Source organism: Denticeps clupeoides, chromosome 13, assembly GCF_900700375.1.
Source record: "Denticeps clupeoides chromosome 13, fDenClu1.1, whole genome shotgun sequence".
In the NCBI taxonomy this organism is placed as follows: Eukaryota; Metazoa; Chordata; class Actinopteri; order Clupeiformes; family Denticipitidae; genus Denticeps; species Denticeps clupeoides.
In genome coordinates, this window is record NC_041719.1 from 19941935 (window position 1) to 20014023 (window position 72089).

Below are 72089 nucleotides of genomic sequence, written 5' to 3' on the forward strand. Positions count from 1 at the left end.
TAATCTGTAATCTGATGGGATTAGATTTGTTCAACAAAGCATGTCATGAAGAGTGTTTATTATAATGTGGATCTGAGGCATGTAGTGTTCATTATGCAGTGTCATACACTATTTAGGTTCATTTCAATATTTCCTTGTATAAATGCAAATTACAAAACTCATAAGAAATATCCACTAACAAACCCACCAGATACTCTACTAGAATCAATGTGGCCAGTGTTGGAACTGATGTACATTACAGAAGTGGATTTCTTATAATTAGTGAACAGATTTACAATAGTGATCACCGCTGTCAATGTAAATCAAGATTAATTGTTGACAAATGGTGCCTCTACATGCATGCAGATAATACCTTCATTAACAGCCATTTCCAGCTACATTACAAGACAGAATATTTGATAAATGTATTATATGTATTTAATAAATATTTAAATCATAAAAACAAATGTTTTCTTTCAAAACAAGAATAGTTGTAAATGACCTTAAACTTGTGAACAGTACTGTACTGAAGGTCATGGTGCCATAGGGTCAAGTCTGTGCTCACTACTGTAGAGCGGTGGCCTGTATGTGTGCATTGTGCTGCAATATTGCCACTGCAACACAATACTATTAATACTACATTTAGCATTGATGGTATTGTTTTTCAGTGTTGTCTGTGTTGCAGTAGTAATTTTAGTATTTTGTGCTTTTGGTTCTGCCTGTTTCCTAGAAATGTGTTTTAAGACGTAATAGAAAAAAATGGGATAGGCATTAGTTTTCAGTACACTGTTGTGTTAGATGGGACGTTCAGTGCTTTGCGGTATTGCCTGTGCATTTTGGTGTACTTTTGTGATTAGTAGCAGCTTCATGGCTTCTTGCTGTTAAATCCTCTTCCGTGGATCCAGCCGGCAGGGGCTCCTCCTGACCCTGCGGGTGATAATATGATAAAAACAACCTGCCAAACAGTTCTGAGCCCCATGTGTGTTTGTGCTTGTGTACATGTGTGTCTGTTTGTTAAAGGCAGATAAAGACCCAAACTTATGACACTGGGAGAAATCCACTGTGTGTGTGTGTGTGTGTGTGTGTGTGTGTGTGTGTGTGTGTGTGCGTGTGTGTGTGTGTGTAAGCAGTGTTGCATCTCTGATGGCTCCCCCAGGTGGTGTGGAGATAAGCCGGTCTCGATGATAGAGAATGAGGGTGGGTAAAGGGCCGCATTAGCCACCTGTAGGGCCCAAATCGGTGAGCAAACACAAACCGAAGCTTCCCGTGGCTTCCTGCACACTGGTGCTCATAATCTACACACTAAATGGAGCACAATAAGATGCATGGGGTTTTCTCATATGCCATGTCGGAGGGGAGCCAGCACCTGAGGGTTGGGCACTGCCGTGTGTGAAAGGTGGCACTGCTTAAGGTTGTTACATCTAATAGCACTTTTTTTTTTTTACCACAAACACAAAACTTTCTTGTCTAATCTTCATACAGTTAATTCTGATACAGTTCATGCAGACAACCCTTAACGGATTTGGGTGATTTAATGGATTTTATGGATGACATAAAAAAAGGACATGACTTAGTCGAATATCTGCATAAATGTACAAAAGCAAAAACAAGCTGTAACAGCTGTTCACAAGTTACTTTTAAAGGTTAATCGATTATTATTCGGAAACAGGTGCATGGATTAAAGATTTTTTGAGGCCTCTGCAATGTGGGTTCAACTGCAATGTGTGCAAATTTGCAACAGTAGGTTAAATTCATTTCTAAATTCCCATTTGAAATAGTCTGTGTGACGTTTTAAATATTAATGCAGTACTGTGGGTTAGGCATATCCCTCCCTGCATGCTGTGCAGCTTGCTCTCTTGAACCCAGCAGCATGCTAACTGACTGTGCCTGATAGTAAAGGAGCCGTAAAAAGAAATTCTTGATGTTTAGCCATAGGGTGGCTCCACGGACATAATGCATTTGCTGGTGGACAAAGAAAGACCCAGAGCAGCAGCCCCACTTACTGTGCTACCATGATGTGTGACAGCAGACCTGGCTAAAGGATTTACACATTGTGACTGACATACTACCTCAGAGTATCACTCCTTCCTCCAACAATCCTCACCCACTCCCCAACTGTAGGTGTCTTGCTTGAAAATTGCACTGTGTCTAGAGCACAAAATGGTGTTCAATGAAGTTCTGTTGGATAATCGGACAAGCTCACAGCAGAGGTGAAAAAGAAGTACTTCAGATCTCCAGCACCGATAGTCCACTTTCTGAATGTCCACCCACAGCCAGACTGACAGCAAAGTCAGACTGAGAAAAAGTGTTGAGTGGTGAGACAGAGTGCTTGAGTTAAATCAGGTATGAAAAATTGGGCTCTTATACAAACAGGTTAAAAAGGTCTCTTTTTCTGTGTATTTTCTGTAAAAACGTATTGAACTATTTAGCTCCACTACAGTCTAGATATAATAAAACTAAAGGAATAATGTGAATTATCCGCTCAAACTTGAAAACCAAAGATACAGACTGAAAAGCCAATGACAACATATTTTACTTAAAGCACATGAAATCGTTCATTTTCTGCTGTGTGGCATCTTTATTTACTCTGACACAATAAAAAATGTACATTCTGCAGCAATTCACAAGTATTCAAATTATTATGATACTAAAATTATGGATGTATGGAATGAATTAGAAATAATTTTGTAATTTTTTTATATTTAATTGTAGAGTGCATCCAATTTTTTAAATGCTACAGCCTTTTTCCAAAATTCATTATTTTTTTCCTTCAGAATTCTGCACACCATGAAAAAGCTTACTTGAGGTTTGGAAAATGTATTGAAATATTTAAAAAAAAGAAAAGATAAAGCACGTATATAAGTGTTCACAGTCTTTGTCATAAAGCTCAAAATTGAGCTCAGATGCATCCTGTTTTCCCTGTTCATCTTTGAGATGTCTCTGCCGCTTAATTGGAGTCTACCTGTGGAAAAACAGTTGACTGGACAGTTGACAGTTCAGGTCAGAGCACAAACCAATCAGGAAGTCAAAGGAATTGTCTTTAGACTTCCGAGACAGGATTGTCTCGAGGCCCAAATCTGGGTAAGGTTATAGAAAGATTTCTGCTGATTTGAAGGCCCAGAGGTCCTCTGTGGACAGAGGTGAACCTTCTAGAAGGACTCTGCCGCAATCCACCAATCAAGCCTATATGGTAGGCTATATGGTATGCCCAGACGAAGGCATGTAAAAGGCATGTGTCACCTGTGAAGAAGATGGCAAAATCTTCTGCATTTATGGAAGATAGAGCAGCAGGACTTGGAGGGGTCAGTAGAGATGAGAATATATTGTGGAGTTTTTAAGTGTTATGGGCAGAGGTTTCCAGTTTTGCTTTGTAGAAAGTAGATTTAGGTGAGGTTAGTGGAGAAGTTGCATAGGAGTTTCTGATAATGCAGCAGGTCTGAGTCAAGCTGTGATTTCTTATATTTCCTCTCCGCTGCTTTTAGTTCCTTTTGACTGCTGCGCAACGTCTCAGACAGATAGGGAGCAGGGGAAGAATTCATTTTGGATTTAAAAGATAGAAAACAGAGATGATCCATAGAAAGGCAAAGTGAGGAGAGTTTTAGTGGCTGTTTCCAGGGGTAAGGAAAATAATGAGGTTAAAAGATGTAAAAAAAAAATGCAGGAATATACAGATGAAAGTGAGACAGAGTGAAGATTTTGAATGATGAATGAATGATATGTGGTGGTCAGTCTTTGATCCGATAAGTAGAGTGATGGTGAATGACATAAAGTGATGGCCAGAGATGTGAAGTGGAGTGGAAGAAAGGTCAGTAAACCAGGTCCAGGATTTGAGTTTGTCAAGTTGAAGGTTGAAGTCACCTAGGAGAGTTAGAGAGTTAAGATGCATGAGAGCAAGTGGTGTGAAGGACCAATTCAGACATAGTAACCAACCTCTCCCAGTTTTCCTATGAGTGTGGGTAAAACTATAGGCAGAAGATAGAGCAGCAGGTGTAGCTATATTCTGAGGGGATATCCAAGTCCTGGTTAATGGCAAGAAGTCCAGGGAGGGGAGAGTAGTAAAGGCAGAGTAAGTAGTAAGAGAGGTGCAGCAAAGAGGTCAAGAATAGGTGTGCCAAGCTTGTGGCATGTTTGTACAATCATATGTAGGGGGCAGTGATGGCCTAGCGTCCATCTGGTAAGGAAGCGCCTCATAATTGAAAGGTTCAAATCCCGAACAACCAAGGTGTCACTGAGGTCCCCTTGAGCAAGATGCCATCCACATACAATGCTCCCTAGGCACCTTTCATGACTGCTCACAAAGGATAAGAGTAGAGGACACATTTTACTTTATGGACTGGGTGCTGTGCTTATCACATGTGACAATCACAATTTAGAAAAATAAAACTAATTTCAGTTAGAATTTATTACATATATGCACGTACTGAGACCATCCTGGAACACTGGGTGCAAGGTGAAGACAAGGTGAGGAAGGGCACCCGTTGCCCATAGCAGGGTGCCAACACCATTCATACAAGATTCACTCACACCTATAGAGTTGCCAATTCACGAAGTATATATGCCTTTAGACTTTGGGAGGAAACCAGAAAACCTGTGTGAACATGGGGAGAGCATGCAAACTCCAAACCAACAAATCCATAGCAGGGAGCAGGTGTGAGGCCACACCGCTAAATGCAGCTACAACATCAGAACACTCTTTGGCGTGGACCAAGAAATGACTTGGGTCTTGTTTTCCTGGTTTTAATCATGATCTTCATTAATATTAGAATGAAGAGTTGTGTGTATGCATCCTTCCCAGCCCTGCGCCTTGTGACAATAACATTATTTACAGGTTACCTTCAATAGAAAATACAACCAATACAATTATCACCAATACAACTAAAAAAGCTTAGGTTCTGGTATTCAGTTCATGTCCATCGCAAAAATGTAATTTGTTTCATTTGAAATGAGTGGTTAATACATACAGACACTCAAGGTGGCTATGACTGCTTGGATGAGTGTCACTAGAGAGCAGGGTTGGCAGATTTCCACAGTCAGAAGTGGTTAATGGTGTGTCCCACTCACTCTGACACAGCAGAGACAGCGCAGCTCATCTTAGTCCACCTTGTTCCATAATCGCTTCTGGTCCTCTGGGGACGTCCTTGTAACTGGCAGCCAGGTGCAGATGGAGGCTGCCTGTCATGGGAGGGGAGTCCCAGACGACTGAGAAACGGCATTGAAATCCAGTCCTATAATGCCAAAATAATATTCAAGTATTTCCCGTGATATTTAAAAATGCACTTTTAATTATGTGTTAGTGTCCAATATGGCACAGAATCCAGGAAATATCATTTATGTAAACCACAATTTATTCATAAATCTAAGTAGCACAGGTCTCTGAAGTCACTTTGTCTCAAAACTGACATTTCAAGTTGTCCAGGGTTGAGACCAACGTCTATATTTCATGTCCTGCTGTGCTGGTGGCTTGTAATGAGGCCACAGGTCTAAAGCGGTGTGCAGTGTGTGTGTCCCAGAGAGCGGGGGTCCGATCGGCCTCCTCATGCCCCCTAGCTGCTCCTCCTGCAGGTTTGACTCCCCTAAGCCTGTTAATCGCAACAGCACACCGAGCACACAGATGGCTAATCTGCCCTTTGTTTCCCTCCCTCCCTCAGCAAACGGCCTTCTCATCGGTCTCCCCCTCGTCCATTCAGTGAGGTGGTGCCTGTTTTATTCTCTCAGGCCCTAATCCTGTTTAGCTACACTCTCAGAGGCTCTGAATGGCCTTTTGCACCCCCTGTCTCTCTCATTCGCCGCCACTCTTTCTCCTCCTGTTTCTTTTGTTTATGGAAATGATGGACGGAGAATGGGCTTCAGGAGAACAGAGCCTTTATCATGGGCTGTGTGTGGGGATGAGCTGGACTGAAGTCTCACTGTTTGCTGGAAGTTCATGCCCTTTTTAATTGACGATTATTCAGTACAGAGGGGGATGCAGGAAATGGCATTGACATGTTCGCATTCTCTCATTAGAGCTGTGTTTTTTCTCAGTTTCTTGTTTGTTTGTTTTGTTTTTCATAAAAAAAAAAAAAAAACGGCAGGAGACTATACCTTCAAGAGGAACATGTAAGATATTCAGAATCTTCCATTTCCCTGCCTGCTAACCTGTGTTGGATCAGTGGACTGAGGCTTTGTGTCTGCACACTCCACCGTGTCCCCGACAGCTATTAACCACTTCAATTGAAGTTTCTGTATGTCCATTTGATGAGAGGCAAATGTGGGCAAAACCGTCTTTTTAAAACTAATGAAAGGACATCTGTTCTCTGAACACAGTGTTTCTCTGAACACTAATGTTTGGCATTTGGGACGTGAAGAAATATGCCACTTATCTCAATTTGTTCCACCTTTTCTTTCTTCCAGATTTCCACAGGTGAGTGAAGGTAGGTGCTGGGATTAGTGCATCGTGTCGAGGTATTAACATGCCGTGCTTCAAAGGCAGCGACTGGCCTTTGAAGTCAAGGCTGAAAAGAGACACCTGCATTGGGCTGAAGCAGTAATTGCTCAGTACACCCACCCAGAGCGGAGCACAGAATGACGAAGGAGGGGGAATGGTGCTAAAGCAGTGAGCCAGGCTGGCCTTGTACTTTACTACGCTGACATTATACACTACAATGCTGATGACAGTTAAGCATTTCATATCCAATTTCAGGATAGTATTCACCCTTGAGAAGAAATTAAACATATCTGACTCATTATTTAACATTGCAAGGCCAACAGCGGCAGCAAATCATATCCTGTGTATATTATTTTTTCCTGTTTTACTTGAACCCAGGGTAAATATATGCCATAATTTTTTTTTAAATATGATTTTTGCTTTAAATATGAAAATTATTGCACTTTGTGCTTGTGTAATCAGCAGATCTATGATTTGTTTACAAGAATAGAATCCTGTATGAGGGTGCTGACAAAGAGCTGCTGGCCCGGCAGAACAGACCACAACTCACTCCATCACATGTCTAGCCCAGGACCTTGATGGCAGATGAGTTTCTCTGCATGGCTGCCAGCCGTGGTCAGGATGGCTGTAATTGAAATCATTACTCCTGCTCCACATCTGAGTTACAGTGCCCTCTCTTCGAAGCTATCAAACTGGATGTCCACTCTCTTCGGTGTGTGAGTTACAAGACATCATGTCACTTGTTTAACAACTCACAGTGTAGAGAAATGAAAATGTCATTATAAGTAATTTTCATCATTTATGATTGTGGTAAAAATAGTAGACGTGTCTTTTTGTCAGCACCCTGATAGTACCACTGTGTCCCTGAGCAGCACTTTAAACCCTGTTATACTGCCAGGTGATTGAGCTGAACTGGGAGATTAGTCAGGATAGAGTGAAAGATGACTGCAGCAATGTACAGAGAAATCCTGGATGAAAACTTGCTCCAGAACCCTCTTGAGCTCAGACTAGGGTGACAGTTCATCTACATCAGGAGAACACCCTATGCACACAGCAAAAAAATATCAAAGTGGCTCCAGGACAAAATAACATTATAAGTAACTGTCATCATTTATGAGTGTGGTAAAAATAGAAGACGTGTCTTTTTGTCAGCACCCTGATAATACATTTGTGTCCCTGTTTCACTGCCAGCTGACTGTGCTGAGTGAAAATCTCTCCTCTCAGGGTTGTAAGCTGTAAGAGGCAAATTAATGAAACGCTGCACTTAATCTTCAAACCAATCTGTTTTACAACCTGACTGGGTGACTAAGGGGTCATATCAGTCAAATAGTACTGAAATGCAATTAATTAAAATTATTTTTACTTTACTTAAATTCTACTCAAGTCAAGGTAAAAGTACACATCTAAAAATATACTTCAGAGAAAGTAATTTTTTAAAATGACTTTGAGAAAAAAACTACTTAGCAACTTAGTAGCAACTTGTCATTTAATATGGCACTAGTTTATTACTTTTATGCGATACAATGTACAAACTATGTTCAGACCACCCCATTTTTAACATTTTTAAGCACAAATGACCACAAATGTAACAAATTCTGAATTTTATGGTCCAAGATTTCAATAAAAAATTGAAAATAAAGCCTAAATCAGAGTATCCAAAACTGTGAAAATGTTCAACAATTCCTTATTAACAAACCGTGCTGTTTGTTCTTTCTATAGCAAACATAAATATATCATTTGTCTTTTCAGACAAATGAGCACAATGACAGCTGATATAAGAAATTGAATAAAGTGCCCTGCCCCACAAAATACAACAGCATTAGACTGTAAAGCGCTTGTTCAGTTTGAGCAATGTAATGTATGGAATACACAGGCAAAAAGCACATACAGTGGATCCAGAAAATATTCACAGTGCATCACTTTTTCCATATTTTGTTATGTTACAGCCTTATTTCAAAATTGATTAAATTCCTTTTCTGCAGCTTAATTGGAGTCCACCTGTGGAGAAAACATGATTTGGAAAAGCACACACCTGTCTATATAAGGTCCCAGAGTTGCCAGTTTAGAGCACAAACCAAGCATGAAATCAAAGGAATTCTCTGTAGACAGGTTTGTCTCAAGGGACAAATTACAGCCTTTTTCAGCCTTGAAGGTTCCAATGACCACAGTGGACTCCATCATCCGTAAGTAGAAGAAGTAAAAAACCACAGGACTGTTCCTAGAGCTGGCCGGCCATCTGAACTGAGTGATCATTGTAGAAGGACCTTAGTCAGGGAGGCGACCAAGATCCCGATGGTCACTCTGTCAGAGCTCCAGAGGTCCTCTGTGGACACAGGGGAACCTTAAATAAGGACAACCATCTCTGCAGCAATCCATCAATTGGGCCTGTATAATAGAGTGGCCAGATGGGAGCCACATGTGTGGAGTTTACCAAAAGCCACCTGAAGGACACTCAGACCATAAGACTCTCTGGTCTTTGGTATGAATGCCAGGCGTGGCGTTTGGAGGCAACCAGGCACTGCTCATCATCAGGCCAATACCACCCCTACAGTAAAGCATGGTGGTGGCAACTTCATGCTGTGGAGATGTTTTTCAGATGCAAGAACTGGGAGATTACACAGGATTGAGTGAAAGATGACTGCAGCAGTGTACACAGAAATCCTCTCTGGAAATGAAAACTTGCTCCAGAATGCTCTTGAGACAACTCTGTGAATGTCACTGGAAATGAGCCCAGACTTGAATAAGAGAACTGGAGAGATCTTAAAATGACTGTGCATCGACGCTTCCCATCCAACCTAATGGAGATTGAAAGGTGCTGCAAACTGGCCAAGTATAGGTGTACCAAGCGTGTAGCATCATATTCCAAAAGACTTGAGTACTAGTTGTGCCTAAAACAAAGAGAAAGCTTAGCACCATGACTGTGCTTTCGCCTCCGCAGGCCTTAGACTATTTAATGCATTGCCATTGCGCATTAGGCAGGCAGAATCACATCCTGCTTTTAAGAGTTCTCTTTTCAAACAATTTTCCTTGGCTTTTAACTAGATTTCAGATGTTGGGTTTACCATTATTAGATTTTATTAGATTTGCTTAGATATTGGTTATCATGTTTTACCTAGTTTTATAACAGTAATTGTATCCTATGTGATTTTAACTATGCTTTGAATTGGATTCTGTACAGCACTTTGGTCGACTGTATTGTTTTTAAAGTGCTTTAGAAATAACATTGATTGATTGATTGATTGAGGCTGTAATTGCTGCCAAAGGTGTTGCTGCCAAAGGTGTAGACAAATTGTTGTGTGAAAAATGTGTTTAATCTATTTTGGGATAAGGCTGTAACATAAAAATTGTGGATAAACTGTGATTTCTTTCCAGATGCACTGTATAGGATATTCTACTTATACCAAATATTTGTGTAACATTCTCTAACAACAGTCAAGTTGTCATTGTTTGAGTCAAACAAATTGTGAACATTAAAATGTAAAATGACTTTTTATGTGCTTGAAGTGCTGCTCAGAGCATCATTGTTTTTGTAAACAACATTTTCGTAAGAGTTCATTACAAGTGGCAGAATAATTCAAAAATAATTTCTAGGATTCCTTTTCATTGGTTGTTGTGTGGCAGATTTCTTTTTTTCTTGGCTGGTAATTGACTGGCCCTGTGTCATGAGAAATTTGCCATGTGAACGACTGCACAATTTTCTTTTATGTTCAGTTTTTACTCAGTAACAAGGAGGTTTTCCAATGTAGCAAAGTAAAATACTTGAGGAAAATGTACTTGAGTAAAAGTAAATATACCTTGTTCAAAAACAACAACAAAAATGCCAAATTTCTTTTATGACAAAATTTACTATTACAGTAACTTGAGTAAATGTAATTTGTTACTTTCTACCTCTGATACTGACATTATAGAAAACATGCTTTAGATTTTTATTATATAAATACACACACACTTTGTTTTACATTTTTTATACTATTAATATGTGCTTTAGGCCAGACAAAAGTAGGAGTGCATGCAAAAAAAAAAATACTGCATGCATCTTATCAAATTTGCATGGGTTAAAATATACAAGTAAAAATATGATTGAAAGCTGTCATTAGAAATAATGTGTTTTTAATTCATTTCCAAGATTGGTGTGGACTCTGAGGAATGTTTTTGCTCTTTGGGCCATATGAAATATGAGGCTGATGTGTGTCTCGCTGAAGAACGTGCCGCTTTCTATTCCCACACACTGGAGCCGTTGCGTTGCTAAGAATTGGCCTGGCCTGGTATGTATGTTAGTGCCAGCAGGACTGGCTGTTGGAGTGGGGCAAGCATGGCATCCTGCAGGGGAACATGACCACAGGCCGCCCCTCCGTTGACTGCTCTTATGACCCCTACTCTGTGTGACTGAGTTTGGGCCCTCAGGCTGCTGACCCCACTGGAACTTCCTTGCCCTGAGATGACCTAAGACCCCCTTCCCACCCCACCCCGCTGCTTCAACTGCTTCGCACTGACCTTCCATAAACTTTCTGAGGCCTGCGCATTTCTTCATGACATTTGGAGAAAAGAAAACAGCAGTTTTGAACGAATGTTCATGGTGCATTATGAACACCTTATGGAGTAATGGCTGTTTGCTTTAATCACAGAGAAGAGAAGGCATTAGAATGAGTGTGACTTAGTTGTTTGATAAATCGAGTCCCAGGGGGTCCAAATGCAACAGCAGCTCAGAGAGGTAGTCTGGGTACAAATGCTGTACCTTCAAAATATTTACCCACACACACAACTCTTGAAGTTCAGCACTGGGAGCAGTAGTGCATGCAGATTGCTGATGAATAAGATCTACAGAGTTGCACCCATGAAAACTGCTCAACTTTTGCTTATTAAGTGCTTTCAAATTAAATAAGAAATTGAGGTCTTTAGACTAGAAAATAAATTCAATTTTTCAGAAGGTTAAGTGATTTTTTATGCATGCAAACCACTCTGAAGGGGTGCAGCTTTCCGAGTAAAGCTGCAGAAAGTGCTTTCCCCTCCTGATATCAATTATAAGCCAAAGCATTTTGAGAAAGGTCCTTGAACCCATTCTCCTCTGAGTGAAACCTATTCATCACAGCAACGTTCTGACAGGCCCCACGCTGGCTGAGACCATGTCCACACGCACAAACCAGGGCTGTACCACTGTGTTTACTGCACTACACTAACAATCCAGCAGAGCTCTCTTTAATTAACATTTACCCTGATTAAACAGGGGAGCACAATATACAACCTGCAGCTGTGTGTGGAAAAAAAAATAATAAAAAGAGGGTGACAGAAGGGGAAATTTAACAAAATGAAAAGATATGGTGACTATCAGACGTGGTGACTTATCAGCTCATGTGCGGTTCTCTTTGTTTTCTTGTGAAGGTGGAGGTAGTGTTGTGGCCACTTTCTGTTTTTCAAACTTTCTGTTTTCTTCTCTCTGTGTGTGTAGTGCATTCTTATGCAGGGCTTGACTGGGCCTGACCTGGCTTTCAAACATGCGCCCTGCTGACCCTCCTTGGTAATTTTAGCCTTGGGCTAATTAGTGTAATTGGAAAGAGTTGGGCAGGTTAAGTGGGACAGGTGTTCACGGTGGGATTCTGTAAAAAATTTAGCTTTTTAACTCCAGTTAATCCAGTTAACTCCAGTAAATTTGTGAGAAAAATCAGGTCCAGTGTCAGTTTTGTAATAAAGTTGTACGATTGATATATCAATAATACAAATGCAAATAAATTAATGTTGAATTGTCAATGTTGGACTGACTGGTTCAGTGTGGGGAGGAGCCACTGAATGGCAGGAAAGGATGTGTTAAAGACACACTTAAAAAATGTAGACATAAGCAGATCAGCTGTGGGCAGGGGGGAGAGAAAGAGAGCATTATGATATTAACTTTAGTGTTTTGCCCAGGAGGACATGTGTTTTGCCAAACATGACCCCTTGCTGACCTTTGTAACAGATGGTGATGGGGATTACGAACATGGCTGTGGAACACACAAGAGAGGGGATAGGGGGTTGGTTCCAAAAAAAAAAATGCCAGAGAAATAAATTAGCCTTCCGAAAGTAGCTGCCTACTTTCACAGGTTGCATTTGTTTATTCAGCAACCCCGTTTCAACCTCACCCTCTGGACAGGTACAGGTGTGTGTGTGTGTGTGTGTGTGTGTGTGTGTGTGTGTGTGTGTGTGTGTGTGTGTGTGTGTGTGTGTGTGTGTGTGTGTGTGTGTGTGTGTGTGTGTGTGTGTGTGTGTGTGTGTGTGTGTGTGTGTGTGTGTGTGTGTGGACTAGCGGGTAAGGAAACGGATCCGTAATCTGAAAGTTGTGGGTTCGAATCCTGAGCTGATGTGCCAATGGGCAAAGTACCGTTCCAATACACTGCTCCGTGGACTCATGGCTGCCCACTGCTCACTAAGGGCGATGGCTTAAAAGCAGCGGACATTTTAATGTTACATTATACATATATCAAATATTGATTTACACAAAATGTTTAGTGCAGAATTTCCTTATTTTCATCAAACTATGACTGTATTGCGTATATGTGTTGTTCTGTGAGAGGCTAAATTTAATACAATTATTTCCACTTTTACTTTTTTATTATTATTTGTGTTCCCTTCTGGATCTTGATCTTGTCTCTATAAAAAAAGACTGCAAAAAAAGCAATGATTATTGACATACAAATAAAGACCATTTCCACATCTGTGTTTCATTTTCCAAACCCAGATATCAAATCATAATTCCCAGTATGTTACATGTTGTACTTTACATGACCCCACTTGCAATGATGTCAGAGTCTAGCCTTGAGCAGGGTCACACAACGTTCACCTTTGTCCAATGAGAGGTTTCCGTTGTAGCTCCGCCTCACTCACTGCTTACAAGTGCAAATGCAGGAATGCCATTGGTCGGAAACTGTTGTAAGAGCTAACGTTAGCATCGTATTGTGTTTCATCAATCCAGAAGGCATCCCAATTTAAAGCATTGCTCTCCCATTGACACCCTTTGGTTGGTGGGTATTGTCGATTTCCCGCTGCGAGGTGGTTCATAATCACAACCTTTTTCCCATCAGCTATCGCTTTGTTTTTCATGACAGTTTCTTCTCTTTTCACCGCATTTTCGGGTCAGTGCTAGTGACAGAAGCTCTATAAAGAGCTGACACTTTGCTGAACATGAAAACACCTCCCCACCCTGTTCAATTCACACAGCCACAGAGCACTTGAGTACATTAGCACATAACCCGTTACCCCCGACAGGGAGGCTTTGTCCCACTGTCACCTGCTATTAGACAACTTCACTCTCCTAACCTCCCACTGCCACTGCACCTGGTCACCAGCTTCATCTCTAACACAAATGAATGAAGAGGACAAAAAAAAATAAAAAATATTTCACAGTCTTTTGCATTATTAAACTCTCATAATATACAAGCAAAACCAAAAGTGTAAGAGATATCTAATGGAGAAAAAAAACCCTATATAACTATAAAATGTCTAATAAATAAGTGATCCTTGGAGCAGTAGGCCCAGCAATCCAGCCTTGCTGAGGAAGAGCATAAACCTAAGCAGCGCACCTTGTTCATTAAACAATTTTACTTTGTGCTAATGGAATGGCTGAGCATTTGATCTGATATCCTGCATGCATGCTGACCTCAGAGGACGCTGGTCATCCAGTAAACAGATTAAAATTATAGGAGCTTTTGCGTAATCCCTGCTAATTAAAAGCATACCTGCCTTTTCACGGTGCAGATGTAACCAGACTTTCTTCTGGATTCTTTGCATGATTGTGTTCCTTGGCCCTCCAAACTGGATAAATCTTCATTCCATCCACTTCCTTGTAGTCTGAGAAGAGTTTTTGTTGTCTGGCAGCTCAGAGAGTAATGGAATTTCTCCACATCCGTCCAAGCATTTGGTGTGTCAGTGAACCCTGTGTGGCCACAACAAACACAAGACAAATGGCTCTGCCACGACCAGTGGCATGGGGTCAGTCACAATTCCTACTGCCCTGACCATAAAGAGCCACAGCTTTCCTAAGAAAGGGGAGTAGGTAGCCTTCCCTCCAGTCTTCAGCCCAACAAAGGCCCGCCTGTTCTTGTCTACATGGTATGGGAAATGGGAAAATTCTGTGCAGGTTCTGTTCAGCTTCAGACTCCTCATGATGTACAAGGTACAAGAGAGGCTGGTTTTGTTTAAGCCCCTAAACATGATTTCCTGTACAGTAACACAATTAAAATGTCACAGACACCTAGGTTAACTTCGGGCGTAATATTAAACACATCATTAATAAAGGCTGGACAACGGAAAAAAATTCCTGTAATGACATGAGAATGTGACCCGCACTCTCCCTCATGTCACATGTTTTACTGCACATAAATGTTTGAACACAGATGCCATAATGAAATGCTGAAACGCGGGCAGATAATAAGCCTTATGATTTGCGAACCGATGGTTTCTGTTGGGACCACTGGAAAAGCAAGTAGAAAATTCATGGAACCAGACATCTCTTGCAGTTGTGTACAGATTTCCCTGATGGCAACAACTTTTCCTGGCTTTTACTTGAGGTTCTGTGTAGACTCGAAGGCCTTGGGCTTCCACCCACTCCATCCACTGCGATGCAGACACACACACACCCTTCCCACTGCTTATACACACACAGAATTAAGAACTGTGCTCTTTGTTGGTTATTGTGGCCAATTAGTGAGTTTATGGTGCTGGGCCAGTAATTATGGTGTGTGGATAGTCTGCAATCGGCACGCTGTGACGTCCAGACAGTTCTGGCGTTACATGTTGCGCTGCTTTGTCCCACATTTATGGCAGGTCCAGTCCCCAAGTCACAACACAGATGCGACCAATTAGCCACAAGGATAAAAAGCTGGTAAAGAGAAGAGAGAGAGAGCAAGTGGGCGAAAGTGGGATCTTTGGGAGGGAAATCTGAGAAAACGGAGAGGATGGTATTTTTTACGGTGATAAGGCAGAAGGCTGTTGTTGCTTGTTTTCTATTTGTCCACTGCTTTGTCTCCCAGTTGCATTGATCATTTTTGAGTCAAGGGTATACATCAACAAACGGTACACTATCAGTAGGCTGTCTGGCATGCTGTGACAATTTATGGTGTCTCACTGACATTAACCAAACCACCTGACACCTTCCGGTGCAGAAAAAAAACAGGACATGTTTTTTTTTTTCGTCCTTGTGTGTTGAGACTAGGATGTCTAAAAGTGTCTCCAGCAGGCGCCAGAACAGGCAGATGACATACAGCAGCACAGTTCTGCTTCATTGTGCTGCTGAGACCCCTTGTCTTCCCCGCTCCACTGCAGTCGCCACAATGTCATGGTGCAAAACGGATTTTACCAGCAGCTGGTTGCAATTGTAAATGAAGAGACGGCAAACAATACACACAGTGAACAAGAAAAGACAAGGGCTGTGTTCCTGCCCTGTGTAATATGCTGGGATGTGCTTGAGTGGATCCGTCGAGTTTGTGGGGCATAACAGGAACACACTCAGTGGATTTGGTGAGATTTTTGTTCAATGTCACTTATCCAACAGCAGATAGAAATGGCTCATCCTCAATAGTCACAAACATGCTCACTACATTATATATAGAGCCACATAGTATGTTTGGAAAGTATAACATATCTGTTTAATATGCTGTCGGACCATATCATGGCAGAAAAATATGTTATAACACATCCTGACATTAATCAAATAACCCTAAGTGATTGATTAGTTATCAGTAGAACATCATTTTACTCCAGCCACCGGGGATGCAGGTGACCAGAGTTGTGCCAGGAAGGGCATGCAACAAAAAACAATGCCACCTTTTACCATTGCCTCATGGTTATACTCTGGTGCTCAGTTGCCGCTTGGAGACACTTGCTGTGGCGTTCAGCCCCCTGTGCACAAAGCCAGCACATGCAGCATGAGAATTTGAGTTTGCTCAACTGACACACATGACCATTTTCTGTTATTCATCACCAACAGCTTTAAGATCTCTGTTTGCCATTCTGTGTCTAATCTGCTACTGCCAGCATAAGAAGAGACCTGAACAGAAAGTCGTGGGCTTAGTGCTCACGGAGGAGTTGGAGTGTTTGTTCTTGTATTTTGGTGTTGGATTTTTTTGTGTACCCTCCTCTGCCCATGTGTTTGTATGTGCATGGATTCCCCCTGTTTTAGTCTGTATATAGTTGTATATAGTTGTGTGTGATTGGTTGAAGTGAAAGTGAAGTGATTGTCATTGTGATACACAGCACAGCACATGGTGTACACAATAAAATGTGTCCACTGCTTTTAACCCATCACCCTTGGTGAGTAGTGGGCAGCCATGACAGGCGCCCAGTGTGTGTGCGGACGGTGCTTTGCTCAGCGGGATCTCAGTGGCACCTTGGCAAATCGGGATTTGAAACGGCAACCTTCTGATTATAGGGCTGCTTCCTTAGGCCACCACTGCCCGAGGGGTTTATGGTGGTGTACATAGCACTACTTGGATTTGTTGCAATCCCGTCCCGCACTTTAAACAAACACACTTATGTGCAGTGTGGTTTGGCGCGTGTTTTCCTCCTTGTCCCCTTCCACTACGTCCGTATTGTCCATGTTCAGGCAGTGAAAATCTAACAAATGAACTGCAGCCTGTAAAATGTGTCTGAGGTAGGTGGAGCTAATGAAGTAATCAGAAAGCCTATTTATACATATAGCATATGAAAACTAGACACATTTTAGTAAACTTTCAGTTATTATTTTTGGTCTAAATGTTTTATTTCCTTATAACGTATTAAACTAGGCTAATACTTGTATAGTAAGTTGAGGTTATCAAATGCAAGGTTAATAATCAAGGTTGTTAATGCAGGATAAACCCTTTAAGCTATTCCTTTGCTAATAATATTATTTACATATTATCATGGTTATTGATTAAAACACAACAGCATCAACAACAACAACATTTATTTCTTATATAGCCAGTAATCACATACAGTCTCAATGGGCTTTGACAGGCCCTACAGTTGACACCCCCCACACTTGACCCTTCTGCGCACAAGAAAAAAACTTTAGGAGAGAGAAAAAAGAAACCTTGGGAAGGAGTGATACAGAGAGGGAACCCCTTCAAGGGTAGAGTGAGAAAAAAAGGCTTTAGTTGGTGGAGGTGGAGAAGTCCAAAATGTAGTCCAGTGTCAAGGTGTACAATACGTGTCCATTATGATGCTACTGGTCCATTTGAAAATCCCAGAAGTTTTAGTTGTTACGGTGGTGGTGTCCTCGTTTAGCAGTTGCCAGGAACCAGGATTTATCTGCTGGTCTCTCCACTGGAGTCTGCCAGTAGTCTGTGCACTTGATTCAGTATCTTGGAGAGAACAAACAGAAGCAGCGGCAGACGGTTGCATTGTATGACTGATACTGAAATATATGGTAATAGTGGTATATTGGTGCTACAGTGGCCCGGGAACCCTAACTAGGGCTGCCTGACTAAGGTGAATTTAACACTAACTCTGCTTAACAGGGGGACTGTGTGATAAAGTGGACTTAATAATTGACACTGTGTCTGGGACTTTAACAGAAGGCCATAGAAAAAAAGATGTTTTTTTAGTTTAGATTTAAAGACTGAGACTGAGTCTGATTCCCGGACACTGACTGGCAAGTCAACCCTGCTGGGGAACGTCCAATCTGAGGGAAGGCGTGTCCACGACCGGAGCTGGAGAGGCGGATTCCCCGACCTCTGCAGCGCGGTTGCTGGTTGGTGACTTGCCGTCACCCTCTTACACCTGCTTACCCCTGCGTCGCCTTCGTCCTTCTCGTGGTCCTCCACCATCGGAAGTGACGATCGTGAACGGCAGAGCCATCCCGGCACCTACCACCAAACTTGTGTCATCGTCTGTGTCTCCTTAATCTTTTTCACACCCCTGGAAGTCACATGGGTTGTCATGGATCTCGCGACGATGCCGGCCCGACCGCCCACCAATTCACGCCATTATCACTCTTGTCGTCATCCATGTCCTCCCACCAGCAGTGAGTCGTCCACCCTGCTGATATTCTTGAGCCATGGCACGTTCAGTACTCTGGCCCATCTCCACGCTGGCGGAACACCTCCGTTGCCGCTTTCGGGTTTCGCGGATTCTCCAGGGGTCAACGTCATCACGTGGCACTGCTCCCCACTCGACCCCTGCATCGCTCAAACCAGTACGTGGGGGTCGTCTCCCGTTCCCAGTGCGTCTCGCCGTGAAACAGGCCAACTCCACGGGCGACCATCCAGCACTCCCTGCTTGTGCCCGTACTCGCTCCGACTAGCTGAGCTCTTCATGGTCTTCCTCCTCTGCCTTCTTTCTCTGCTCTTTTGCTGGTAGCGGCGACATTCTGTCACGTCGGCGAGCCGACAGAAACAAAACAACGCGCAATGGCCGAAAACAGGGGAAATAATGGGGAGAACAAAATCTAGCCTGCAGGCGTGTGGCGATTACCAGATCTCAAAAAACTCAACACTACAGAACATTTGAAAGATCGGCGGCTGCATGGCGCCTTTAAACTCCTGTCTTGATTGGCCCCAGGTGATGTCTCCAGTTGACGCCAATCCTGACAGTTCAGGGTGTTAGTAGCCTAGTGGGTAACACACTCGCCTAAGAATCAGAAGACCCAGGTTCATATCCCACTTACTACCATTGTGTCCCTGAGCAAGACACTTAACCTTAAGTGTCTCCAGGGGGACTGTCCCTGTAACTACTGATTGTAAGTCGCTCTGGATAAGGGCGTCTGATAAATGCTGTAAATGTAAATGTAACTCCAATTGAGTCTAGTATAGACAGGAATGCTGTTCTTAGAGAGTCTTCTAATTTACCACAATGGATGTTAAAGTCGCTGACAATTAGGGCTTTAGCCACAGATACAACCAGGTTGGAAACAAAGTCTGCAATTCACTAAGAAACTCTGAGTAATGTCCAGGGGGTCTATAAATAATAATCAATAAAATTAACTTATTTTGTGAGACTACATGGGTTATGTTGGTATAGAGAATCTCAAAAGAGTTAAATCCTTGTCCATGTTTATGTGTAATACCAAGGTTATCATAATAAATTACTGCGACGCCACCTCCTCTTCCAGTTAAGCGAGGTTAGTGTACATAGCTGTATCCAGGATAACTAGACTCATTTAATTTTTACATTTACATTTACATTTATGGCATTTGGCAGACGCGACGTACAACATGCTTTCAAGTTATCATCGATGAAGTGATCAGTTCTAGTTCATTAGGACCCGTCAACCAACTGCCCTGCTGTCCGGAGAGCGCTACTGGTACCGACACTTTACTGGCTGACTGGGCTAGTGCGTGTCCAGGACTAGAAAGAGTCTATTAAAACTTCTTACTCCCTAATTAAATATAAATTTCAGATGCGCTCTTCTAGCTTGGCTATTTTCCCCATAATTTCAGCTACTCTTCTACACTTTACGCAGGTAAAATCCTCACTACTGTCGAAGTTCGACAAAGTGTACATTTCACACACTGCACAGGGGATTATGGAGGGAGCATAACTTACGTTTTTGTTGAATTTTGGTGATTCTTGATTCAGAGGTAATTCAGGAAGTCCTTGGAAGTAACACCAGCTCACGCCAAACACAACTGAACATGTGTACTTGCTTTAGAACTATGTGAGCATAAATAAATCTTGCAATTAGTGTGTGACCTTAAAAAAAAGGTCAGACTCTAGAAATGTTCTTGAGGTGGAAAAATGCAGATTTTTTGATTACTTCATGTGTGATTGAAATTGGTGAGGTCTAAGGTCCAGGTTACAGACCTCTAGGGACAGTTTTGTAACAGCTTTATTACCATAGATCTTGGTTTAGTTTATTTTTAAATGAGCAATCTTAAAACACACACCATCTTCAATTCTCACAAAGCTGGTGCTTTGACTCACTTGTGTTTTCTCCATTAAGAGTCTCATGCAGCTGCTTCACATTAACAATCTAGATGACTAGAACTGCCAGCCTGACCAATCAGGCTGTTCCAGTCTTCTAGCTAACAGAAATAAGTTCTTCTTGCTAACAGCTTTGACTTCAAGCAATGGCTCTAAAACGTCCCTCCTTCGAAATGTTAGAAATGTGGCTGTGTGAATTATGAGCAGGAATTTTCAAATAGGGTTTAAAATGTGATTCTAAATTAGATTTTCAAATCCCCTTCTACTGCCATTCTGTTTTCTTGCAGCCTATGATTATACATGCAGTTCTGTATCTATGAAAAACTGTAAAAAAAAGTTTTGAAGTCAAACCCACACAGTATAACAATAGTTTCATGGTAATATGCTACTTGTTCAAATTCTGTAATTGTTCTGTAGAGAGGGACATCAGCAGACAGAACAGTCTATAATAGTGCAATTATGTAATATTACAACAAACAAAATAACCCTAATATACAGAACAGGCCAAAAGTTTGGACACACCTTTTCATTCAATGTGTTTTCTTTATTTTCATGACCATTTACATTGGTAGATTCTCACTGAAGACATGTGAAGACATTCTTCACTGAACACCTGTGAAGTTATGTACTTAACAAAAAGTGGGGACCTGGCCACCACAGTCACTGAACCTAAACCCAATCGAGATGGTTTGGGGTGAGCTGGACCGCAGAGTGAAGGCTAAGGGGCCAACAAGTGCTAAACACCTCTGGGAACTCCTTCAAGTCTGTTGGAAAACCATTTCAGGTGACGAGCTCTTTAAGCTCATCAAGAGAATGTCAAGAGTGTGCAAAACAGTAATCAGAGCAAAGGGTGGCTATTTTGAAGAAACTAGAATATAAAACATGTTTTCAGTTATTTCACCTTTTTTGTTAAGTACATAACTCCACATGTGTTCATTCATAGTTTTGATGCCTTCAGTTAGAATGATTATGGAAATAAAGAAAACACATTGAATGAGAAGGTGTGTCCAAACTTTTGGCCTGTACTGTATGCATGGCTCTGCTCATGGTTGGAATATAACCTGAGAATATGTTTATTGCTGATAAACAGAAGTCATGGTGCAGTTATGAGAGTGCTGAATAAAAATAAGGTGAAACACACACATACACACAACAGGAATCATATTTCTTAAATAATTTAATTGCAAAAGGGTCTTTTAAAAATATTTCTACAAGAATGCATCATTGTTGGTTTTGTCTTCATTAAATACACCTCAATTTTTCCAAAAAAAGAAAGAAAGAATAAAAGAAAAGTTGCATCTTTAACACATGGGTGTTTTTTTCTCTATAATTATTACAATACTCTCCTCAATACAGGTCATTTATGATGTGTGTTATTTTCACATAAAAGCATAGAAGCAGAGAAGTACAAAGAGTGAAGGGATGGAGGTTGGAGGTACATCTGGAGAGGAGCGAGGGATGAGGAGGTTCTTAGACCGATGCGAAGGGATACTCTGGCACTCTGGAAGGGTCTGCTTTGATATGCAGCATAAAACTAGCACCGTTAATCACACACACGCACACACACACACACACACACACACACACACACACACACACACACACACACAAACATGCATCCTGAACATTTGTGGAAAGGGTCAGCAGGTCTTGTCAAGGCTGAATAATCTGGGTTAAATGTGTGAGTTCTCAATACATGACGTGATTGACACTGGGTAGCATGTATATGCTCTCGTTACAGCTGCCCTGGTTAAAAACCCTTTCTTAACCCCTTGTTCTCAAGTTCACCCTCTTGACCAGAGAATTTATTCTTGTGTGTGATTGTGTGAGTCTGTCTGTGTAGGGAAGACACTATTCTATGCATACAATAATGTATCTTTCATATCACACATCAGCTGAGTGCATGATATGTGACCTTGGGTCTGGACAGTAGTCACAGAATTCCCTTTTACCCACAATGAGGATGGTATACAGCTGTAAGAATTAAGGGCTACACCCAATTAGCTGGAGCAGTACAGCCTCAGGATGTCAGGGTGGCTGTAATTAGTGACGGTCGCCATGGTCAAACTGATTGCAGCAGGATGCTGGACGGTAATAACCATATCTGCTATTAATTGACGGTTAATCAGTGTCTGACTCAGCCTCAAACAGTCAAAGCCAAGATGCACACCTACCCCCAGGCAGATACAAAACTTCCTGAAACAGCAGACACCAACATGCACTCATTTTAAAGCTTTTAAAGCTGGGCTGGGGGGAGGGGACATGACAGAGCTGCAAGTGGAAGACAAGACCAGACAGCTTCAAAGGGACACACGCTCAATCTCAAGCAGGAGATGACTGGAGATAAAGAACCAGTCCTGCGGGTCCCACGAACTCGGCAAAGAAAAAGAACGGCTGGAGACGGAGGTCAACAGTTGCATTGTGGGTAATCAGACACTGTTCAGTGTCCCTCCTGAAACAGTTGAGATGGGAATACCTGTGGCAGCCTCCAGGTCTCCTTTCGTACTACCATGCATTTGTTGAACACTCTTTTATTTTTGTGTTTTAACATCATTTATGTGATTTTTTTTATTTAAAAGATTTACAGGCTGTTTAGAACAACAACAAGTACAATTTTCCAATGTGTGTCTGATTCACTGATTGACTTCTTTGTAGTATTTCTCACGTTTTCTGCTCTTGTCGACCCACTGTCCATTTTGGGTAAAAATAAATACATCAGGGAATAGAATAAACAGGCTGAATCCATGTAGAAAAAAAGAAGCAAAGAATGTTTTTTTTTCGTGGTTATTGGCAGTCTCTGGATGATGCATATATATCCATGAATATATCCCAAATTTCATAAATTCTTGATTCAATACAAAATGTTAGCAATCTTCCTTCGAATATACTTGTGTTGGATATAGTTGCTTAGTTGCTCCTGGTCAAAGTTCAAGTTCATGCGTTACTTTTCCATGGTGGCTAGGAGCGGAAGCAATATTGTACAGTATTTGTGTGCAAATCGATACACTGTCCCCCAGCTTACACCAACTCCATCTGCCTCTTTCACATTCACACAAACACACACACACAGCAATGTTGTTCTTGTCCTCTAAACCCAAAGAGCTCGGGAGTTCTGAGATCTGACTGCCACAGTTGTAGTGATTTTGTGGACAGGTCAGAGCGTCCTTTACACCCCTCCAGACCTGAACACACCTTTAAATAAAACACCTTCAATATGAAGATGAACACACACGCAATATCTCATATACACCCACACACACAGTTAACAAACACTGACACAAGACGGATTCTTCTTCTGTCCTCTTTTCCCCAGAGTTCCATCTCTCCAGTTGTGTCTTTATGGAGGTTGCTCACAGGTTTAAAGAGAGTCCAGCAAATGTTTCCACATGAAGAGGTGACACCAGGCAAGGAAAGGGTTGATGCCCCTGCCCAAACTCACCAATAAGGGCAAAAAAACAGTAACAATAAAAAAAGAAAAAAAAATCACTCACGCATGCAACAGCACCCCACTCCAGAGCCAGCGAGGCACACGTGGGATTGACTCTCTTTAAAAAAAATATACAAAAAAATGGCAATAAATGTCTGGTCAGATGAGGAAACAGGAAAAAAAAGAGGCACTGCAAGCCAGGTTCATCTGATTGGCAGAGATGTCTGGGTTCCCATTGGCTGTCATGCTCTGATCCTCAGACCTGCACCGGCAGCGTCTGGTTCATCTGTAGCCTCATGTCCTGAATGCTGCCGAGGATCTTCTTCTGGTGGCCAGCCAATGTCACCCCTATCCTCAGCAGGTCCCTGAGGAGAAAAGAAAAAAGGGTGCAATGTTAACACATAGCTCCATATGCAATAACGCTGCCCACAAATTAGAAGAAAATGAATTTTGCCAGTATTAAAAAATGCAACTTTGTCCATGGACCCCTGAGAAAGTGGCCAGCTGAGCTAAGTTTAAACCTTGGGTCACAGTGTGACACGCCATGATGCCGGCTAGGGTTTTATGAGTGCCAGATAAGCAGTGAGAGTGTGGGAAGGTCGACCTGCAGATTAATGATTGGCCACAGGGCAACTGCAGCGGCAGCTGCTACCTTTCACATCAAAAGACGTTGCAGCATGTTGCTACATCACCCACCCCCACCCACAGATCACACAGCACCTGAGATATAAAAAATGCAAATATCGGCCTTACAAATTGAAAATATTGACATAGGTGGAAATCAAATGAAAACTTTTAATAAATATAAATCTGTCCTGTCTTCAATTATGCCATGACACAAAAAAAAATCTAATCTTCACAAAGGTTTTTCATTCAACACACTAGACATTTTTCTCCTGTCCCTTTCTTTTTGTTTACCTTCCTGTGTAGATAACTGAGAGAGTGCAGATGCCCTCAGAGGCCATGAGCTTTTCCGTTCCTCCTGTCCACAGACGCAAATCTCTGGCATTTCACACAAATTAGACAAATCCTCCCCCACCCTCAGCCTTCTGCCACACCGGGCTCATCACACAAGCAACAGAGGATAAAATGATAATAAATGAAGACCATTACAAGAATTACCAGCCATTAACAGCCAGAGAAACCAGTGGATTGGTCCACCTGTCAAGTTGCCAAATTGAAACAAATTACCCCCACCTCCATCCCTTATTATGAGCTTAATGAGGTTGATATATCTGTTATTATTGTACTTGTTTGTTCATTTGAGCATAATTTGCCATTTCCTCTTCACAGACAGTATGCTTTATCAGCTGATGACCAGAAGGTTTTATTGCTTCCACTGACAAAAATAAAATAAAAAAAATAAAAAAAAAACCTTTGCATAGATGTGATTATTTTCTCTATTGCTGTCCCTTTTTGTCCATGAAGCCAGTGTTTGGGTTGGAGGTTCTCTATATCTACCCTCAACAATTCAGAATTTTTTCCCAAAATATCAAATTCAGTCTATTCAATCTAACTCTGAGCACAAGGCAGTGCATCAGCTTTTCTTCCATTGCTTCCTTCATTGTTTTCTCTTCGTAATACCACTCATGCAATGGTTGTTACAAACATGCAAACATGATCATTACCAGCAGCTTCATTCAGAAAATCTGATTTTCCTCCCTTATCAGTTTCCTCATTGTCTATGTTGTAATTTGTTCTCTGTCTTATATTTCCTCTTTGAAAGAAACAACTCTGAAGCATGTTCATCACTGTTTAATTTTTTTAACTGTTTTTATGGCCACTTACTCTGATGTCATTTGAGCCACCAGGTCAAAGGAGGCAAAGCCAGCATTAAGGAAGTTGTCACGATAGCGGCTCATCTTGATGGCGTCCAGCCAGTCGCCCACAGTGGTGAAGGTGGTGTAGTCAGGCACACAGCGGTCAAGGAGGGGCTGCGAGACCCTACAGGACATACAGATAGAGAGAGAGAGGGTTAGGTCACGCCTTGCCTCCGCCACCGAAACCTCACCCCCAAACCCCCAGACCACCTCTGCTGCCCTGTAGGGTCCAACCCATCCCAAAACACACATCACTCTGGTCTTCACCACTGCAGTGGACTGGCTGGAAAGCTCTACACAATATAGATTCCCATTGAAACAGCGTATACATAAAAAATCACCGTGGGGTGATTTTGTGGGGTGAGGATGAGGTCAAGTGCTGTGTGCCTAGTTCTCGCCACCCAGCATACCCACCATAGCTTTGCATGACTAGTTATCAGCGTGTTAGATTTAATAAACAAAGGCTGAGGTGAAGGGGAGCACAGAGTAAAATGGGCCACTGTGTCCACGCTCTGCTCTGCTGATCTCAGTTGTCTTTTGATGGCATTAGATTAATTAACAATTAAAAGACCAAGCAAGAGGGAACAGCAAAGACACAGAGGCTCCATTCACGGAAAGGGGTGCAGATGGATGGAAGGAGTGAGTTTTAATAAGCCCCCTGCTCCTGGGCTGCCATCATTACCCCAACAGACAGGTTCTCTTAATGGACCATTGTTAATGCTCACTAGAGGTTAATTTTTTTCCAAGAAAAACTGACATTTCCAAAGCTGCACAACTATGAAGAAACCAATAAATTCAGATAAAGGTCCACCATCAGGAGCCTGCTTGGCCTCACTTCAAAACAAAAATTATAGCTACAGTACCATATTTGTTCAGGTCTTCTATGAAGAAATAAGCCTATAAATTGACAATCATGAATTGTGGAAGTGGGACGTTTAAATACATGCCTCATGCTTTCCACACACCCCACACACTTGTCAACAAAACAATGCTGCTATGTGCAATGTCTGCTGAAGAACCAATCCCACCAAATACCTCTCTTATTAACCGCGGCGGGAGGGCATTCTCTGTTGGCCTGTTTAAAATCTCATTAGCAGCTAATTAAAAGCATTCCCATCTTTGCCGCGCCTTAATCTGCCTAATTACTCCACCTGTCAGGCCTCAGTTGTAAGCAACAGTCATGCTGCTTAAGCATCTCGACATCTCCCTGGGCTGCTGGCCCACCTTAGGCCTCCCCTAGAGCAGCCGTTTGGATATTAGCACGATGCTCTTTCACTACCTTCAACCAAAGATAAAGGGGCTCTATGTGGCAATTAACATGAATTCTTTTACATCAAACTATCATTTCATTAAGTGGTTATAGATCGATGCTATTGGCACCTTGGTATATCATCTTACCATAATATAAATATATAACCAAAAGTATTATGGTTGCATGACTAGCAGTGAAGCAGAACTGCATGAAAACAGTCCTTACCCAGACTGTGCACTGGTGACCACTTTAAGGCTGGCAGCATTGCGGATAAGCTTGTCTAGTGTGTTGACAATCTGAGCAAACTTGGGCCTCAGGTTCCGCTCCTTCACCCAGCAGTCCAGCATTAGTTGGTGTAGGGCGGTGGGGCAGTCCATGGGTGGGGGCAGTCTGTAATCCTGCTCCACGGCATTGATCACCTGGCCAACAAAGAATATAGTTCACACAGTGGCCAGGGCTAATCCAGGGACATAAAAGATGTGGGAAAAAAAATGAGGGACTCACATCCTGGTTGCTCATGTCCCAGTAGGGGCGCTCGCCATATGACATCACCTCCCACATAACAATGCCATAGCTCCAGACATCGCTGGCAGAGGTAAACTTCCGGTAAGCAATGGCCTCAGGAGCTGTCCACCGGATGGGAATCTTTCCCCCCTGTCGAACAGAAAGGACCCAGTTTAAGTAAAATTATCTTTTATTTTAGGTTCACATTAGATGCCAATCCTTACCAGAGAACTTGTGTATGTGGGGTCAGTGGGATCATCCTCCAGGAAACGGGACAGGCCAAAGTCAGACACTTTGCACACCAAATTACTATTGACCAGGATGTTGCGTGCAGCCAGGTCACGGTGCACATAGTTCATGTCTGACAGGTACTTCATCCCAGCAGCAATACCTCTCAACATGCCCACCAGCTGGATGACCGTGAACTGCCCATCATTTAACTGAAAGGAAGACAAGAAGGTCATGAGACAACTGACAATATGTCCAAAACATTGGGCCCTGTGTAGTTCCTTTTCCTGTCAAGCAGGTAGTAAGTTTTCTTCAGAGAGATTGAGGACTCTACTGCCATGGCGTTAGCAAACAAATTCCATTGTCCATTCCTTTCACAGATCCAGATTATGATGTAACTGTGATAGATGTGGGTATATGTGGTGACTGACTTAGAGTGAGTAAAAGTCCTGTGTTTGTATATCCTGGAGTGATTATCTGTGTTTCTTTTGCAGTTATAGGGGCTGAAAAACTAATTTCCTCCAGACAATAATAAAGACTAAAGAAATGAAAGTGTACGATTAATCACCAAATCATACTTCTCTAGATGTCACAGAAACTCAATACACTATTTGTCAAAGCTGTCCAGTGGATGGCTCTCTTGGGAAAAAGGAGATTAAATCTGTGGCTTTATTAGAGTGTACCTGAGAAAAGTGTAATGGAGGGAGGTAAACTCTTACCCTGAGGAAGGAGTCAAGAGCTCCGTTCTCCATGAACTCTGTGACGATCATGACTGGCCGGCTCTTGGTAACCACACCCTCCAGGCGAATGATGTTGGGGTGATCGAACTGGCCCATGATGCTCGCCTCGCTCAAGAAGTCTCGTCTCTGCCTCTCAGTGTAGCCCACCTTCAGAGTTTTAATGGCAACGATGATCTCCCGTCGGCCAGGAAGCTTCAGACGACCACGACACACCTCCCCAAATTCTCCTGCGAGGATGGGGTCCAAAGAGAGAAACAGAGAGAGATGGGGAGGGCAGATGGGAGGAAGAGTGGAGGAGAGTGGGGGAGACATGGAAGAGGTACAGTTACTGGTTAGAACCAAGGAGCCAGGTGAGGGAAGACTATGAGAGAAGCCAGGACTCAGGCAGTGACAGCAGTGACAGGGATGGCAGCGGTGACACAGCACGCCAGTCCAGGGACAGGGGCGCTCAAAGCTCAGGGACAGGAGTCGGGCAAATGAAAAGGAAACAGTAAGGAAGAAACAGGAACATGGGAAGGGGCTAGGCTTCATAGGGGGACCGGGTCAATGTGTGAGACAAGGGGGGCGAGAGAAGTTTGGGAACGGTGGCTGGCGTCTGTTTAAGACCTGTGTTGAGGTGCACAGGAGTTGGCGGGAAGACACAGAATGGTGCAACGGGAGGTGCAACGAAGGACAAGGTGGGGAAGGCGGTTTGTCAATTTTAGGCCAAAGCTTGGGAAGCAAAGGTCTTCATGAGTATCACCAGCTAAAGAGGCAACAGCAAGCAAATGATTTCAGCTCTATCTCTCACCACCAACACATTCAATAGTCCTTCTTTGGCACACACGACTACAGTCCTACAACAGTACAGGAACAATAACAAATACAGGAAACAGAGTAACATTTTTACTACAATGGGTTTGGGGTATTGAAGGTAAAACACAGGAATGGACAGAAGGGTTATTGGCAAGACAACTACAGCATGAAGTGGACAGATCTGTCTCCTGGGGAATGGCTATAGAATAATCATAGTTTCAGAGCTAGAATCTAGTTCTGGATAGAAGTGGAGATGGCTGTGCGGCTCAGGTTACTCCAGAGGCTGAACCTCATGAGAGGTTTGCTTGAGTAAAGCAATTCCACGAGGAGTGCGTGGGGAAAAGGCGGGAGGGGCTGGGACTGAAGTTGACTGAAGTACCGCTTTCATTGAGGTCCTCTAATGGTATGGCCTGGGTGGAGTGCCCTGCTGTCCTCCCCCTGCTGCTCAGGAACCTCTGCTGGTGGTTACCTGCGCCGATGACCTCCTCGATCTTCACGCAGGAGATGTCAATTTCTTTGGCAAACTCTCTCACAGCCTCATTGGGGTCCTCGTAGGTGAAGGGGTCAATATAGACCTTCATTCCAGGGGTCACTATAGGGGATTCAATATCCAGAATTGTCCTATTAATCCAGACTGCAACTGTTTGGTTAATCAAATTTCTGAACTGCATCTTTAGCACATTTTGGTATGATTTGGCCACAGATTGCAGCACTATGTATTGATTGAGGAAAATATGCAGATACTTACTGTATTGCTGAAGTTTCTCAGTGTACTCCGATTCTGAGCCATTGCGCTGCTTTCTGTTAAAAAACAGATATAAATAGCTCACATGAACATGACTTAAAACATGGTTGCCTGCAGGAGCTTGATAAACCACAGAAGAATTAGCATGTTGGATGAAACCGCTATTCTTACAAAAAACCTTTAAAGGGAAAACTGGCAAGTGTAGTAAGGACCTTAAAATAAAGACCCACTAAGAATGAAAGGGAAGGCATCTGGCACGGATCCCCAATGCGAGGACCTTAGAAACTATAAAGAGACAATAGCTGTCTCAGCTGTCTGCAAACACACTCGTCCGAAAACACACTCTGCATGCAAGTTCAGCCTGAATTTCGTTCATGTCACTCTTCTATTCTCCTTTCTTCCTACTTTGCTGTATGTGCTAGTTTGGGTATGGGGCATTGGAGGGGGTTGGGTCTGTTGAAATTACATGTTAATGTGCTTCCTTTGTTGTCTAACCAGTAACCGGGGCAGTAATACCCGCTGGTGATTTGCATCTCATTTCCAATTCAAATTCTGTTCCGGAATATGCCAAGGCTAGGCTTTCTTTTCTATTTTTTTCCTCACTAGATGTGTGATCACACAGAGACACAGTGTAGCAATGAAATAATAAAGCAAAAAGGCAGGGACAATTATATCAAGGAGGGACAGCTACATAATCTCAGACCCTCTCCATTAAAAAAAATCTAAAATTACCAATATGCGAAATGTGAGTGAGCATCTATGCCCCACACCATACCTCCTGTGGTCCCTGATGTTTCCTACCAACTTTTTAAGCAACATTTTACCATGCCATAGATGCAGCCATTGATGAACCAGTGCCATCTAACATGGGCTAGCAGGAAATCTGTCCATTAGTAGACCAATCCATTATTCTTCCCCTCCATAACTGTAGAAGATGTAGACAGGGAGGCAGTGGAGCCAACGTATGACCATAACTCACCTGAGGCAAACAATGGCGATGACGACGACAGCAATGATGAAGACAAGGCCAGCAGCTGCAGATCCTACAATGAGGGGCAATTGCTCCTGAACCCTTGCATCAGTCTCCGGAGCTGAGACAGGCAAAATAAAAATCAGTCCACAGTCATCCACAAGTTATTACAAGTTCATTTATAATTCTACATAATAACATTACATTTCCATATAGTTAATAAATGTCTGTGTACATTAGAATTCACATAGATTCCTGTTGGTGGTGCAGACAGTGATTTCATGTATTTATTTCATGTGGTAATTGAGTAAGAGAAGATGTCAGTGGTGCTGATCTCGAGAATTTCCATCATGACAGTAACCAGTAAAATACCAGCATCATTATACTATTAATGTAACAGTAGTCCTTGTTGATGAGTATCTGTTGATGAAACTGGGGGCACAGCTGAATGAGGCCTACCCAGCAGGTTGGTGCTGAAGTCAGCCGGGCTGCTGTAGCGCCCGTAGCCTGCCACAGTCCTGGCGCGCACCTGGACCACATAGGGTGTAGCTGGCTTGAGTCCCTCAATGCGTGCAGAACTACGCTGAGCTGTCATGGTGTGGGCAATAGCCTCTCCCTGATCCTGCAGGCACAACAATGAAATGAAAATTCTGCATTTTGTCCATCGTGGCCATCGCTAGAACACAACAAGCAGGCAGATTGGTACTCCACCAACCAAATCCGTTCTCATTGGCCCCAGTATACAGTAAAATACAACTACTGCTTAGCCACCGCTCTGTGAAATGCTACCTACGGTTAGTACAACACTTACCTTCTCGTGGTACTTTATCTCATAATCCAAGATTATTCCATTGGGTCTTTCTGGGGGGAGCCAAGAGAGACTCATGGTGTTTGCTGTCGCCCCCAGAAGGTGGACAGTGGGTATTGCAGAGGGAGCTGTGAACAAGGGAGAGTAGCTGTTAAATTCTATTGAAGTTGGTCATAAAAGTAATGCAGGTATTTTAAGCCTTCAAAGAAGGTTTGACCTCTGCCTGACTGCAGGACATCCCACACCCAGTCTACAGCACTTCCTCTTCAAGCAGAGACTTGCAAGACTTTAAACCAGCCCCTCCGATTGGCCTAATGGTCTGAGGACTCTTTGTCTCTGCCTTTCTAACTCTTTTGGGTTCTTTATTTCCTCTAAACTTTCCCCTTTCTGACTTCTCTAGTTTCATTCCCATCTCACCTCTTCATTTCAACCCTCTCTGTACTCTGTCTCATTCCCTAATCCCTAGGTCCAGCTCCCTTATAGGCCCTTGTTTTATTTTTTTATTATTTTATTCTTTGTCTCACCACATACCTCCCCTCCCACCTTTCTGTCAGAGCTCTGGCTATGCAGCACTCACCCTTCTATCCATCAGGACAATGCCCCCCAGGGGAAGATTCCACCCTCCCTCAGTTCTGGACCCAGGATTAAGAGGCCCCACACCCGAGCAGACAGAAGGCTGTAACCATGGTGCCCCAAAAGCTTATACCAGTGGCGCCACAATGCGTATTTATTTTTGGTCTTAAAAGTTGAATGAATATTCAAGTATGTGCCTTGGGAGTATCTCGCGGATAATCTCTTTGGCCAGGGTCTCGCTCGCCACATCTCCACAACCCCACTACTGTGTAAGTGTCTGAGCATAACCTCACCACTGACATGTCCAACACAAAGGCTGAGCTATGTGGGGGTCTGAAAGGCCCACAACTCCATCAAAAAGAAGGGGGCAATCCTTGGAGTTCAAACAGGCCACAAGCCAGGAGGAAGCTAATCCCAGCGGGAGTCTAAGCATCAACCTCCCACTATAATTTGCTCAAATTAGGTTAACATATCTCTTTGGTTGGACTTTGAGGAACCCTACACTCTGGATTGGCTCTGGTCATGGGTAAGATAAAGTGGTGTGGGCATCTCTATCAAGAGACTCATTGAGATGCTCTTGCATCTTATTTTAAAGGTGAAGAGTTGGTTTATTGGCAGACCTGCTTGGTTGGTGGTGATGTTGACAGAGGCAGACTGCGGTGTGCTGGGGCTCTTTCCAGAGACGCCATTGAACGCCTGGATTTCGAAGCTGTACTGTGTGTGGGCCTGAAGGTTACTGATGGACACATGGCGCTGGATCAGGCCCCGCTGATGTGGGGAGATGTCCACGTTGTCGTCGCACCGCGAGCACATGTTTCGGTCGGGCTGGCACTTCTTGCAGATGACGTTATAGAAGAGATCAGTGCGACCGCCCAGGTCCCGAGGATCACTCCACTCCAGCACCAGCGATGTCTCATTCACGTTTGAGATGACGTTGCGTGGGGCTGATGGGATAGCTGTGGAGAAATTAGGTTAATTAATTTTTTATGTGTTGTATTTAATATTTCATGATAAACCTGAAGAAAGTAAAAAACAGGTCTGTTAGCAAAGATTTGTTCAACATTTTCACTACTAATATTTTTTTTCCCCCAAACAAATTCAATTCTGCCAGACTACAGCTGCAGCTCTAGCAGGAGACATTTTATTTGTCCATTGCTTAGCGGCAAAGTGCGCTCGGTATGCAGCATGTTATTAGTTTAACCAAATGCCACGATTAATATCACCCCCTGGAATAATCAGATTTCTGCTTTGGGGAGGATGGGCAGGTGGGTGGAAACGGCAGGCCAGAAAGTGAGAGGCTATTGGCAGCTGTAAAGCAGTTCTTATCCAATTACAGAGGCCTTATCTCTCCCAGTGCTTTGGGAGCAACAAAGCTGCAGTGAATAAAACAAACCAAGATCAGTTTCCTATTTTATGTGCAATGCTTCAGGTACAGGTAAAATGCAATGCTTCAGGTAAGAAAGAAATCTTTAAATACACCACACACAACGCCTGGCTGGGACTATGTTTAAATAATTCCGCATCTCCAGAGCTTGGTGGCAGCAGGAGAAGCAGGGTAAGCCTGCGGGCAGAACACCCATTGTGGAGAGTTCTGGCTCAGCTGCAAGATTGCTTGGTACAAACAGAAGCTACTGTATTTTACTAAGCCATTAATTAACTTAGGCAATTGCGTCAATTCAGACATGAGAGGGAAACTCACTTGTGCAGCTGGCATCAGGAGGGTCACTGTCACTGCGGTAGTAGCCGTTCCTACATGCACAGATACTGGCTGCTCCTGAGCTGCTCATGCTGTTGGGGGGACAGGGGGTGCAAAACCCCTGCCCCTGCTGTGACTTAAAGGTGCCAGGACTGCAGGCTGTGGAGAGAGAATAGAATTTTTGACACCAATTTGAGTCAGATCTAAAATATAAAATACACTGAGAGAGAGAGAGAGAGAGAGAGAGAGAGAGAGAGAACTCTTCCTGGATCAATCTGAACTATTTAAAGCAGTCTCAAAGTGACATTAAATCTGGGAGTGTGTGAATGTCTCTTTAAATCTTGGTATGGTCCAAATGGCCACACAAAAGAAGAAACCCATTTTACTAATTCCAAGCAAGTGTAAGAAGAACAAGGATTAAAGTCCACAGACAATAGTCCCACAGGCTGTCCTTCCTAGACATATGCTTTAAAGTAACCACAGACACACCTAATTTGCATGGCTTGACCCAAAGGGCTTAGAAAAAAAAAGCGTATGCCAAGTAGTACATCTGTCCAGATCTCAATGCAAAAAAATAAATAAATAAATCGGAGATGGTGTCAGGCTTATCAAACTGATACGCCCGTCAAAGATCTGGCCTGCTTTGAGCCTGCGCCCCATATCAGGAGTCTGTTACAGCCATTTACTGCAGCTATTCCCAGTTTAAGGTCTAGAGAAAGAGATTGTAGTGCTCTGATGTGTGCTGTTTTTAAGACCTTGTATCTTTCACTAAACCATCTTGTTAAACAATCAAGGGCGCCGCTGACAGGTACATTAACACAGCGTGGGGGAGGAAGTCTGAGCTTACTAGGCCAAACTCATAAGAAAGGCTGGGCTCCTACAGCTAGACCAAAATCACAGTCCCGCTGCTACACTTCATTACCACATCACAAAATCAGAAAATAATACATCAATTTTATTTATAGGATATTACACATAATTATATAAAATATAATGTATGTTGAGTGTTGTAGAAAATTTATAGATGAATGCACAGATCTGTATCTATGATTGGTAGCATACATCTAGCTTACTGTGTTTATAGCAAAGATCTTTTTGTTGATGTCCGTTATATTATCCATTGAAGTTGTTAATTGGAGAATCACTACACCTCTACTATACAATCTGTTTGGGTTTCCCCAATTTGCCTGCAAACAAAAAAAATCAATCTCTGCCATTGCTCCTCCCTCATACTGGTGCAGGTCTGCATGCAGCTTCTGAGATGTGCATTAACACACTTTACTTTACTTTACTTGGCAGATGTTTTTTTCCAAAGCTGCATAGCCTGTTGTGAAAGAAAAGGCCTAATCTTGCGAATGTTGTGGAGAGTGAACCTGCAGGATCTCGAGATCACAGCAACATGATTGTTCAGACTCAGTTTGTCCACACACACCGTTTATTTGTCGTCTGGCCATTAATCAGTGTTATTAATAGCAGGAAGCACTTTGTTAAGTAAATAATGCAGGTCGGCGTGAGAGAGAGAGTACATTGCACCTTTGGAGAGATCGTCACTGGTACTGAGATAGAGAAATAACGCCACACTGACAGAGAGAGAGAGAGAGAGAGAGTACCCACTTCCCTGCTCCATGCCCATTAACGCAGCAGTGAGAGCTCCACGTTTAAACAAGGCGAGATGTGTGTGTGTGTTTTTATTTTTTTGAAGAGCTGAAAGTGCTGATCAATCGCTTCCAGGAAGGCAAGAAGTCAGCTTTTTCCTTTCATCCCATTTCTTCCTCTAGCGCTGCTCCTGACAGAGCGCAACGGACAGAGAAGGAGCGATGGAGAGGAAAAAGGCAGAGAAAATGCTAATCCTATAGGCTTTTTTTCCTGTAGATTTACCTCCCTCCCTCTCACTATCTCTTTCTTGCGCAGCACAGGGGGCTTAAAGAGCTGATTAGAATTTGTGCTGAAATTGGAAGCGAGAGTGCAAACGGAAGGGGCAAAAAAGTGGAGCGTGGAAAAGAGAGAGCAAGAGAGGGAAAGAGAGCGATATTGATTAATATTCATGTGGCCATCCTTGCTGAGCCCACAGTATTAATGAGACCAGCGGCCTTCAGATTACGGAAAGAGAGGGGGGTGACGACAGAGAGATTTATCCCCCAGCGCTGGTTTCCGGTCGGCTTGATTAGAGAGCGTTTTATCAGGTCCGCTGGCCGGGGCTTTAACCTTGAGCTGCCAAGAGCAAATAAATGACTTTTTAACCACACAGAGGCTGGAGATTTACGTAGGCTGCGGCCCAGTCACTCGTCACCCCCCAGGTGGCCACGTGTTGAGGCCCCGCCCCCGCAGCTGCATCGCCACCTTTTCTCCTATGCTTGAACTTTTCAGTCTCACCTGCCTTTTCCTCTTCCTTACACATTCATGTCTGAGTGCCCTTTGTCTTTTCCTGTCTATGTCTTGACCCGCTTTGCTTGCTCAGTCTCAGTGCTGTGGCCCAGCCTGCTGTTTCAATTCACATCTTCCTTTCCCGCTGCTAACATTTTTATTTCTTTCAGACTTCATGCTGTGCAAATGCAGGCTATTATCACCACAAAACATCTATAAAGGAAATTATTGTGTGTGTTGATGACATACCCTGGCATTGTGTATCCTTAATGGCAGGCTCAAATCCAGCTGCACACGTACACGACCCCACTGGAACCATCCACTCGCCGTCCCCATTGCAGTAGAGCTTCAGTGGCACAGACAGCTCCAGTGCGTTGGAGACACACGTCCCGGGGGCTATGACCAGAGAGGTGGTCTCTGCCCCAGTAGCCGTTTCAGGAAAGACGGCAAAGTTGGCAATGGTGGTGGAGCATTTCTTGTAGAAGACGCGCACCGAGATGAGGGACATGCAGGCGCCCAAGTCTTGAAAGGCCAAGTAGAAGCCATTCCTGGACAGCGGACCAAAGCTGCGCACCTTGGTGTTGACCCGGCCGGACTCCAGCATGGAGAAACTCTCGTCAGGGGCAATGGTGTCCACCTTCACATAGGGGTTCTCCATCCAGAAAGGGCTGGTGGCTGTGGCCGAATCTGAGTCCGACTCATAGTAGAAGAGGTTGAAGGTCTCCTTGCAGGAGCCGGGGATGTTGGGGATGCTGTTGCAGTCGCGCACGGTGAACTTCATCTCTACGTAGACGCGCAAGACATCCTTCCGTGGGATGAAGTCGCTGCGCAGCCAGTTGTTCTGGTTCTGTTCACGCACGTTGCACACCTGGTACGTCCGGATGGGGTTCATCGCATCGTCATAGCCGCTCACCTCTTCCCACTGCGGACAGAGAGGCATGTGAGTAACTGACCTTTAAACACTCCACCACAAACAATGCTTCTAAAATAGATATTGAAGCAGATAATATATAGATTACATTCAACAAATGAGGAAAGATTGTTAAGGTCCAAATCCATTCCTGCAAATATTGAAATATTGATACTGATACTACAGGGAGCAGAAATAGAAACTTTTTTTATATAAATGAAGAATATTTTTAGGATATGAAGTCAGAACACTAAATAAATTGACAAATAGATGCTGCAAAAGTGAAACGCTTTGTATAAAATGCAGAGGGAGAAGCAAATACACATAGTTAACTTACTTCAACAGCATTGTTTGAAAGTGGCAATTAAAATTTATGAACTTTAGTCCCCTCTCTAAACATAGAATTTGGAGCGATGCGGTAAAATTTTTTTGTCAGCCTTTGAGTGTGCGACATTGCAATTTCAGTTGTACCCAGTCATGAACACCTTGTCTGCACCATGGCAATGAATCAATGTTAGTGACATGGCATTTATCATAATAAGTGGGAAGCGCCTTTTTTAAGTAATCCTTGCATCATTTCGCCACCGAATATTATTCAATTACGAATTCACAATTGCATCACCACTATTATATATTATATTATAGAAGTCAGACCTTCACAAAAACACATTTTGATTGTTAATCTAATAACCATTTAATGTATTATCCCTCTGTGTTCTCTCTACCTCATCACAGGCCTGAACATTTGAAATCAGATACCTGGCCTGACGTTTAGAGAGGTAGAGCCAGACAGAGATAGAACAAATCATGGATTTTTTTTTATGTTTACCCAGAGCTTTGAGGGGGGTTGAGGAGTCTTAATTAACACACGATATGGACACGATGGAGACAGGCTATTCATCTACGGCTTCCCTGGAGGCCGGGCTGAAGCTCAGCCAGCAGAGACGCCATTAATGCAGCAGGCTATCTGTAAGATGAAAGCCCAGATCGATGGCATCCAGGCTGGTCAGAGGGATGCAGGAAAGCATGAACTGTCAATGGGTATTTAGTTGAGCATAATAAATAAGCCTGCAAGAGGGAGAGAGCTAGTCGAAGTGGAGGTAGGCTCCTCGAGGGAACATCGCTGCTCCCACCTCAGACCTTCAGCGCCTGAGTTGGCCAAGGCTGGTGGTAAATAGCTCAGCACTGAATGAGGGTCAAGTTCTCCGCCATCGATTTTACTTTTACAAGATGGATGTTGTAGCGGGCTCGTCTGTTCTTTTCTCCCTTTGCTGTTAACTTTCACCCGCATCCTCATGATTTTACTTTCAGATGCTGCATGAAGGACAATGGTCTTTTCTGTCTCTATGGAGAACTGCATGGTGGTTGAGGGACTCTCTGGACTCTCTGGCCTGCTATGAGACATCTGGACATGAATCTTCCTGCTGACCCCTTCCACCATCATTCTCAGACTTAGTGTGTTGTTTCAGGTGCCCTGAGGGCTCCATTCTGCAGAAGTGATTCTGCAGGATCTGTGATTAACCTCAGAAATCACAGAATTCCCAGCGGGTATTCACAGATGTTTCTGGGATAATCGCTACCTTACTTACACCAACTCACAGGAACTAACCCTGTCACATGACTTCTCGCAAAGAGCCGTTAACACTGCGGTGTGGGGTATGTGGTCTAAAAGGCCACCACATATGAAGCCACTTCAATACACACACATATACAGGTGTGTGTCATGTGTCACTTTTTTTTACCAATGGAGGTATCTTATGCCTGATAACCCCTTGCTGATGTGTGTGAGTTTCTGTAACTCGCCGCTGTGAGAGACAGGCGGAGGGATTTCGTTTACCATCTCGCTGTATTTCATTCTTTTTCTTTTTTTTCTATTCCTCGCCCACTCATGTCACTCAGAATAATCGTTATCTGCAGCAAGCGTCTGGAGGATCAAATGATCAAATGGTGGGTGAAACAAATGAAATGTGTGCATCGTATATAAATTGCAGGAGGAGGGTGGCCTGCCAATTAAAGCAGCGGAAGCGATAATTCTTAGCGAAGGAATGGTGGCTGGGGCTAGCGAGAGTGAAGGGATGTGAAACGTGGCCAAGAGTTTTAACACCTTCCCTGAGCAGAGACAACATGCCAGTTGGGAAAGAGCATCTGCTCAGATGAATATGCCATGGATTCTCAGAACTTAGAACTCATTGCTTTACTCATTGACTTATAAAGTAATGACAATGTGATATTTTTTTCTAGGTGGAAAAAAACAGTAGAGTAGAGGCCAGAAGAGTTTCACAGGGCCAACTGTGTGTTTCGTGGGGGAGGGCATTCATATTTAAATTCTGTAGGAGGGGTCAGGTGGGTCCCTCACTCTCACCAATACAGCTCATTAGAGTTAAGTTAGTCAGAAGTAACAAATACAGCAGTGACTGGCACCAGCTGTGTGTCTCTGTTAGGGTTGGGAATGGGAATGGGGGTGTGCCCCCAAAAGAACAATCCAGGGGCGGGGGTCAGGACAAAGCCAGAGGAAGGTGGGTATTGTTGGGCGTGTGAGAGGTGAGAACAAGACGGGAAACAGGTTGTCAGCGGATGGGAGATTTGCAGAAGGAGGTTTTGTGACCCAGCTTTTGCCTTTTTGAATCATGCGAGGCTTTCTTCCCATTCCCTGCTTCCTCTCTCTGAGAAAAATAATCTTTAAGCCTCAGGAGAGGGTGAAATGAGATACATGTGTACAGCTTGTGTAAGCAAACACAGCGCATCCTGCAATCAAATCTGGAAATTAAGGTCACACATACACACACACACACACAAACTCACCCCGGATTCAGGATGTGCTGTCCATGCCAGTTCGGTGGTGGCCCACTTGGAGTCCATCAGGGTTTCTGGAGACAAATGAATGTAGAAATAGCTTTTAGGGACAGCAATGACCAGAACACCACTCTCCACTGGGGAAACACACGCCACAATTACACACTGTTCAGCAAACAACACATGGACCACTGTTATGCTAACCGGCTGGACAATGAGAGGCGATATGGGTGATCTCTCCAGCTTCTCTACATCTTTTAACTAATTAGAATTAATTAGCCCTGTTTTATGGCTGCTTTTGAAAAGACGGTGGCTGTAAAACCCAAGAAGATCTACGACCGACAGAAGGCTCGAGAGCCAGCTGTAAATCTCAAATGCACAAAGGAAGAAGCCTCTTCAGTGTCTTCAGTGATCAATCTGCTCGTCACCCCACTGCTGCCATTGTCACGCTGAATTCCAGTGAGGAGGCGTTAGCAGCACTCTGGCTGAACTCAGCAACAGAAGCAGCAGAAGTGCTCCAGTCTAAACGTGGGAATTATGGCGATTATACAAAAAAAATGTAAATCATTTAGACAAATGGGGGTGATATTTTTGAGAAATAAAAATGTTTCGACTCTGCCAATGCTCTTCTCTACCTGACAAAAAAAACTCAGGGAATGCGAGCCTATTCCTCCGCCTCTTGCTGTAAGTATCTCAAGCACGAGCCGGGAGATGAAAGTAAAAAAGGTGTCTGGAAGAAATATATCAATCTCCAGGAAGCCTTGCAGCACAGGAAGACTAATGCTGACAAAGGTATGAGCTCCCAACTCAGACTGTGTGTGTGTGTGTGTGTGTGTGTGTGTGTGTGCATTTTGAGTGTCTGCTGGTTTGCCAAAACTGATGTGAGGGAGAAGCATAGGCAGGGTGAGTGGTTCTCTTTCGACAGAGATGCAACATCTCACACTTATACAACATCACACACACAAATTCTGTTACACTCTTGATTTCTGCTACGCTGAAAGCATCTGCTACAAACACTACTCAAACAAAAAGCACATGGGCTTTTGTGAAGCTCTCAGAAGGTCTGAGTCAGTGTAAAAGAGCGGAAGGTTCTGGAGTATGTGCCAGCACGGCGTGGTGGCCGTGTGTTTGTGTCCAGCCCCGATTCTCTTTCGTTCCTGCTGAGAGCAGCAAAGCCAACATTGTGCCTGTGAACGGCGCTTTCAGAGCAGGGGCGGGGCCTGACCTCGCCCTCACCTCTCACTCGCCTCAACATTTTTATTCCTGCAATCTTATGGATTTCATAAGTTTGTTGCTTTAGAGGAGGAAGATGTTCAGTCAAACACAAACACACAACACAACCTGTCTGAGCAATGGTGTGTACCTACAATGAGCAATGGTGTGTACCTGTCTGTACTCAGACAGTATGTGTCCTCGTCTTGTGTTAGTAACAATACACACGCAAATATACGTCAAAGATCATACTTCTGAAATTCATCATTCTGAAACATGCCTCAGTGGCTGAGAAGTCTCCAGAAAAACACTAAGTCCCTCAAATACTCAACTAACAATGGACCCCTTTAAGCCACCGCCCCTGTCCCCTATTCTCTCATGCATCACTTCCCTCTTTCTCCAATTTGGATATGAGGGATGTGAAAAATTGAAAGTCCAGACAGCAGATTTTAAAACAGGTAAATGTGGAATGTTTCTGTCAATGTTAAACATGTTTACATACACAAACTCACACGGGAGAAATACCTAAAACATGTGTTTATCGTTTTTCTGATCCCAGGGGTAAGCCTACCACTAAACATAACCAAAAACAAATATTTTACACAAAATCTCTTAATTATCACGTTTCCTAGAGCAAAAAAAAAAGTCCGGTTTGAGTAAGGACATTTTGTCCCACTAAGACATAATCACAAAACACACACACACACACACACTTCTCAGAGACCTGGAGACATGATACTGGGAACATTTGCTGACAATTCTTAAAACGACACACACAGACAAGCACAGACAAAGACAAACACACACTCCTATGCACAAACACAGGCACACACACACACACACAATCAGACAAGGCAGGTCCCTGCACTCTAATCCCCTAATGACAGAGCAAGGCTAATAACAGGGAAAAACAGAAACACACTCATCCTAGTGTGTCCGAACACACACACACATGGCCCAGGGATACAAGGCTCTTAAAATATTTCTTTGTTCAAACCGACCTTCTTAAAGAGACGAGGTGGGGGCAGGGTGCCAGAGGCCATTATGTCCCCAGAAGAATGCGTTGTTTCTTCTGGCCTGAGAGGACAGGTGACGTTTCGTTCCACATTCTGTTAACCTTGCTGCCTGTTTAGACAATGGGTTTGAGGTTTGGTCCTCCAGGGGACCACATGACCACCACAAAGAAAACAAAACCAGTGACTATCTCCCATTTGCAGAAACAAAGAATGGAGGATTGCAGCCTCACAGTTGTTCATTTTATCTCTCATTTTATCTCTCATTCGTAAAGCCATTGCCAGTAAATGCTGGACATGTCCCCGATGGGCCGTGCCCATCAACTTCCCCTCTATTTATTTTCTATTTCCTTTCTCTCTCTCACTCCTGCATTGTTGTGACACCTTGTAAAGAAGCATGAACAATGTGGTAACAGTGGTGTGTGTGTGTGTGTGTGTGTGTGTTTGCAAAACTGTGAGTTTTGGGTTGGACCTGGTGTTGGGAGCCCTCCACTTCAGCCGAGAGGGGAAAACACAGCATTCAACTTATTAACAAAATTAGCCTAATTGCTGCTCACGTGTTTATGTTGATTAGCACTGACATAAAAGTTGTGTGTGTTTGTGTGTGTGTGGCAGAGGTGGGGGTCCCATTTAAATTTAAATAGACCCAGCCGCCTTCGTCAATTGTGTTGGGGTAGAGACTAGTGATTAGGAGAATGATGGTTCTTAAGGAGCGCCCCCCCCGCACACACACACTCTCTTAATTGGTGGACAACTCTTGATGTAGACGGTGGTCCCCCACTTCCTGGAATCCCCTCTCACCCCACCCATCATTCAAACTACAATGGCTGTCAGAGGCACTGCACTTTCGTGGCCTAAAAGTCCATCTATTTGAAAAAAAGGTTTGAGAGTCGAGACTTTGTGACGGGGGAAAGGTACGGCAGTTTCAAGTTCACCAGTCACAAAAGTATATATAGAATTTGAATTAAATTGAAAACAGACCTGACGTCCCTGTGTAGCCACAGACAGACAACTATCCCAATTAATCAGACAAAGAAGGATAAAAAAAATTACAAATTCTGGTCTCCTCGCACACACAGTCACACAGAGCAAACAGATATTTTTTGGCAAAACGTGGAAAGAAATAGTCATACAAAAACTTGACAAGTTCTACTGAGCTATGTGTGTCATCTGGACACAAAACCTGTTGTGTGGACATAACAGGACAGGACTCAGGACCGAGTCGTTACCCTCTCATTCTCTGTTTCCTCCACTTATCCATCCAGCTCATGCCCCAACCAGGATGATATAACGATAAATGGGGTATATCTGCCTAAAATATCAAAAATGCATCCAGTGTTTCACCTTCCCCCTTTGCTGCTTAAGTCAGTTTTCTTTAATTATTAACATGCCAGTTTAACAACGGTGCTAAGCGGACAGATTAAAGTGTGTCACGTCAAGCAGAAGAAAGCTGCACCCTTTTTCAGAGAAGAAGTGCATGATGGGAGATAAAATGAACTGCTGTTTTAATCATCCCCAGATTCACCAGGAGAGAGACTGTGAACGGTTTATGCTAGGGAAAAAAACATTTAAAAATGAGAATGAGTTTGTGTCGTTGCTGTGAAAAGGATTGTGGAAGCAGTGCCCACCTTCCCTCCCCTCTTTGAGGCTCTTTAATTACAGAGCAGAGTGGCTCCAGTGAACAGGCATCCCCGAGGGCAGTCGTCTGCAGACCAGGTGTGTGCGTGTGTGAATATGGGCCCGTTTAAGTGAATGTGTCATGTTTGTGTGGTCTCCATACCTCCTCCATCCCTCTCTCCCAGCCCAGCAGTGCAGCGGTTACACAGAGGCGGGTGTCTACAGCTCAGTGTGACTCACGCCACCACTGTGGACTCAGAGAAGCCATTGCTCAGAGACACTGCATTAAAAGGACATGATTGGCTGTTTATGAGCACTTAACCTGGCATTAAGGTTTCACACCCAGATAAATCGATTAAGCTGTACTATATCTGAGCAGGGAAACTCTGGGCACTTAACACCATCAGAGCCCACGTGGAAAAAAACTGGTCCCACACTCTGTCACCCTTGCTCATCGTATCGTGTGGGCTGACTTGTCTGCTTGGGTGAAAGAGGGATTTTTACTCGGACGATAATGCGGTCGGTATGGTTACGTGGCTCTAATAGCAGCGTTCAGGGACCAGACCTGTTTTTACAAGCCTGTGCCTAACCAGGTGACGTGATGCATGCTACCTACCCTCCACCCCACTCCAGGGCATGTGACATTTAGAATGGATTTCTGACAACAGATGGACATTAATTGAAGGACCAGAAGAGCATTGAGTAGAATGTTCTACAATGTTTGACTTGCTCTCTCTTTCTTCTCAAATCTGACACCCACAAAGGGTTTCATAACTATAACAACGTTTTTTGCCCACTGCAGAATGTGTGTGGGTTAAATAATGAAACAGCATCAGCCCTGGCAGGGCTTGCTCCCACATCAGAGGTCCGAGTCCACGTGATGTATATTTAGAAGCTTGCAGCAGTGTTCTCACAGGCTCGGCCTGTTTGATTCCACCCCTGTCTGTGGGCTCAGCTCTGGCACATCTACTGAAGACGGATCATCCTAGAGGCTCCGCCAGCAACCAGGAGCACCGAGGGATGCGTCAGCACCCAGAACATCCAAAAACAACTCGAAACCCTGAACTTTTGTATTCCCTAACCTTTCTAAAGTGTGATGATGAAAAGTAAAAGAAATAACAGACAGAAATCTGTCTGTCTGTCTCAGTTGTTGCTCTACTGCCCGGTTGTTCACATAATACTAGAGGCCAATTCTTATTAGGTTATCAATGATCAGTAATCCCTGTAATCAGAAGGTTGCCGGTTCAAATCCCGATCCGGCAAGGTTCCACTGAGGTGCCACTGAGCAAAGCACCGTCCCCACACACTGCTCCCCGGGCGCCTGTCATGGCTGCCCACTGCTACCTACAATCACTTCCATTTATCAACTTGGTTCCCATCTGAGTGGCAATACAAATAAAAAAAACATAAATGAATAAATAAAGTAAAGTAATTAAAAATGAGACCGTCTCTTGTGGATGAGATGGATCAGAACCTGTAATAAGGAAGCTGGGGGGACATCTTCGAATCCCTTTTTAATTAAGTTTAGTTACTCGGACAGGTGACAGCAGCAGATGTCAGAGTGTCGCTGCTGCTGCTTTTTTTGCTTCCCTCACTCTTGACCCCCTCCAAAGATGCTCTGCAGCAGCTGTGGTGAGCGGCCGAGACGAGGAGGTGCCAACACATATATATACGGCTCACAACTTTACACTCACACAAACAAAGGGCCTGTACCTGAGTAAGCAGTAGCTGTTTTTACTACATCTCCACTCCCTCATCTCTGGCTGGCCGGTGTGGGGTGAAATAATATTACATGTACTGCTTCAATGTCAGCCTCAGAACTTCTCCCTGCTCGCTGGCACTCAGTCGGCTGTTTCCCTGTCGAGGGTCCACACACACATGTCCCATGGGGCCACCACTGCCGTGAATGTGGAGAAGTGGAGGGCAAAATGTTGCGTGTGTTGTCGGAAGGGAGGAGGTGCTATACAGCTAATAAGCTAGACGGGCAAAGTGATGCTGGGAGCGATAAGGAGCTTATGAGGACGCGAGGACAAGAAGATGCAAAGGCTTCTGGGAGGTCCAGTTCAATTTGTAACTTGTATTTTTTGATATCTGTTTAATGTTTGTGGCAGTAACAGTAACTGTATTCCTGCATTTTCTCCTGCTATTCATTTCCCCCACTCCCGTTGTGCACAATTACAATTGTAGCTTGGCATTTGTGACACTGTGGCCTTGAGTGTCAGCCTCTTAGCACTAGGGCTCATTCTCACTGGGGACCGATTCCTCTCTCCAGCTCCCATCCACTCAATCCATTCACACTGTAGATTTTCAAGGAGCCCGATACCCGATACCTTCATTACGTTGGCGATGCAACTGCCGGCGATACGTCAGACAGGAACACAGAGCAGCTTTCCTGCGGGATGTGTGTGGGTCTCACACACACACGCCACATGCACACCAGCCTGCTCGCAACCAGCTGACGTCCCGCCATGACAGGGTCCCTGTGGGTAAATACCCCGCGGGAGGCGGAATGAATTCATACACAAAATATGAAAAAATCTACTTGAGCCTCGGAAGGAGAAGATAGGATAGGGGTGGCTAATGTATTATTCACCCTCCATTGATGTGTAACTAAAAAAATACAAACACACACACATGCATCTACGGACCTGTGCACTACTCACTAATACTGGGATTATAACAACACCACAAACATTATCACACTGAACACTCCACCTGGCCGGCTGTTTTTTTATTCATGTACCCCATGGTACATACAAGCACAGCTTGTATGTTCTGTAAACATTGTAAATACAGGGGAGATTTCGCTTTCCCTTTGAGGTACATCTGTTTGTCTGAAGGGACACATAACCACCGTGCCAGTGGTTCAGAGCAACTTCAGGACATTTCACACCCACCACATTCGGCCAAAAATGCTTCCCTGGGCAAAATACAAATAGAAGTAAATAAATACAGAAATTGCACTAAGTTCTCACTATTTGTCAACTTCGGAGCCTCAGGGAGACCAACCACAGCAGCTTGGAGAAACTCATTCTCTCCTCAATTACAGATCTTAGCTGGCCGGCTCTGTCAACGTTTTTTTTAGGCTGAAGCTAATGGCTGCAAATACTGCTGCATAATAGGAGTCATTATCTGAGTTTTCTCTCTCTCTTTTCATTTGGGTTAATCGGCTCCAGGTGACGCGTTGCCCTGGGGGTGGCGTGGCCCAAACCTCGACTGCTGCTTCTCACGTTAGCTCATTAGGGCCAAAGAAGGTGCTTGTTAATGTTTACCTGCCCAGTCAGTTACCATTGGTTCAGTTACCAAATGGAATGTGGTGGGCGGGACCACTATTTCTACATGCACACACACACTGGCACGCACATTTTGCTTCCCAGTTTGGATATTTAATCAGAAAATTTGCTTGAATCTAGCAGCTGTGCTGCATCACAATAATTTTTAAATGAACATTTACTGATCTCATGCTTGGCTCCATGTTTTCCATTTGTAAAAACAACTTTGACCATTCAAATGAAGGCAGATTGAAAAAATAAAACATATTTGGATTTACTTCATGGTGCCTATGACTTCCAAGGGTCTCCTGCTTTAACATGGGTGTCCATGTCTACCACCAGCCACTGCGTTTGACACCAATCGACCCCCCAGGCTCTCCTGGCAACCTGTTCCCCTATGAGGAGGCTGCCCAGCAACGCACCCATTTTTTGAGCTTTCAGTGGTAATGGCCCATGATAACTAACAGCTGTGGGTTAATGATTTGTGTTTATGTATCTCATTCTCTTATACTGGGGTTTTGCTTGCAGAGGGAAAAAAAATGTGTTTATTTGCTACGTGGCACCATTAACTTTGAAAGATAGAGAAAGGCCATTGATATTAAGCATCCTTTTACAAGAGAGAATCTCTACAACATCGCCATGTCCTGTGTACTGCTGAATTAATTACTCTGCACTTGGCTGCAGCAATAATTCCACTCATCAGACATTTTTAAGAAGACCTTTGAGGCCAGTGAAGTGTTGGTGCTAAAGAGGACCACGCTCAGTAGAAAATGGTGACATTGCAGTTTAAATCCAGAGCGAACGTGCTGCTCAGCTGGGCATTTATGGGTCAGCGGTTGTTTCAGTTAGTCTCTGATGCCGGCTGTTGAACTTTAATGAGCTCAGAGTCACTGATAGCTGTTGACCTGCAAGGCCCACTGCTTTTAGCAGCCATAGCAAAAACAAGCTGGTCTGGCACATCAGTCCGAGGTCAGGTCTGCCTCTCCTCAGCAGGAGACATAAATAAGTAATGAGGAGTGACACAGTGTTATGCATATCTGCTGTGAGAAGGGCAATATCAATAATCCAGCAAACAGCAGTGATGCTCCAGAGCGCAGCAAGAGAACAGATGCTGTGGAGAGGGGAGGAACAGAGGTGCCTCGGAAGGAGAAGATAGGATAGGGGTGGCTAATGTATTATTCACCCTCCATTGATGTGTAACTAAAACTCCAGATCAGGGGAACGGCCACCATAACCCCCACGGAGCATGCAGGCCCAGCGAACAGGGCCCAGCGGAATGGCCAGCATTGATTTATGGGCATGTACAGACGAAGAGAGGGAAGAGAGCAGCTGCATGGTACTGGCCAGGCGAAAAAGAAAATAGGATGCCATTGTAAAAGATTATCCCTAGCACCCAGTAGATTAAGCCCTGGACTGTTGCTATGGCCACCAATGGAGCCTGCCCCCTGTGGTAGTGTCAGAACCATTCCACAGCCTGGACGGACTAAATAACAGACATGGCATGAGGCGATACTGTCCTGTGAAAAAAAAAACAATACAGTGTGTTTACAAAGTGGACAAAAAGGATTTTACAGGTTTAGTGATGATGAAGTCAGTTGCTCTTTCACACACACAGCCTCCCATGAGCCCAAGAATCTTGTCTGGTGGTTACAGCACCAATTACAGGCCTGCTGACCACACCCTGGCCACGCCTGGGAGACATGCCGGAGGAGGATCTCAAGGCTGGAGAAGCCCTCTGACATTGTGACGCTGGAGGACGCTGGTGCCGGAAGGTTCAGACTTACCTAACACCTCACAAATCTCAGCATCCTCTTCTTATCACCCTCATTTGATTCCAACACATAGAAGGCAAGCAGGGACTGTGTGTGTGTTGTCATCCTATATTCATTTCGTTCTACATACACTGACTGGTGAATAATCTAAGCCATTAACCGCCCATTCCCCAGCTGACACAGAGCTGTACAGAGAGCGGGGGCAGGGTTGTCTGGATCTTTTTTTTGTTATTTTAACTTTGATAAGTCTACTCTACTCTGATATACAATAAATAAACTTGAAAAAAGGAAGCTGGTTTGCCTTGACACAGCAGCATCCTGTATGCAAACTTTTGAGATGACACACTGTCTTCTATAGATTCATGTTACAAGATAAATACTGATAAATAGCCACAATTATTATTTTACACAGAAAACTATATTTATGCATTTATGCAGCTAATGTGCTTGGAGGGTAAACTGTCTAACTAATTATGGCTTCCCGACCAAGCGGTCTTTGATTGGCACAAATCTTCATGAATAAGTAAGTGCTTGGCCACCCTGGCTGTTGAATTAACCAGGAAAAATAATGACTGCCAGAATTCTCAGTCCTTGAGGTTGGGATGGATGGGGTGGCCAGATACCCAGCAGATTTACATGGCCTTGGGTGCCCCCCTGTCGCTTTTCTGTCACCTCTGGTGTGAACGCACCAACCCCTCTACCTCAAACATGGATGCTGCTGCTCATTCCCAACAGATTTCTTGTTTGCGTGACAACTTTCTCGTGCTTCTCTTGCTTGCTTTCCTGTCTGACTCATATCCTTTCATGTACCTTCCTTCCATGAGTGATCCCTCTAAACCAGATTAATAAGTCACACTCCATTCAAGTGACTTTTCCAATTTGTATAGCAATTTAGAAAAAAATCACCACAGTCTGTTCTGCATGTCAAGCCTGTCATGTAAAAAACGGAGCTTTAGTGCTTTTGCCTGCAGCTGAGGGTAGATGACTTGATTTCAGGAGGAGGTGCCTACTCTTGGCTGAAGTGGCCCGGACCTGTGCAAGCCGATCATGCGGCCTGCCAGGTAAACACTGGGCTGTCTCATGGCTGCCCGCACCTGGGGGTCTCTTTCGCAGCATAAGATAACACATGGAAAAAATGATACTGCAATAAGGAGGCAGCTATGCCAGCGATGGCCAGTTGGGACGGGAGGAGGAGATTAGGGCTAGAAAAAGAGGAACAGTGTGGAGGGAGGATGAGAATGGAAGGGTGGGGTGGGGCGTTTGTTGTTGAGTGATGGGGAAGTGAAAAGAGTGGGAAAGGTAAACAGAGCAGAGAAAGGGTGCCTTTGTCTTTCCAAGGTTCATCTGAAGTACACCTGCTCTAGGCTCCTCCCCACCTGTACCAATGCCCATCATCCTCCTCTTCTTCATAAAACCTACGGTACCAGCCTGTTTGATCTGCAATTTATCATTCTGTATTTATCTCTATGACACCCCTCTATCCAATGATGGTAAAAAGTCATATTGCAAAGTGAACATCCACCGATATACAGTGATGCCATAAAAACAATAAAGAGAGGATGATTGTTAAAGGGTAATATGCCTACCAATGATACAGCCTGTGCTGAATAAACACAGATAATTTTTGTGTTTGCACTATGAAACTTGTATGCTTTCAAAGTTTTGTAAAAAAAATTATTTTCAGAAAAGCCCAACCCTCTTTTCCCTGGGTTAATGAGAGGCCAATATTTCTTGTGAACACAGGGGACTATGTTGGTACTGACACCTAGAATTCATTAAAAGCTCCTGCAAATTTTGCCTTTCATCAGCAGACAGGGCTGGCGGGCTCACTTCCCATGGTGCACTGGGCCGGAGCTGTTCCATTTGAAGATGTAGAGATAGATATGTGGCAATGGTCCAGGGTGGTAGATTAAAATCCCCCCTTGTACCTCCAAGCCTTGACCATTCTCACCAGGTCGGCCTGTCAGTCCACTCAACACTCTTTAAAGCAATCCAGCCAAGGCAGTACTGTAGCCAGTGACTGCCTCAGTGACTGCCTAAACCCTGCGTCCCGTTGTTTTCTGGCCCTCTTGCATTGTTCCTGCTCCCTGTTTGGGTTCAGGGAACCTTAATAACAGATAAGGTCTCTGTGGTGGCTGATTGCTGCTCCCAGTCAGAGTTGGCAATCAGGCTTCAAACACCAGGCAACTTTCCGAATAGGGGCTTCTGGGAGTTTCAGTGTAAAAGGGCAGCACTGTGCTCCATAGTGTCTGAAAAGCGTCACTCTATCAGCAGAAACACTCCAGTGCTCAATACTGCCTTTCCTGTTCTATCTGCCGGCCTCTGCCAGTTGGCCGTGGAGGTCACCGCGCAAGCTCCACTCTGGTTAATAAAGTGTCTCACTCGCTCCGTCTCCTTTTTTTTTTTAAGTTCCATAATACAAGACCTATGAGACCTACAAGGGAGCTGAAAGGAGCCCATTACTAAAGGCTGCAAGTGAAAAGGCCCCTGGAGGAGAAGAGGCTGATCAATAGGTGCTGACATCCTGCCATGAATGGATCAGTCAGATTGATTAATCTGGGATTGGTGATTACGTGTGTGTGTGAAGGGGTGGGGAGGAAGGGGCTGCTGGTGGACACAAAGCTATTAGAGAGATGCGTGGGGGCTTGGGGGAGAAAAGCCAATTACGAGGTAGGCCATGACAGGAAATATGTGCATTTTAATACAGAGGTGTTAGGTGCAGAAAAAAATTCCTGCAGGTCAAACATTTTCTTGTCCATTGTCATAAAGTAATTTCAGTGTGTGTGTGTGTGTGTGTGTGTGTGTGTGTGTGTGTACATATTACAAAAAACTCTATGATAATAGAAAAGAGAAAAAATATGTTTGTGTAAAGAGGTTAATTTTAGAAGACGTTTTAGGTCTTGTTGCATAACGGTGTTAGAAAATTTATGAAATAATCATATAAATGTACAGTATATAAATATACTGTAAATGTTGCGCTTTCATTCACCAAGGTCTACACAATGAAGAAAAATGTGTGTGTGTGTGTGTGTGTGTACGTGTGTTTGTGTGCACATATTACTTTCAATGCCTTGAGCCTGAGCACAAATAAATAAAGAACACTGAATATAGAAACCTCCCCAAAGTCCTGGGTAAGATTAGCTCCAATAAATTAACATTTTCTGCCAATTTCCTTTGATCGTGTGAGGGCTCTTGTCCCCAAAAGCACTTTTTTTTACTAATGTGAGTATTTAAAAAGAATCACTACAATTGACATGTCAGACGGAGCCCAAGACCACCCTAGGGGGCTTTCCACACATACACCACACCATTCTGCAAGCTCCACACCTCTCCTGCCTTCACCAAATGGGGATGTGTCAAAGCAATTGGCCACTGAGAAAAAAACATGGAAAAAATGGACAAAAATTGAGAGGGGGTGCAATAAATACATCTGTGAGTCATTTTTAGAGGTCGTTGCAATAAGCAAACAGAAATGGCTCTATGAGAACTACATGGTGGTAAAATTGACTTATGATGCACTTCACTTCGTGTTCTGCTATATAAAGGGCAACAGCAGGATGAATACTAATGAAATTGGGTCAAATATTTAAAGATTTCAGCCTATGTGCTCAGAACAATTACATTTGGAATTGCGATAGGCCGAGGTGTGCTGGATGAGTTTCGATGAGGTGGAGCATTTCAGGGACCACCCCGCCCCCATCCCTTCTCAGCAGCTCCTGCTGTTTGATCTCACAGATTGAGAGCAGGTGGAGGTGTTCTGCCTTCGGCTGGAATTTAGTGGATGCAGTAAACTGCCCACTCGACACTGCGGCCCCTCTAACTCAAACCGGGCCCCGCTGCTAATCAAAGCGGACGTTAGCACCTCAATCTGCAGCCGCGACCATTTCCTCACTCACATGTTACCGTTTGGTCATCCGGGGTGGTGGGGTGGCAAAAATGCCAAAATGTGCTGCTGGCTATTAAAGGTTTGGCCCCGAAGGGCAGCACATTTTGGCATTTTTGCCACCCTCCACCCCGGATGCGAGCCCAATTCCATTCACTTTCAAATCTTTCCACTTCTTCCTCTTTACATTCATATTTAACAAGTTTGGGTTTTTTTTGTAGCAGGTGATTGGATAGTTTCCCTTCAGGCCCACTGCTTCAAACCACATATGCTGTCTGACAGATGTGACTTTTTTTCATAAAACTGAATATCAAAGATCCCTTTCTGTTCCAGCGGCAAAATTTGTTACAAGAGTGCGCAGCCTGTAAAAAATAAATCCCAGAACTGGATGAAACCTCGGCACCGGCAGAGCCTGGACACAGACACACACACCGAGGCGTGTCAATAAAATCACGTTAGTCATCTCCCATGAGCCCTCACACCCACATGTGAATGTTACATTGGCCACAATCCATGGTGTGTAAATTCTCATATGGCAATCTGTAGGCATGAAATTTCTGTGTGTGTGTGTTTAGTATGTATATTGTAGCGAGGGCTAAATGTGATCCCCACAAGAAGCATTCTCATTTACAAAAGTTATAGATTTCATTTGAAAATAAAATACAATTCTATTATGTTATTGTGTGTAGAGGTAAGATTAGGTTTAGAGGTTTTGAAGCACATTTAAAATGCTTAAATGACAATCCATCATAATCCATTGAGTGCTTTCTGTTGTTTTGATGAGTACAGAAGCTGTGGGAATTTTTAGTAAATATACTAGTAAAAAGTTAAAGCTTTACTGTGGCCAAACAGCAATCACCAGAGCTAATGACGGTGTCATTAGTATAGTGAGTAGGATAGTGCCAGTCCCTTCTGATTTCTTCATAAATCTGCAATAGGTAAATGTGTTTGCGTCCAGTTTGCTTTCTTTTTGGTCAGATGAAAATAAAAAAGAAATATGACTCCCAATTTCCTATTCTTTAAATATAGACTGACCAGATTGCTATCCATCTCGCTGTCTGGTTCCACCCCAGTGGGGTGTTGGCAGTGGGCAGGGTCGAGTGAGTTATTCTGCCGGCTCCCTCCGTCAACTGTCGGGACATCGCCATCACCACTGTCATTTCAGAAAAAGCCGGGTGGCTGGCCTGCCCACACACAGAACTGCTCTCCAACAATTAACAGACCAAGCGTTAAACTGGCCTATTGTTCCTAATTGGGTTGAAAGCCCTGTCTCACTTCAGAGTGATAGCACACATGAAAAAGGTTATTGGCTTCCTGCATTCTCTAAGCAAAGCTGGCAGTCTCTGGATACTAGGGCGAGACCATTTTCTGGAAAGCGCTAGAGCGCAGACGTCCAATCTGAATGAATCAAATCTTTAACCATATCTGGGACAAAGACAGCCTGCATATTCCCATAGGCCACCTTCCTAAACTTTTAACAATTAAGATTCCTACACATGGAGAGGGAAACTTCTCATTTCATTTTAGCTGAGAACAAATTATATTTAAATATTTTATTTGGCTTCATTAAGGGTAATGAATTTGCAGTCTTAATGAACACTGGAAAAAAATTCTGCTTGTGTTGCTCGCTTTAAAAACTGCACATTTGCCTTCACGTCATCATGATCTGTAACATGTAATTTTGCATGCTCTTATTTCAATGTGTCTCGGCATGCTTTTGTTGCGGTATCTTTTGTGAATTTGACCTCTGAAAAAATGAAGCAGGTTGAACAGGAAGTACTACTGTCTCAACGGTCAAACATTCACAGTGTAGGTCTGATTCACACACCCATTTAAAAGAAATACCCAAAAAAAGAATAAAACTGGCCCCCCTTCGGAATCTGAAGGGGCAAATTATTATATTGCTTTTAGTAAGAAATGCAATTCTAATAATTTGATGTCCAATATCGCAAAAACAATATACAGAATACAAATTTGTATTTTTTATGTTTTGAAGTAGATATATGTACTCATGTGTATAGAGAATATAATGTAAAGGAATATAAAATAGTAATAGAGTGACGAGTCAAAGATTTTAATGAAAGTGAAGTGATTGCACTGTAATCGTACAGAATTATAGGTAACATATAATAAACATAAACGATGCGATTGTGTAGAACGCAAGAAGTAGCTTCACGATCAAATAAAATTTCTATCATTTAAAAAATGAATAAATGAATAAATAAATAAATAAGGAAGATTCAACAAATCAATACGGTACTTAAAAACAAATTTGACTTAACCTTTAGATTCATCAACTGACTAATAGCTAAAAGATTTGAATGCTCCTATTTATTCCTGTTGCTATAAAAAATAGTTTGAGCGCTTGCTTGGCCGCGGTCTCCTGCGTTTCCGATCATTCCGCTGCGCCGCGGGGCCTGACGGGAGTTCCAGCTCCGCGCGCTCCCGCCTGTCCGCAGGTATTTTTACGGTTTTACGGAGCGGCTGACGACGCTCAGTGGGTCTCCTTCTGCTCTTTGTTTGTCTAGAAGCCATTTGTTGAGGCGTTTATAACCGACAGGACCGACCGGAACAGTCTGAGCTCGGTTGCTACCGTCGCGCTCCAACCTGCCGCTGATCAAACTACAACCGCGCCCGGGCCCGACTTATACGATGAAAAGTGTCCAGAAAATATCAGACCAAAAAAAAAATAAAATAAACTCCCTCTCCTCTCCTGTCTGCGGGTCCGCGCTCCCTCACTTCACACACAAGAGGAGTCCAGAGGAGCAAAATGGCTCCCAAACCTCAACTTTCCCCAAACATGTATCGACCCCTTCATCATCTACACGACAACAGTATTTACTTCCCCACGGCTGCTCTCAAGACGCTCCTGAACAGAATTATCCTTTTATAATTATTAGTATGCTTTTTTTGCACACGTCTTTAAATGAAAATTTTAATGAAATGGAGCAGAATTAAGGGGAACGCACGGAGGACATCAGAGCCGAGACGCGCTTTCTGCTGTAGGCCCTGTTTACTGAGAGGTTTATTCACAAATATTAGAGTTATATTAAAATGAATACATTATAATAAATGAAACTATTTTATTACAAATTAATTTTTTACATCATATAAAGAATTCAAATGCAGCCGCGCGCTCGTATAAAAAGTGGGTAAAAAGTCTGAGATGGAGGTCGAGATGAACCCCTGACGAGGTCTGCTGCGTGGAACGTTCTCCTCATTCTGGACTCCTGACCCACGATGGGCAGAAGCAGCTCGCGTTTCACGCGGAGGATGCGATTTCTGCCTCAAAACCGAAATGTTGCAAATTCGCCGAACACCAATGAACACGCCCGTCATATCATTCATGTCGCATTAACAGAGTAATTTACGGTTTTATTACATTTCACTAGACTGCGAAGTGAATACGATACGTCGATCTTTAATAAATAACAAAAACGCTTGTTCATTAAAAAATAAAACAAACAAAAATGCATTGGGTCAGTTTGTGTATTTTTTTAAATCTGTTTCCAATTATCGGATACGCGTTTTTAAGAAAACATTAATCACGGTTTCTGTTTAGATTGATCTCAAGTATTTGGAGGGCCTTGGCCGGGTGGTCCCGTCCTGAGCGCAGGTACTCCGGCCCCAACAGAGACCATAAATCATCCTGGGTTTTTAATAAATAGAAACAATTACTTAAATAAATATTAACAATAAAAAAGTTCACAGCACCATCCACTGCTTGTGCTCCGGACCACCAAGTCATGCACGGAACCACAGAACCCCGACAGATACGGGACCCAGACCCGGCCAATTCCAGGACGAACGCAAAATCGTGGAACAGCGGGAAGTGATGGATAACTTCCGATCCTCAGCCCGGCACAAGGTTTCATTTTAATTACCGGAATAATTAATGGCACTCTAACATTCGCCTCGCATACATATAATAAACCAATGCCCCCATTTCAATTAAAGTAGAATTAATTAAACGTCACCCATCTCTTTCAAGACGACACAACTGAAGCAGTCTTTCAACATATTACTCCATCAAATTTTCAAGCAACAGTTCAACATAAACACACACATACATACACATGATTTATTCACCTACAATATATAACAGAACCAAAAGATGACGAGAAGAGAGGGAAACGGATTTACGCCGAACGTCAGGAGTGGAATAGTGTATTACAGGGAATCCCCAGGATCTGAGTTGGGACGCTGAAAAGCCCAGCATGCTCTGGGGCTTCTGTGGGGTCACAGATGTGTACAGCGGCCCCGGGGGTCCCCATTCAGCCCGCGACATTTCAACCTGACCCATACGAACGCCGATAACTCAAAAAGGAGTCATGAATTCGAGCAATAATCGCGTCACCTGATGAAAAAAAAAAGTATTAAAACAGGCTTCTATAGAACTGGGGACAGTCGCTCACCTTCCACCGCCAACGTCGCAGGCAGCAGCAGCGCGCACAGAACCAGTAAATAATCCATAGCTACGCGCGTCGCTATCCTCACGACAGACCAGCAGCTGTCCCCACGCAGCACCGGGGCAGGCGTGACGGTGGGAGCCTCGGCCAGCAGTGCGGGCTGCTTCGCATCGGGCTCTCAGTTCTCGGCGCGGCGCGGACTCATCCGAAGCGGGACGCGCTTCTATCTCATCGCAGGCGCGGTACTTCCAGGCCGGCGAGGCGCCGGTTAATTCCCGTGGAGGAAAGGGGAAAAAAGCCCGCGATTAAAGCCGTAATTCCCCGCAGTTTCGCTCCGTCCCCGTTCCGCGTCTGTGTTGGAATGGAGCTGCTTCTGGGGAGAGGAGCGGGGAACGCGGGCGGGGAGGAGCCTGACTCTCCAGCGGTCACACCCCCGAGAGGCCGCTGCTCCGGTCTGAAGCCGGAGCGGCAGCGCGCGTCGCGGCTTTGCGGGAGCACAGCGCCTCCTGCAGGCAAGGCGCGATTTTTCGCGTTCATGTTGTTCGCCGGAGTGAGGAGGCGACTTCAGCAAAGTCGGGAAAACTTTATGTTAAACGTCATTAAAATAGCTAAATTCAAAATATTTAACAATGAACGATTCATCTTTCTCTTAAGCTACAGAAGGCATAAATGAGGAACGCGCGGTGAAGTGTCCCGTTTGTGGAGTTGATTGCAGGCTGGGCATCCTGTCTAAACGCAACTTGTCGGCCCTAGAGACAACAAAGCTTTTGAGGGGAGAATTTTATTATCCCTGCGCCTTTCACGGCGACAGGCCATAACCACTCACCCCAGGCTGCTAATGTCCCTTCTAGAGATGCCAGAGGGAACACTGTCCCCTTGTTCAATTAAAAAAAATGATTCATCTCTTAGATTTTACTGTTATTGCCGTAATTACTTTCATTATACAGTAGTGCTGTAGTTGCGACAATCCCTTCATACTAGTCCTACTTGGTCTAATAGTTCTACTGATAGTAACAGTAATATAAGCAACACACAACATCTAATAATAATAAAATAGTGGTAAGAACACACCAAATGTAATGATATACTTTGTAAAAAAAAACACTAATAGTATTTATTCATTTATTTAACTTTTCTAAATTTTGTATTCTATAAATATAAATTTCTATAAATCAGAAATGACTTTGTAAGCCCCATGCAGGGTAATTCATGAACATTGTCACTGCATAATTTATTATGCAATTCAACAGTAATGCTGCAGTGTAGAATATTATGACAAATATAGTAACTTTCCTGAGTTGTAACAATATAAGCATAATCAGACATATTAAACTAATGCAAAATAGGTTGAAATTCAACTTGTGGGAGAAAATGGTTTAAATAGTTTCTGATGGAATTATAGGTATAAAACGGACTGTCTAGCACTGCAATAGCAGAGTGCTCTTGCTTGCTGCTGTAGATGGGGTATCTGTTGAATGCTGACTTTTGGAGGAAGTGCAGGAACGACACTGGACAGTGTAGTTTCAGATGGGTTACAGCACTGGTGTTTGTTGTCCTGTGCTTATGCTGTTGACCCAGCAGGGCTGAACTGTAGAATTCCCCTGGCTCCGGTTCTTGTCCTGAAGTGTCAGGCTTCACGCTGAGGACAGGAAACGGCAGGGCTGTAAACACACACCTCAACTCTCTTAATGCAAAATCAAATCGTCATCAAAAATTGGAATTATTCATTTTACAAGGTTGGAAGCCGTTCATCTGCCTTTTGAATTATCTCACTTATATGTTTTATTTGGTGGTATATATCTTACTTCTTTAGTAAAAATCAAATAAACTGCATATAATTCTAAGAAAATGTTTGCCTGGTTAAATTTGCAGCACCATGTAGTATTGTGATGTTTTCACATTCATCTTTGCCAACTCATTTGGCTTCACAAGTATTTAAAATAGCAATTTCATTATGAAGCCATATTTTCTAACCCTCTTCATTTTACATTTCATTCAAGCAATTTCCTTTGGGAAAAATAAAGTTTTCCGATCCTGATTCATTCTGTCAACAATTTTTTTGTCAATATGAGGAACTCATATTGAGTGGAATACGTTCTGTTTTTTCTTTTTTTTAATCCAAGTAAATAACATTTCCTGAATGCTGTACAGGTGGGCAGGAATAAGTAATTTGAGATTAATTGTTTTCATTTAAATGTAGATTATTGTTTGCATTGTATGTTGAATGGAGAATGAGTTGGGATGTTAGGATCTGAACAGGATCTGTTGAAACGGGATCCGGCAGAGCCAGCCAGCTACTCCCACGAAAAAAACACACTGAGATCTGAGCAATGGCTGCGTCTCAAAAACAGCAATCCCAACCCAGATGGGGGAAGTCCTGTACTCTACAGTTAAGGCAAAAAAAGGTTAGCCCATAAATACAGGCCAAAACAAAACTGTCACTCATATGTCCTTCTTACATGAATGGAAACTCCAAAATTCCACATTAGTATGAACACTGCATTGTTAGTCATACTTTTACAGTTTTTTAAAATGTAAAATACTTTTAATAATCCACTATTGTTGTTTGATTCAGGCGCATTGAATTTTATTTTTTGTTTTGCAGTGTGTTTAGTATTTTAATAAATTACATCTTAACCCCAAAATCCCTCCAAAATCTTGTTTTTTGTACATTTTGTACATTCGTTTATTTTCGAAAATATTCCTTATTTTTTGACACTGTTGGCTTGTGATACGTATGGCACACCTGGTGCACATTACGGACTTAATACACAAAATGGCAGACATTTTACAGCCATATGGAAATTTTACACACACACACACACACACACACACACACACACACACACACACACAAAGTCACCACGATACAGTTGCCACTCACACTGTCTCCTCTCTATATGGCACTAATGCTACTGCCATACTGATAGCAATGGAGGGGATTGCTTATATATTTGTATATGTCTGTGAATATGGGGTTCCTCTACAGTCATCAAGGCACAATATTTGCCTGACCTCAAACACTTAGAAAAAATACATGTTTGGTCATCAACTAAGAATCAGAGGAATGTTTGACAAACGCTGTCCACTTTGACAACCTGGAATAAACTAATTCACACATCATCCCTATGATTTGAACACTTTTATTACTGTGCCCTGAATTGTTGTATTCATGTTATGTTGCTCTGGATAAGGGCGTCTGATAAATGCTGTAAATGTAATGTAAAAATGTAATGTTCAGACATTTTTCTTTATCCTTATTATTTGGCTATTAACACAGACACATGCACATATTCCCTAATTCAGTTGAATGCATTTATTCTAATAAAATTTTGATATCAACAATCATTTGCTGCGGTCATGACTGTAACAGTCACTGGACATCACAGGTAACCATTTGACATTGTATTTTTTAATTACATATTTTTTATTTAGTTTATTTAGTTTTATTTAATTTATTACAGTTATTTATGGTGTACATTTGTACAGAAGTAGATATTATTTTTTTCCTTGCAGTACAAGGAAAATTGTCAATGAAAGAAAACTGATGAAGGATGATCTAAAAGATCCAAATGCAGACTCTCAGCCCTGGAAGTACAAGATAATTAATGGTGTTTTTCTTTGTAATTTAGTCTGCTTTAGTTTACTTCTTTAATCATTGTTTTTTTCATATTGATAATTATCACTGTGAGATTGTGATAAACTGTAAAATCCTACTATCATCCGGCCCTAATGATAATAAAGATGATGTTATATGAAAAAAATCACAGAAAAAAATACAGAAATTCAGTGATCTTGCAGCTGGCCTTCATTAGATAAAGAATTGGGTCCCATTACCATTGTGTGGCCAGTATTTAATTTGTTTTACTCTTTAAGGAATTTTGGTCTATGGATTAAGGCAAGATGTTCCTAATGTTCTTGGTTCTTGTCAACAAACAATTTGTGTGAATGAGAAACAGTGCAAAGAACATCAAATCATGTTCACTGCATTGCCTAAAGATGACACCCCTCCAACCAAAAATATATGAACAATGGTCACTATTTTGGAGAGGACAGAAAGTTTTTTTATAGCTAGGGACAGGACAGGAGATTTTTGTCCCACCCTGTAATCTGAAAAAGCTCAGAGGGTCTTGTAAGCAGGATCTCAGGCTGGTGGAGAGGGAGATTTTCACAAAAAGATCCCCATCGCCAACTTCATTCATCCAACTCCTGATTCTCTAATGGCTGTGCACTGATACTGAAACTATATAATGGACTAATGGACCAATAACAGATATGACACATAATGATACTGTTGTCCTTACCATTGTCACTACAATTCAACCTCAAAGTGCAAAGCACCTCATTATCTTTTTGAGGGTTCTTCTAGTTCCTTGTAATGCACACAATAAGATCATAGCTCCTAGAAATCTTAGGAGCAGCACAGCTGGAAACAAAGTTCTCCCCTGCCATGGGATCACATATCTTCCCTGATATGTGAGAGATCGTAGAGCACCTTTCCCAATTTACTCTGTTTTATATAATCTCTGTCACTACAGATACATGAACAGCGTCCCTGTGCAACCTCACACGCATGCAATGTTAATTAGGATTGGTACATTTATACTAGTGCCAGAGAGTGCTATAGCTATATCTACCAGTTTCCCAAGCTCATAAAGGCATGCCATTCATTCATGTTTCATGATGTTCAGTGTTTTACCATCAAAATGCTAACTACTTCTGCCAGCATTGTGGACATAGCTTATAGTTTTTTTTCTGCCATTTATGAATTGAACCAAAATGTCACAAGTTAAAAGATTCAAAGATTTAGATTCAGAATAATGCTACATAACAAAAATTTAATTCGGTGTAGATATCCAAAAAACAAACAACTGTATTTAAAATTGTATTTCAATTCCTGGATATGCATTTAATTTCACTTAGGTTTTTTCAAATAAAGCGTTCATTTTTGAATGTACACTTAATCTTTTAAATAAAATATACAGTTAATCTTTTTAATGTTTACATTTTCTTATATTGAATTCAATGTCAGTGTCACTGAAATGTGACCTAAAACCTCTATGCTAATAAAACCAAATTGAATTGTTCTATTGATCTGTAATTGACCATAACTTTTCTTCTCTTCATCATTAACTTCTTATCCCAGCTTTTTAACACCATATCATTTCAAGGGTGAGAATGTGGTGGCAGTCACTCATGTTGACTGTCACAGGTTAATGTCAGCATCCCTCAGACACCCTGGAGCCCATAAGAAGCCCATTTACTTTACTTTCCCAACACTTCCCTGTGTGATTGCTCCGTAATTTTCAGATTAATCTGACACAAAGGGCTATGGGGTTGATAAGGTTTCGTCTGGAAAATTGCATTATAATTAAGCATTAAAGCATCATCTGTTTTCCCTCAGCTAAGGTAATTCTGTATGCCCTTTATTTATTTCTTTTCCTTCCTACTGTAAGCAGTGTCATGCAGGTGATGGGAAATGGCAGCTGTTTTTGGGAGCACCTCTCCGAGATTTGCTGTATTTACAGGAGTGCCATGCTGCTCCAGGGCATCTGCTTCGTATTTGGGTGAGCTGTTTCTTACTTGTGTAGTCTGTGATCAAGCCACCCATATTCCTGCTCCAGCCGTGGAAGCGTAATGGGAAGCAGAACCTTCCAACTTCAGCCAAGCACCCCGGCACTGAGCGCTGGCCCTGGGAATAATGGGAACCTTCCCAGCAATTTCTGAAAAGTCACTCTTAGATAAGTGATGGCAGTGGATGGCCTAGTGGGTAAGAAAGTGGTCCAATAATCGGAAGGTGCCAATGAGCAAGGTATCATCTCCACTCACTGCTCCTGGGGCACCCTTCATGGCTGCCCACTGCTTACCAAGGGTGATGGGTAAAATACAGAGGATACATTTTGCTGTGCTTTACAATGACAATAACTTCACTTTCTTTCTTCTATGTTGTTAAGTCAAACACATTTCTGGCCAGTAGTTCAGAAACAAAATTGGTGATGAGTAAGTGGATGTGGAAGAGACAGGAAGTTCTTCCTTGTTCTTTAGGAGAGCTCTTCTAGTTAGCTTTAGATGTTTTGCATGCTAAGGATGACAGTCTGCTGTGATTTGAGCCTGGCTTTCCCAGGATAATGATGTTTTAAATGCCAGCTGGGACTCAATCTGTCTTTTACTGAATAAATCAAACACAAAATGGCTCACCCCCACAGCTGCGACTGGACAGAATCCGCCAAAATACTGAGGAGGCACTGAGACCTCCAGTAAGATGGTTTGGGCTTTTTTGGTGGATCCTACTAATGGAATTTATCAAACATAATAACAATGGGCTCCCATTCTGCTGACCTTGGTCTGAATTGCAGGCTGTTCTTGGAACATTATAATCTTGATTGTTTTGGACAGAAGAGACGGACAAACCGGATCCCCCCCATCACTACAGCACCAAGTCTAGGGCGCTGTAGTTTCAGTGGGTGAATGAGCTATGTTCTGCTATATAATTTATCAAGAAATCTTTGAAAACTCATAGTTCCTAACACCCTGCTTATAATTTAACTTAACTTGTACTCGGTGTTTTTTTGTTCTCTGTCATTCATAATTTTTGTCCTGGTTTTTCCAGAGGTTTGGAGATAAAGCTTATCATCATTTTGGATAGAAGTAAATAAATGTATGATTCTCCTCCATCTATGATACTGTGCTGTTGCTGTGGACATGTTGGACACATCACACCCCAGCAACATGTCATTACCATCACTATTTGTGCAGGTAAATATTAGAGGTAACATGAGGTGAGTGGAAACTACGCTTCAGTATGTAGATCCCAAGTATTTCTGCAGCGTGTTACGACACAGCACTCTGACTCTCTGGGACAAGCAAGATTCTTTTAACAGGAGGTAATCTGCTCACACACACATAAACACACAAAGCAAACACACACAAAAATCTGCATTCACATAGCAGAGACTGATTGCTCGGTCATTGCGCAGAATCTGACAAGTTGTGATTTACTAAACGCAAACGATTAACAGAAACACATTGATAAAGGTCATAATGAAACAGTAAAAATTTTGACAGGCTTGTCTGAGGGAAGGTGGTGTTAAAAGGCGTTGCTCTGTCATGGCGCTGCCAAAAATCCTGCCTTGATTCATGCCTTCGCTGTCAGATTTTACTTTTTAAACTGTAAAGCCCGTGTCCCGGTGGTCGGACAATAGAGGCATTTAGTTCCCTCATCACTCACACTGGAAGGTGTGTGGTCAGTCTCATCAGCAGTTTGGCAGGCCGTCCAGAGAGACGTCACCTTGTTTTGTTTTTTTTTTAGGGCTGCATTCCCTTCACCATACCTCCAGTGACTCCAAAGTGACGAATATGATAGGCCAGACTTCTCGAATGCTGCTGGAACCTGGGCATCTGGACTTTGTCCCAGCTGCTGTAGTGAAGTGTAAACATAGCACTCTGTCTGTGCTTTTCAAAGCCACTGATGCTGGCATTAGGTGTAACGCCTTCCCTGAATGACTTTGGTTGGCTCTTCTCACCTGGGTGTGTGTTTAGTCTGGCGCTGTCGTGGAAACATGCCAGTAGTGTCATGAGGAAAGGTTAGGACATGGGCACCTATGTTTTTGGACTGCCATATCATATCAGACATTCACTTCATTTACAATGCAAGTTTAACACTGCAGCCTCATTTGGGAAAGCAAAATACAGTCACCGCATCTGTAATGCAACCAACCCCTGTCAATTTGACCATTTCTCCCTCACTGGAAAGATTTGCTTTTTTGGATTTGAATTAGAGTACTGATAATTGTGCTCATAGTAGGCTTGTTTCTCCTTTAAATTTGAAACTTTTCAGGTGCACTGTAAAGGTTTGACTTGTCAAGATATCTTCTATTGTATTATGAATTATTAGTAATTTTATGATCTCTAATAACACTGCCCTCAGAGCTCATCGTTGGCAACCTCTTTATCGCAGATATCATAATCCAGTATACTGAAGACTGGTGAATAACGTGATGAAAAAAAAAAACATTGGAGTAAATCATGGACATGAAAAAAAGTGTACACAAACCCTCTTAAAATACCAGATTGTTTTATGTCACCAACAACCTGCCTTCTCACCATGTCCTCAACCATGGAACACACCACCATTTCCCCAAAAGGCCACACTACCTTCAGGAAATAGACCCATAATAGGAAGGTTTCTGATTCGAAACCTGAACCACCAAGGTGCCACTGAGATGTCACTGAGCAAAGTATTGTCCCCACACACTGCTCCCTGGGTGCTTGTCATGACTGCTCACTGCTCACCAAGTGGAATTTTGTTGTGTGCACCGTGTGGTGTGCTGCAATGTTTCACAATAACAATCACTTTTCTTTCACTTTCACAACTCCACAAGTGACATTTCCTTAAACTCTGTTACCAAGGTCACTGCTCCCTTGTGCCTCACATGCTTCTCTCATCAAAAAATAAGAGGAAATGAAAATGATAAAGCTCCTCCTTTATGCTAGAGGCAAAAGTGCTGTGATATTTAAAAATAATATTTTTTAAAGCATGATGCAAATTGAATTTACACTTGATGAAACAAACAGGTCTTGTGCTGTTCCTCAATGTAACAAGGTGCCCAGCTTCGGGCAAGGAGGCGTCCCCTTGTCTGTAGGAACGCTCTGCATTGCAGGCTAATTAAAGTGCCCTTTCTAATCTCAACCAACTTTCAGAGACTGAGGAACGTTCCCAAACCCTGAGGGTTCCACTTCTCCATTCCTGAAGATTCAAATCCTTCTGCTTTCATCAAACCGCATGGATGATTACTAGAGCCTCAGATGACCACTGTTTCCATTTTTCCAATGACAGGAATGCGCTTGTCCCACACACATGTAAAGCCATTCAGAGATTTTGGGGTTGTCTGGCACTGGTGCCCGTACACAGAGGTGAGGCGAACACACACATCGCCAATGTGGTCAGACACAATGACCCGGCCCCATGAGTGAGCCCCACCAAGGAATTTCACACCCTATTGACAATGGTACTTCTGTCAGCTGCTCCTCCACACCCATTAAGCCTGGTCATCCTCATCCTAGCACCCATCTCACATCCGTGGTGACCAGACAGGATGGTGTGCTCTGTGCAGAGGAGGAACTGAAGTGTATGTGGCCAATTACAATGTTGTCAGTCCAGAACTAGAATTGTGCATATTGTCTTCATAAAATGTAAATTATTATAATATTATAATAAAATATAATGTTTAAAAATGTATTTTCAGTTGTATAGTGTAAACCTCATGCAAGCAGTATTCAAGACACAAACCTACACAGAGGAAATGTAGATGATGTGGCATGACAGTGTAGGTCCACGACGCTAATCTTCAAGTATGAAAAACATACAGTGAGTGAAGAAGAGGTAAATGAGCAGGAAAAGGTGATGATTATGTAATAACAACAGAGATAAACCAGTTTAAAGCATCAGTGCCATGTGAATGAAGTTCTATCCAAATCAGCTGACTGTCAATGACGGTTTCTCTGGTTGTGTAATGGTAAAGCAGTTAAAGGCAATGTGAATATTCAAATGAGGTAACAGTAATTCAGTAATAAAAACAGTTTTATCCTGTCTTGTCTTTGTCAGAAATGTTCTGAATTCCATACTGTTAGAACATTACTGTTAATTATTCTAGATTGGCTCATCTCATTACAGTCAAACCCTCGTCAATGCTGATATAAATATCACATAACACATTAGGGGCTATAATTTGATTAGTCTCTACATTTGACCACACCTTTATTACCAAAGAGGAAAAATACATAAATCCAGGTACCTTGATCCAGTTTATTATCTTCCTTACATAATTGTGAGGTGCACCGCAATTGAATGATTTCCAGAGCCACATCGTACCTGACCTGAATCCCGCCACAAGCCCCCCTTTAAATCAGTGGGAAACACACCCACACACCCTATTCAAACTTACATCCACCTGATGTATTACACTATAAATGATTTAACAGGATCCTTTTATCCTTTATACAAACTCTGTTTGTAATGCACTATTCCTGAGATGCCCGTCTCTTCTCCATTCCTCTCAATATGACAAGGGGTGACAGGGCAGGGCTGATGGAGGGGAGACTTCACCAGTGTAATAAGATTGGGGAGTGGCTGAGGCAGCTCTCTGGCACACTGCCTATTTGGTAGATTTTTGGGTGCTCAGGGCACTAATATTGCAAATTGAAAGGTGGGGCTTCAGATGCTCCAGATAAAGAAGCCAAATTAAATTTTTCCCCCCATACCCTCAACTCCCAAGTCAAAGCTCTGATTGAATTATGCCATAGAGCTTTGCTTGCTGATCTCTTCTCATTTCTCTTGTGCATTTTTTGATCATATCACATGGATACCAAACCTGCTGAGAGGCTCTAGTCTGCAGAAACCACCACAAATCTGCACCTTTTCAAGTTAAATTTATCCACGCTCCTCAAGAGCAGTGTGGACAGAGGGTATCCCTTTCTGTTTAGTGTCAAACTTCCAACTATTCAACATGATGAAGACAACAGCCCAGACATTTGGCTTATGTCAAACCTGCTGTATTTGCCACACAAATGAAGGGGAAAAAAGCCCAGAAGTACCCTGTATTTCTGTTCAAGGTTCAAATCAAAAACTGTATTATTTCTCATTGCATGTTACATCATTGCATGTTACATCATGAACACATCAGCTTCCAGTCAAAATAATTCCCATAGGACACCTCACACCACTATACAAGATCAAACTGTCCTTGCTTTTGGTGAAATTATGTACGTTTAACCTCTAGTTGTAGCCTGGCACCATGTGTAGCCTGGCACGCTGACAGCTGAAAGCTTTATTCAGCCCTCTGCAAGCAAAAATTGAATTATAATTGTGAGGTGGTGATGTGTTCCTCTGTCGAACAAGTTGCGGTGAAGACCGATGGTGATAATTCATCAGGGGAGATTGGCGTGCTTGATGGTTTATTTAGCACCACTCTATCCTTGATCACTTTTTTTAGCAATCCATACAAGGTGATTTTCACTTCAATTATTTGAATGACCTGTTGTCATTTATACAATAAGACAAATTATATAAGGAACAATGCATAAATACCAGTGATAGCAATGATGGAAATGATGATGTTACAGAGGTCCTACAGACACACCCCTCTTGTCACCTGGAATGTGATTCTGTGACATTTTTACTAAATGTTGCTTTGTAAAATGGTCTAAGAAAACAAAAAACCTGTTCAAGCTTCTCAGAAAGTGAGTGTGAATATGTGAGGGGAGCGAGATTCCCATCCCGTGTATATCCCAACTTTACTAACTCACTGCCTGTGGGTTGTAATAATAGTTATGAACAGAGCAGCTCCTAATCCAATAAATACCTTCCTTGTGTGGTAAGTCTAGCATAAAAAGAGCAGATTACTTTACATCCTGGATACTCTGTCAATGCAGCAGTTTTATGGTAGCTGAACACCCTGTTCTCATGTGCTTCAGAAAGAAATATCCTCACAGAATAAAATGTGGTCCTATCTAAGTGGATTATGATGTAATTTATCTTCCTGAACCTCCAATTCGCCTGCCAACATCTACCCCACAAACACAGGCCTGGATACCAAGCCAGGAGCCCTAGAGAGGAATCTTTTCCTTGGCAAATTACATTCCCTTGTAATCCTGTGTAAATGTCTCTTCCTTTCTCATCCCAAACTCTGGAAGACAGAATTAAACCTCCTTGCTTGGATTATAAGTGTCATAGCAAATTGCATAAAATACTTTGAGGTGCAGAACACTGTCCTGCTGTAGGAATGTGGCTCTGCTGCAAGGGCCGGTCCAAAAGATTGTGAAGTAAAAGCTCCTTGTGCTGCATTTATTCTTATCCCGCTCTGTAGCTGTGAGACTCTTCACACAAGTTTTGGTTTGGCGCAGCCGCTCCATAATGACCTGTTTGTCTTGACTGCTTCTGCATGTCAGGTCTTTAATGCCTTTATAATAACATTTTCTGCACATCCTGCAGTTATTTCATTCTCATTCTCACTTCTCTCCAGTGTCCGGTGGCCATGGCCCATGGAATGCACAGTTTAAGACTGCAAGTCCCCTCACCTTTTGGCATTGTGGGCCATGACCTGGGTTCTCTAATTAAGAGCAGTCCTGCATCCCAGCAGGCTTCTGCTGATGGTTAGCTGCCTAATGCTGGAGAAAATAAACAGACTGAGAAAAGCTGTCACGTTATTGACATTCGCATAATGAGTGACAGGGACACAGAACACTACTCAGGGTGGTAGTAGCCTAGCGGGTAACACACTTGCCTATGAACCAGAAGACCCAGGTTCAAACCCCACTTACTACCATTGTGTCCCTGAGCTAGACACTTAACCCTAAGTTGCTCCAGGGGGGACTGTCCCTGTAATTACTGATTGTAAGTCGCTCTGAATAAGGGCGTCTGATAAATGCTGGAAATGTAAATGTACTCTGGTCACAGTGAAACATTACATCGCCTTCCTGTGAAATTTATGAACAGTTCTTCTATATCATTCTGATCTGTTAATAACTAGATGAGAGGCTTTAGAACTTTAGAAAGTCACATAACATAACAATTACATTTCTGCTCTGCATAGACAAAATGAAAAACATTTAGTTTTAGTACAACAGGCTGTACTGCTCACATAAAACAAGTGAGCAGTCAGAAGCACGATTAGAAGCTGGGCAGCAGTATGTGTATAACTGATTCCATAAGACATGATGCTCTTCGCAGTCACTGTGGCTGTAGCCATTATGGATGTTGGGGTTTGGTGAGGCTTATCTAACTTTATTGGCTGTTCTATTTGAATTCAATGCTCTATTTAGGGTGGTAGTAGCCTAGTGGGAAACACATTCATTTATGGATCAAAAGATCAAAGAGTCACAGGTTTCAAACCCTAACTTCACTGCAGTGTCTTCAGGGGGACTGTCCCTGTAACAACTGATTGTAAGTCGCTCTGGATATGAATGTCTGGCCATAAATGCTTGATTTGTATGAACAAGTTTATATATGTTCCAGAATAGATATTAATCAATTCATTCACATGATAGAAAAAGTTGATTCTTTACAAATGACTAAGTTTTGCTTCAATATTTCTCAAGAACATTTTCTGAGGCTAATTTGTTTGAATAAACAAGCAAATAAAAGAAGTATAATGGACTTGCTTTAAAAGGCTTATTTCCTGAATAATGGGTGAGATCTGAAACTGACGTGCAGCTCCACTGAACAGCAGAGACTCGGTCCGTCACGCACTCCCTTTGAAGTGTCCCCGGCCAAAAGGCTGGTTATAGCTCCTGGGCATTGCTTCCTCTGTGGAAGTGTCCTTCCCCTCCTGTGATTAGGTAAAGTGTGTGTTGTTGCTCCCTGTCTGAACCTTTTGTGTGCCTTTGTCAACAGTCAGCCTTGTCTGAACCGAAGCGCTGGTGTTGATGGGATGAATGCAGGGACATGACAATTCGGCCACTGTTGGCAAGTTTTACAGTCTCTGTTTCTGTCGCTCCCCTTGCATATTCACACTAATTGCTTATGGTAATTCAAACTGAATTTAGTTCCTTTAGAACAACTAAAAGTAAATCATATTATGCAGCATGCTTTTGTTCATTCTTTCTTTCCCATTTCAGATCATTTCAAATGTTAACATTTACATGTTAATCCACAGCCCTGGCTTTTGGATTTACGAAATGTGTTGAATGTATGTTTAGCAGTTTAGCAGCGACTAGTTTAAAGTGCATTTGAGGCAGATTTACATGCAGTTACTGGCTTTCTACATCCTTTCATGCTGCTGGGTGAATTGAACTTGCCAAATGAGGGTCTCAGATTGTAAAAAATGTGTAGGAGGGGAAGCGTCTAAGGCTGGAGTCAGGTGTCCAAGGGTATTTTGTGGTCTTGCATTGAAGCGACCATTTGTTATTTCCTACAGACAGCCAATTAGATCCTAACCTCCACTTCCTCTCCTTCTGTAGCAGACATTTCAACTTCAAAGGACAAAGATGTTTGTCATTCATTTAATTCAATGATATCCATATATAGAATTATTACAATCAGTTTATCAAGTTTTTAATCAAATTAGAATAACAACAAAACAATGCAAAACTGCAAAAACTATTATTATTATTCCCTTTGAAGTTGTATTAATCATCCAGTGAATTCATCAGGGACTTTTTGAACCCTCAGATGCTTGAGGAAGTAAGTCATCTTTTAACCATGTCTGATAAATGCTGTAAATGTAAATGTAAATGTAAACCATGTGACCGTCCTGCTCTGGCAGCACTGTAGTGCCCCCAGCGGATTTTCTTCATTGATGGGAATCTGTGAATAACTCCATTGTTTCATCACATGGGCTTGCTGCCTGGATCTGTGTTGACTAGAAATCACTCTAGGGTCTTGTAAATCACACAGAAGATGACTGCTTCAATTAAAAACCTTAAATCACAAATGTGTACCAAAATGTTGTGACATTAGACAGATGGAACCACACAGAGACACATATCATCAGAAATCTAAGCCCTAATAAAATATTTCTCAGCCATATGCATTGTCCAATTATACTGGTTGTATAGTATTGTTGTTGTTTTTGTTTATCATTATAATAAGAAAAAACTATTTTGTACTATTTATTTACCATCTAACTTACTGGCCTGATATTCTGTCTGATTCTGTGAGCATAGTGGCCATTTTGAAGTCGGCCATTTTAGATCCAAGATTTTTTTAAGGTGTATCCATATAAATGGTCCACCCTGTATATTGTTTGCTGCATCTTTGATCTTGCTGAGAATGACCCAGTTATTTGTTTATCAAATCCAGTTATTCATGTTTGACTTTGGGAGCCGATTTTGAGCCGATTTTTGAGCCGATGTGTCTGCAGAAACTGCCTCCCATAAATCCCAGCATGCCGCAACTCATGTAGCTGCTCTTGATGGAGAGAGCTAATGAGAGGGAGATCTTGGTGAGTGACTGTTTGAAATGCTTTTCACACCTCCTCACCTGTCACCTTCAGCACATCATCCCAGAGCCCCCCGCC

At 42.9% G+C, this 72089-nt stretch overlaps 1 protein-coding gene across 7 annotated transcripts; it reads right to left on the reverse strand.

The window, feature by feature from the left end:
- Positions 1-21436: 21436 nt before the first annotated feature.
- On the reverse strand, positions 21437-57445 carry LOC114801680 (ephrin type-B receptor 3-like). Of its 7 annotated transcripts, none has more exons than XM_028999859.1 (16): positions 57082-57445; positions 39907-39971; positions 36444-37116; positions 33834-33989; positions 32755-33090; positions 31565-31689; positions 31213-31375; positions 30763-30874; positions 29787-29839; positions 29508-29630; positions 28223-28470; positions 27500-27715; positions 27276-27425; positions 26997-27190; positions 25488-25643; positions 21437-24064 (listed from the first exon to the last, which is right to left on the reverse strand). In XM_028999859.1, the coding sequence occupies exons 1-16, from the start codon at positions 57137-57139 to the stop codon at positions 23956-23958; spliced, it is 2937 nt and encodes a 978-aa protein (XP_028855692.1). In that variant the 5' UTR covers positions 57140-57445; the 3' UTR covers positions 21437-23955. The 7 variants fall into 7 exon arrangements, with proteins under 7 accessions (XP_028855692.1, XP_028855690.1, XP_028855691.1 ...); XM_028999857.1 differs by having other exon boundaries at positions 29418-29630; XM_028999858.1 differs by having other exon boundaries at positions 29508-29642.
- Between the last annotated feature and the right edge of the window lie 14644 nt (positions 57446-72089).

Coding starts and splice junctions, on each gene's coding strand:
- LOC114801680 (XM_028999856.1), bottom strand. CDS start 57,139: ATGGATTATTTACTGGTTCTGTGCGCGCTGCTGCTGCCTGCGACGTTG. Junction 33,091..33,833: donor TCCTGATGCCAGCTGCACAA/GTGAGTTTCCCT, acceptor ATTTCTCCACAG/CTATCCCATCAGCCCCACGC. Junction 29,840..30,762: donor ATCGCCATTGTTTGCCTCAG/GTGAGTTATGGT, acceptor GTTTTTTAACAG/AAAGCAGCGCAATGGCTCAG.